The sequence below is a fragment of the Plasmodium gonderi genome (genome assembly GCF_002157705.1).
Source record: "Plasmodium gonderi DNA, contig: Chr14, whole genome shotgun sequence".
Lineage (NCBI taxonomy): Eukaryota > Apicomplexa > Aconoidasida > Haemosporida > Plasmodiidae > Plasmodium > Plasmodium gonderi.
In genome coordinates this window covers 2,050,564-2,122,652 of record NW_021628939.1, presented here as the reverse complement: position 1 = coordinate 2,122,652, position 72,089 = coordinate 2,050,564, and the positions used below count along the sequence as shown (strand labels likewise).

General features: G+C 31.7%; 15 protein-coding genes across 15 annotated transcripts; 8 read left to right on the top strand and 7 right to left on the bottom strand.

The window, feature by feature from the left end:
• Positions 1-1,172: 1,172 nt before the first annotated feature.
• Positions 1,173-3,350, bottom strand: PGO_144560 (hypothetical protein, conserved; the record flags this gene model as incomplete). The annotated part of the gene is made up of 1 exon (XM_028690446.1): positions 1,173-3,350. The coding sequence occupies one exon, from the start codon at positions 3,348-3,350 to the stop codon at positions 1,173-1,175; it is 2,178 nt and encodes a 725-aa protein (XP_028546247.1).
• Positions 3,351-4,646: 1,296 nt separating this feature from the next.
• Positions 4,647-6,675, top strand: PGO_144550 (hypothetical protein, conserved; the record flags this gene model as incomplete). The annotated part of the gene is made up of 3 exons (XM_028690445.1): positions 4,647-4,919; positions 5,388-5,829; positions 6,065-6,675. 3 exons carry the CDS (start codon positions 4,647-4,649, stop codon positions 6,673-6,675), a joined length of 1,326 nt encoding a protein of 441 aa, XP_028546246.1.
• Positions 6,676-7,138: 463 nt separating this feature from the next.
• PGO_144540 (hypothetical protein, conserved) lies at positions 7,139-7,582 on the bottom strand (the record flags this gene model as incomplete). The annotated part of the gene is made up of 1 exon (XM_028690444.1): positions 7,139-7,582. One exon carries the CDS (start codon positions 7,580-7,582, stop codon positions 7,139-7,141), a length of 444 nt encoding a protein of 147 aa, XP_028546245.1.
• Positions 7,583-8,279: 697 nt separating this feature from the next.
• On the bottom strand, positions 8,280-9,818 carry PGO_144530 (RNA pseudouridylate synthase; the record flags this gene model as incomplete). The annotated part of the gene is made up of 1 exon (XM_028690443.1): positions 8,280-9,818. The coding sequence occupies one exon, from the start codon at positions 9,816-9,818 to the stop codon at positions 8,280-8,282; it is 1,539 nt and encodes a 512-aa protein (XP_028546244.1).
• Positions 9,819-11,640: 1,822 nt separating this feature from the next.
• On the top strand, positions 11,641-15,000 carry PGO_144520 (histone acetyltransferase; the record flags this gene model as incomplete). The annotated part of the gene is made up of 1 exon (XM_028690442.1): positions 11,641-15,000. One exon carries the CDS (start codon positions 11,641-11,643, stop codon positions 14,998-15,000), a length of 3,360 nt encoding a protein of 1,119 aa, XP_028546243.1.
• A 3,904-nt stretch (positions 15,001-18,904) lies between these two features.
• PGO_144510 (hypothetical protein, conserved) lies at positions 18,905-22,008 on the top strand (the record flags this gene model as incomplete). Its single annotated transcript, XM_028690441.1, has 3 exons — positions 18,905-19,691; positions 20,002-21,008; positions 21,109-22,008. The coding sequence occupies 3 exons, from the start codon at positions 18,905-18,907 to the stop codon at positions 22,006-22,008; spliced, it is 2,694 nt and encodes an 897-aa protein (XP_028546242.1).
• A 931-nt stretch (positions 22,009-22,939) lies between these two features.
• PGO_144500 (hypothetical protein, conserved) lies at positions 22,940-25,879 on the bottom strand (the record flags this gene model as incomplete). Its single annotated transcript, XM_028690440.1, has 1 exon — positions 22,940-25,879. The coding sequence occupies one exon, from the start codon at positions 25,877-25,879 to the stop codon at positions 22,940-22,942; it is 2,940 nt and encodes a 979-aa protein (XP_028546241.1).
• Positions 25,880-30,172: 4,293 nt separating this feature from the next.
• PGO_144490 (hypothetical protein, conserved) lies at positions 30,173-38,158 on the top strand (the record flags this gene model as incomplete). Its single annotated transcript, XM_028690439.1, has 1 exon — positions 30,173-38,158. One exon carries the CDS (start codon positions 30,173-30,175, stop codon positions 38,156-38,158), a length of 7,986 nt encoding a protein of 2,661 aa, XP_028546240.1.
• Positions 38,159-39,938: 1,780 nt separating this feature from the next.
• PGO_144480 (hypothetical protein, conserved) lies at positions 39,939-42,941 on the top strand (the record flags this gene model as incomplete). The annotated part of the gene is made up of 1 exon (XM_028690438.1): positions 39,939-42,941. The coding sequence occupies one exon, from the start codon at positions 39,939-39,941 to the stop codon at positions 42,939-42,941; it is 3,003 nt and encodes a 1,000-aa protein (XP_028546239.1).
• Positions 42,942-43,129: 188 nt separating this feature from the next.
• PGO_144470 (hypothetical protein, conserved) lies at positions 43,130-46,690 on the bottom strand (the record flags this gene model as incomplete). Its single annotated transcript, XM_028690437.1, has 1 exon — positions 43,130-46,690. The coding sequence occupies one exon, from the start codon at positions 46,688-46,690 to the stop codon at positions 43,130-43,132; it is 3,561 nt and encodes a 1,186-aa protein (XP_028546238.1).
• A 1,227-nt stretch (positions 46,691-47,917) lies between these two features.
• On the bottom strand, positions 47,918-53,821 carry PGO_144460 (potassium channel; the record flags this gene model as incomplete). The annotated part of the gene is made up of 2 exons (XM_028690436.1): positions 47,918-47,947; positions 48,146-53,821. 2 exons carry the CDS (start codon positions 53,819-53,821, stop codon positions 47,918-47,920), a joined length of 5,706 nt encoding a protein of 1,901 aa, XP_028546237.1.
• A 3,989-nt stretch (positions 53,822-57,810) lies between these two features.
• Positions 57,811-59,952, top strand: PGO_144450 (ATP-dependent RNA helicase; the record flags this gene model as incomplete). The annotated part of the gene is made up of 1 exon (XM_028690435.1): positions 57,811-59,952. The coding sequence occupies one exon, from the start codon at positions 57,811-57,813 to the stop codon at positions 59,950-59,952; it is 2,142 nt and encodes a 713-aa protein (XP_028546236.1).
• Positions 59,953-61,484: 1,532 nt separating this feature from the next.
• PGO_144440 (hypothetical protein, conserved) lies at positions 61,485-61,964 on the top strand (the record flags this gene model as incomplete). The annotated part of the gene is made up of 1 exon (XM_028690434.1): positions 61,485-61,964. The coding sequence occupies one exon, from the start codon at positions 61,485-61,487 to the stop codon at positions 61,962-61,964; it is 480 nt and encodes a 159-aa protein (XP_028546235.1).
• A 3,235-nt stretch (positions 61,965-65,199) lies between these two features.
• Positions 65,200-66,708, top strand: PGO_144430 (hypothetical protein, conserved; the record flags this gene model as incomplete). The annotated part of the gene is made up of 1 exon (XM_028690433.1): positions 65,200-66,708. One exon carries the CDS (start codon positions 65,200-65,202, stop codon positions 66,706-66,708), a length of 1,509 nt encoding a protein of 502 aa, XP_028546234.1.
• A 920-nt stretch (positions 66,709-67,628) lies between these two features.
• PGO_144420 (ataxin-3) lies at positions 67,629-70,210 on the bottom strand (the record flags this gene model as incomplete). The annotated part of the gene is made up of 6 exons (XM_028690432.1): positions 67,629-67,700; positions 67,962-68,016; positions 68,502-68,602; positions 68,850-68,966; positions 69,120-69,881; positions 70,130-70,210. 6 exons carry the CDS (start codon positions 70,208-70,210, stop codon positions 67,629-67,631), a joined length of 1,188 nt encoding a protein of 395 aa, XP_028546233.1.
• Between the last annotated feature and the right edge of the window lie 1,879 nt (positions 70,211-72,089).

Below are 72,089 nucleotides of genomic sequence, written 5' to 3'. Positions count from 1 at the left end.
CACTCGAGTGAAAATTCCAAATGTGTAAAAGGTGTGGCAAAATAAGGGGAAAAAAAAAAATAATCATAATCAAAATTATAAATCAAATCAAAATTATAAATCAAATCCAAATTATAAATGAAATCAAAAATTATAAATCATAAATCAAAGTTATATATCAAATCAAAAACCATAAATCAAAAGCATAAATGTTTTTTTTTCTCTATTCTCTTTGAAAAGTTATCACAAATAACGGAGAATGAAGAATACCGAACAAAAAGGAATAACTCATAAGATTAGTATCCCGTGCTATTTTTCTTTTTTTTTTTTTTTTTCTTTTTTTCTCATGCACTTTTTTAATAGTTTCCTAAGCTGCACAAGCTAACTACCCCTAATTATGCCTAATTTGTTCCTCTATTTTTGCTCCCTTATTTTTGTTCCTCTATTTTTGCTCCCTTATTTTTATTCCCTTATTTCTCCGAATTATTTCCAACTTTATGACCAAGCACTTCTTACCATCTTTGTATGTTACCCAAGGAAACTCATATATATAAATGGTTTACTATGCTAAACGAATTTTACTTTTTTTTTTTTTTTTTTTTTTTGGTATGTCTAATTTTTTGCACATACGTGTGCAAAATAAAAAAAAAAAAAAAAAAAAAAAAAGAAGGAATTACTAGGAAAAAATGCTGAAGTAGTGGAAAATAGCGGGAAATAATGGAAAATAGTGAGAAATAGTGGGAAATAATAAGAAAATAGTGGGAAATAATAAGAAAATATGTGAAAATGTTAAGGAGCATGAACCCTGACATCCCAAAATGAATTAAAAATAGAGCTATATGTTATAGCAAAATTATTAACCGTTCAGGCAAAAATGCTATCAAAAAATTTTGAGGGAAAAAAAAAAAAAAAAAAAAAAAAAAGCTTTATTAAAAATAATGGCAATGATGAATAACCCCATTAAATATAGGGACTAAAATGCAATATACACGCATTAGCTCATTCATATTGGATTTGTAACCTACAATTATGTTTTAGGAAGCATTTCACAAAAACTGCCAATAATTAAGCATACAAAATCGTGGAAGAAAGTACTGTTAACATTTTCTGCATTTTCCAACACCTTGATGTTAGAAATTGAAAACATGCAAAATAACAATTGTTGAGTGAGGAGTATAACATTCCTAACACCTTCACAAGTGCTTATAGTTTGACCAAGAAAGCAATTCTTTCCTTTTCCTCTTAAAAATTTGTTTATTGTGTAATAGCTCAACGAAATCTCGCAGCCTCTTCAATTGATCTACATATACATCATTGTTGCAGTATATGTGATTAAACACATTGATATTGTAAAGTAAACCCTTTTGAAATGACATGATGGAATGTATGTGTGGCGAAAGAAAGGATAACAATGCAATGACAATGACGTTCATTTTTTTTTTATGCTCAGTTCTTAACTTATCAGTGCTGTTGCATAATTTCGAAATTAGTGCTATTATAAAATGATTATCAACAAATCTTAGTAAATGCATATGGAACAATGTGTTTAATGCCTCTTCAGCGGTGCAATTTTTTATGCTATTTTCAATATCGCTAAGCAAATTTATGTACACATTATTAAAAAGATCACCTCTTTTTGCAAGTTGCGTTATTTTTTTCTTTATTCCTTCATCGTACGTCTCCCCCGACCGTTTTTGCTCATCCACGGGTGCGACATTCACGTCTTTATGTGTCATACTTTCTTCCATCTCTGCTATCTCTGCACATGCCTGATCGTCACCCTCGTGGAGACTGAAAAAATGCAACTGGCTGGTCTGGTCAAAATTATCTATCTTGCTACTGTTCATGTAAGAATAAATCAAGAACAGGTCCCTCAAAAAGGGGAAGTTAAAAAAATGTAGCGAATAAATTGCCTTAAAAAATACCATTTTGTAGTGTAGATTCAAACTATATATGTCATCAAGGAATACATATTTTTTCATAGCTTTCAAAATATTATTTTTATAGATTTGGAAATTTTCTACATTCGATTTTTCTTCGTGTGTATTCTTGTAAAACACATTGTTGCGCATTTCATTTTTTTTGTAATGACTCATAAACAAGTCTACAACAACAAAATTTTTTTCTTCATCCTTCATGTGTGCAGACATACCAGGATTACATGATTCGTCATTTATTTCCAACTTGGCAGCATCCTCACTTATTTCCAACTTAGCATAATGGTCATTTTTTTTCCAACCCAGTTTTGGCTCTTCTTCCCGAGGAGCTTGGCCAAATGCATGTTCATCTATCGGATTATCAGAGTCCAGGGGATTTTTCATTTTTAAAAAAAAATTAGGAGATATAGGAAAAAACAATTTTGACAAGATGTAAAAAAAGAGACATATTAATTTATTATCATTTGAATCGTTGTCTATATATATATAATTTCTATACGAGTTGTCAATTAAGTTGCTGTATCTTTCTTTCTTTTTTTTAATTTCCTTTTCATTCGTCGTTTCTGCTGAGTATGATTTTTTTATACCTTTTGTTATATTAATTTTCTCGACAAAGGACTCTATCAGTAGAAATAAATTTTTCCCAATTTTGTTCATTTGCTTTTTATATTCATCTGGATTTATGCTGTTGTGCTGGGTGAACAAAGTAACAGTTGAATTAAACACAAACTGAGAAAGCGGTAGGAGTATTTTTATTATGTGACTTTTGTTTATATGCTCGATGTTCAAATAAATAAATTCTGAAAGGTGGTTGTAAATATGGAAGGTGCTATAAGCCCCGTTATGATAGTGCACTTTGTGCCTTTCATTGTCTATATGGGGATCATTTCTTTTTGTCAGATAATTTCCATTTCCAATATTACAGTTATGTCTACTACTCTCGGGTTCTACCACTTGTGTAGGAAATATATGCCTGCTGTTCGAGAAGAAGTTGTAATTCTCAAACACGTGAAAGGAATATATAATCTGGACGATACTATTTACATGAACATTATTCAGATATTTTTTGGAGTATACACAATGCTGATAAAAATAAGAGAAAAAATTGGAACATATATCAAGGTAGTACAAATCATTATATATGAGTATATAAAAGAAATTAATCATATCATCAGCAATAAATTTTTCTTTTTTTTTTAAAAGATCTTTTAAAATTTTCTTATATACAATTCGATCACTTTTTATTTTCTTTTGTTCAATACATTTTAATCTATACAAATTATGTTTAATATCATTATTTAGGAAACTTAATTCATCATAATTCTCTTGCATGTCCTTTGCTTCAACCTTTCCAACACAACTTTGCATTTCTCTTCTCCTGCACAAAAAAAAGGGACTCATAAATACACCCACCTTCTTTCCTCGCCCTATCATTTAGAGACACACACTTTTTGTTTATTCTTTTTATTACTGACAAATTCGCGTTCTCTCTTAATGTGAGCATTTCCTGTATGGAATCTTCCTTCCTCTGGAGAGAGAGAGAGAGAGCAAATGATAACTTCATTCGTTCAATGTTAACATCATACAAGCGGATTGATTACGCATCCGCAAATGCATCCCTTTGCAATTTGCACCTCGAAATTTACACTTCGAAATTTACACTTCTGAATGCACAGTTACTTCTCAATTCACAATTAGTTCAAGAATAATGGCATGTGCACAATTCTATAACATCGTTATTAACACCTAAACGCATAGTAATTTTGCGTTCCCACTTGTAGAAGCATGGTCTTGCTCGGGGAGCCCTTTTTTCGTCCCTCTTCTTACCCAAAGAAAGTCCTTAAGGATTCCCCATTATCATTCGTCCATGTATTTGATCATTCACTTATTTATCACTTGTTTATTTATTAAACCATCCATTTTTATCTGTTCATTTTATTTCACTTTTTTTTTACACAATTACTTCGTGCTTAGGAAATCACCCAACGCACGTGCCGTTTCAGTTTTTTCAAAGCGCGAACAACCCGTGGGGCGAAAAGAGGCATTCCCAACTTAAGTGCAAATTGGGGAAAAAAATAAACCTGCATGTGTACGTATATACATATTTATATATATGCATATAAACATGTATATTTATGTACATGCATATATATATGTACATTTTATGCACATGTATATATGAACCTTCAGCGGGGTAGAGATGCAATTTTTGCAGTTTCCAATTTGTAGCCCCAAATTTGTGCAGAAGAAAAAATAAAATAAAATAAAATAAAATAAGGGAGCACATCGATAGGGAAAATTTACACGTTATCAAAAAATTCTGAACATGTCAGGTGAAAATTCGCAAAAAAAACAGGTTGGGAAAAAAAAAAAAAAAAAATATATATCTATACATTCTAACTCACATAAAAATCACAACACACGCAAGAGGTGAAAAGACATATAGAAACCCTTTTTTTATAGACCATACATATGCATGATACATCCATAAGGGACCATGAAGAGAGAGAGATAAAGGGAAAGAACACACATTTATGCCTTATCCTTGTCTGGCCATTTGAAAAGTCCAATTTCAAATGGGAAACTGTGAAAGCATTGACACGCACATACAAATGAACAAATAGATAATTCTTCTCACAGAGGGGAGGAAAAAATAAAATAAAATAAAATAAACACCTGACATGTAAAAAGCACACTACTCTGCTTTTTTCAAATTGACAAAGCTGGAAAATGAAAATTGACTTGGATTTAATTAAAAAGAAGAGCGAACATAACGAGGGACTAATTGAAGACCTAGAAGAAATAGCCTTACACCAATTACAAATTAATAAAATAGAATTTATTAACATCCATTGTAGAAATTTAAAAATATTATTGCTGCAGAATAATTTAATTGAGAAAATTGAAAATCTAAATCAGCTAAAAAAACTAGAATATTTAAATCTAGCCATAAACAACATTACTCTCGTGGAAAATTTGGAGGGGTGCGAATCATTACGCAAGGTAAGTTAAGTGATGGGGAGTCAAATGAGTAGATACTGCCATAATGGACAAGTTAACAGAAACATACATATTTCCATAAGCACATGGTAAAATCAGCAAGAAGTACGACAAACAGAAAAGCCTTTTCAGCGCGTTCTTCTACGTGTTTTTCTGCTTCTTCTTTTCTGCTTCTTCTTTTCTGCTTCTTCTTTTCTGCTTCTTCTTTTCTGCTTCTTCTTTTCTGCTTCTTCTTTTCTGCTTCTTCTTTTCTGCTTCTTCTTTTCTGCTTCTTCTTTTCTGCTTCTTCTTTTCTGCTTCTTCTTTTCTGCTTCTTCTTTTCTGCTTCTTCTTTTCTGCTTCTTCTTTTCTGCTTCTTCTTTTCTGCTTCTTCTTTTCTGCTACTTCTTTTCTGCTACTTCTTTTCTGCTTCTTTTTTTTTCCGTTACATATCCATCTCCATGTGTTCACTTGCCCCCCCCCCCCTTGTAGCTCGACTTAACCCTAAATTTTATTGACATTTCAAATGTTGAAATATCTATAAGTAATTTAAAAAAAAATGAGAACCTTAAGGAGCTTTATCTCATGGGAAATCCATGCGCAAAATGGGAATACCTAAAACTATTCATCATACTTCACCTTGAACATCTAGAAGTGCTAGATGGATCAGATATTCTCGTGTCAGACAAAATAAGGGCCAAACAGAAAGCTACAACCATTATGCTTGCATTAGAAAATGAAAAAAAAAATAAAAAAAAAAACGGGTCTGAACAAAATGAACATTACGACAACATCAATAATAGGAAAAAAATCTATGCAGAGATAGAAAAGGAAGAAATGGAAAGAAGAAAAAATGAGGAGAATAAAGATAATAACAAGAAGGAAATTTTGTCCTTGTACAACGACGATGGGGATATTCGCCAGTGCAACGAAGGTTTGTATGTGTCACCTCACCTCTATTTGTTATTTCACCTCTATTTGTTATTTCACCCCGATTTGTTATTTCACCCAGATTTGTTATTTCACCTCTATTCTTCATTTCACCACAATTTGTCACCCCCTGTACATGCGATTATGCACACTAAAATCAATTGGACGCACGCACAATGGAGAGACATATATGCAGCTCCCATGTGAACCCCATGACACCATTCTCCCCTCCTTTGCAGGTCACTACAAATTCATGTTCGATGAATATTCAAGCAATAAATACACCTTTTTGAAACTTTTTCTCCCCAAATACCTTTGCAATTCGCTAATTAAAATAGATATAAATGTTAACTACATAAGGTGCATAATTAAAAATAAATTGTTTCAATTAAAATTGAATGATTCCATTTTAACAGACTTAAGTAAAATTTCCAGAAAAAAATATACGGGAGAGTTGCACATCAAAATGCGGAAAAAAAATTATAAAAAAAATAAAATTTTTGAAAAGGATTATCTCCAAGAGGGGGATTCAAATAAAAATGGTGATTTCTCTCCTGACATCTGTCACTTGCTACCATCATCAGGTTCACGGTTTGGTTTGAATTTAGACACTTCCATTTCAGATTCATCCAATTCAGACTCGTCCTCTTCAGATTCGTCCAATTCATCCTTTTTTAAAAAGGAATATCCAACTTATCCCTTCAAAAAGAGAAACACACCACAATCGACACTGACACTGCCAAATGCGCGAGATGGAAATTTCTTTTTGGAAGAGAAGCAAACAAAATACTCCTCATCTCTTATGAAGGGAATTCCTTTATTGGAGAAAATTTCAAAGAGGGGCCCTTAAAATGGGGACATGATGATAATATATATGTGATCTGAACAACGAGTATGTAAATTTTACCACTTTGTTCTTCCCCATTGGTGGGAAAATATGGATTAACAAAATGATGGAATTTTTGAAGGTATTTTTCCCTTGTGCATTGAAAAGGAAATGTAAAATTTCCGGTAGGCAAACAAGGGAAAAAAAAAAAAAAAAAAGTTACTATTACCACAGTGTGTTTTTATGTTGCATAGTATAGTGAAGTACAGTGCACTGTAGTAGAGTGTATCTTTTTTTTTTTTTTTTTTTTTTTTCATGTGCTTAGTCACTGGTTTTAACTTTTCCCTTTTCTCTACCTTCTCTCCCAACCCCCATAGTTGTCATCCAATTTGAATACTTCTGCTTCTAAATGTATCGGGTGTCCCTTTTGATACACATTTCCCCATACAACATATATATATATATATATGGATCTACAAAGATAAAATTACTTCTTCAACCTAAACTTAATCGCTTCGTGCTTACTGAGGATTCTATTTTTTTCATCTTGATGTAATCTGTTTTGAGCGTCTTCAAATGCTTTCAAGATAAGTGGTGATAATTTTTCCAAGTGCAAAATTTCATCGTATGTAAAACTCTCTAATAGTGTATGGCACTTTGCCTTTGATATGACTAAACAGGGGGTATGGATTATATCGTTCTTTATCACACATTTCGTTTCTTTCATACTTTTAACCGTTGTTATGAAAGTATTTCTTAATTTCCCGTTACATACAAATATTAATTTGTCGCTTTCGTCAGTTAGCTTGATGATACTGCTTCTTTCCTTTGGTGGGTATGTAAATGAAATTATTTTTTTTCTTCCCCTTCTGTTTTTTACCCATGACCAACCAGCCTTTTTCGAGAATCCTCGAGTGTATATATTGAACATTATTTAATTTTCTTTCAACATTAGTTTTTTTTTTAGGATCTACATGAGAGCTTGTGGAGAAGAAAAAAAAAAAAAAAAAAAAAAAAAAGTGCTTCCTTTTTATTTACACAAGCTGATTTGTTTTCTTTTTTTTCGTTCTTTTAATATTTTCTCTAGTCATAGGTGTGGATATTTCTCTTTGTAAGGTTGTGCCACTATTTTATATGAACAGAGAAAGAAATTTTAAAAAACGCCTGAACACAGGGGTCAGGGCTTTTTCATGAGTTAACAAAAAAAAAAAAAAAAAAAAAAAAAAAAAAAAAAAAAAAAAAAAAAAAAAAAAAAGGATTAACCGGGGGAAAGATAAAAAAGAGAAAAAGGGGGGGGGAAAAAAAAAAAAAAAAAAAAAAAAAAAAAAGGGGGGCAAAAAATATATTACTGTTCAGGCAACAAGTTTGAAAAAAATACATCAAAGAGGAGATATCTATTAATATAGGTAGTCACATGGTCAAGTCTCCAAAGGAGGAGAGAAAAAAAAAAAAAAAAAAAAATATAGGAAAATTAAGGAGCAAAGGGGTATGGCATCTTTGTTTGTAAATCGGACAAAACGGTCCCTATCAAATGGAGTAAAAACTGTTCTTTATGTTGCGTTTTATTGTGCTTCCCTTTTATTTTGCTTTGTTTTGTTGTGGATTTTTATATTTTTTCTTTTCCCTCTTCAGGGATAAAAAAACTCGTTGGGCATGAGAAAGCGCCACTTTCCAAGGGGCAACGTGTTCAGGTGAACGTTGCCTATTCTAACCCTGTGTAGAGACTTAATTTTAATATTCGAAAGGAGACATAACTTCCGAATAATTTTGTGGAATCCCTGATAAATAGTAAAGGTCAAGGTGAAGGAATCGAGGTATTGTATGCGACATTTGAATATTAACTTTCCATCAATGAATAGATTTTTTCGCAAAAGTTTCAAATTAATTTCTTTTATCGGATCAACGGTTTTAATTATATATTCCTTTTCAATTTCATACTTGTGCTTATTTAATAAATAATAGCTCATCAGTGTATTTTGTGTAAAAATCAAGAGCCCAGTAGAATTTGCATCCAATCTTCCGCACACATATAAATTATTTACTTTCTCAATGTTTACATTTTTGTATATAAAATAACTCATACACTTGTGTTCTTCTTCAATGTATTTATTTTCATTCCTTATTAAATTTCTGGCCAGCAATTTTTTATTTGACTTATCATCATTTAAAATAGACAGATAATGTTTTGGCTTATTCAAAATTATTGTTATGTTTTTATTTTTTAAAAGCTCTTTTCCCAATTTCGTAAATTCAACTTTGTCATTCCACGGTGAAATTGTTACATTTTCACATACTACCTTATCATTCACTTTTAAGATACCTTTTTTTAAGTTATTAAAAGCAAATCTCGAGCTGCACAATCCTTCATATGAGCAATATTGGGTTAGTTTCATTCTGTTCACTTCCTTCATTTCGTCCATTTTGTTCATGTCCCCTTTTCCACTATTGGCGTAAAAATGTTTGCTGTTGTCAATACGTATGTCCATTAACTCATCGCTTATGTAATTGTTTGTATTTCCACTATCAGTTGCAGCTGCAATACTGGTGGAGGACCCACGTTCCTTATTTTCTGCACCGGGTTCAATTAGTGCCTGGTTATTACTACTATAGCTACTATTTTTTTCTACAACATTTTTTCTCATAAAATTTTCTATGTCATTTCCTTCACCATCTGCTGTTAACTCACTCTTGTTTATATGGTTATCCCCTTTCACTACCACATTCGGCTTTTTATTTATTAGGTTAGTCCATTTTTTATATTCACATAAGTATTTCACTTGTAATGGTTGATTTGTCAATAGATTCCTTTTTCCATGTTCACTTTTTTCCTTTCCGTGTATGTGTTCATTGGGTTCCATTTCATCATATTTCTTAAATGTGTTTTTTTTTTTTTCCCCACCCCTCTCATTTTTCACTCCTGTGGTGGAGAGAAATATAGGTTTTTCTTCCAAAATATAATCGTAAAATATTTTCTGTTTCGAATCCACGTAGTTTTTACACTTGTCGTACATGTGCACATTTTGTTCATATTCTTTTTTATCATAACTATGAGTTATTATTTCCTTCTTTAAGTAATCACAGATCTGTCTATTCAGTTGTTTTCCCCAGCTAGCTAAAGTGCTTTTTGATTGTCTCCTTCTCCATCTGATCCCTGTTCCTACAAGCATACGTTCAGGGACACACCGAGTGGGAGAATTGCAATAAGGGTGTGTGTGGGGAGGATTCTCATACTTGGAGAACAAAATATACACACACACATAAGCTAATAAATTTTACTTCTCCTTTACCTAATCGTATGTATATGGGTGCATAGGAACTTAATGCAAGGTGTGATAGAGAAAGCGAAATGAAACTTGGATTTGTACGAGGCCGATTTCTGTGTGTATTGTGTCCATATACTTATGATTTTTTTTTATTTTCACAACCTATTTTTTTCAAAAATATTAAAAAAACAAATTGTTGCTGAATTTTGAGGGGAGCGGCACATAAATGTAGATTTTTTTTTTTTGTTTCTCTAAATTACTGCCATAGGATTTGCCATGATGTATATATATACAGAACGTACAATATAATTACATTTATATATATATATATATATATATATATATATATATATATATACATATCAATTTCTGTGCAAAAAATGGCATTCAAATCATGCACTCTCCGGTTAGAAATTGCTGAAATAATGTAAGTTCACGCAGCTGTTATTTCTCTCTCATAATTTGTGAGTAAAATTTCGAGATTGCATATATCACACGTTCATGTAAAAAAATTGTCACGATAAAATAATCAAAACGGAGAAGAAAAAAAAAAAAAAAAAAACTTATGCAACTACGTAAGTGGGGAAAATAAGACTACAATGCATATTTTACATGTTATATATATATAAATATACATATCCTATTATGTGTCATATGCATTGAGGAAAAACGCCACATGGGTAAAAAATATATAGGTAAAAAAAAAAAAAAGAAAACATACATACATAAATACATATGTATGTATACACAAACGTGAAAACGAAGGACATTAATAAATTATCCTAATCTTGATGTTTTTCTGCTCCTTGTGCCAATAATTTTGAGGAGTCCAATAACAATAAATTATCCAAACCAAATGGGCTGGTAGCTAAATTTATGAACTTATATGCACAACGTTGCCTAGGAATTTTATATTCCCAACGTTGCCTAAGTTAATAGAACGAGATTCCTTTGGTATCTCATTAAAGTTGTTTCCCCAGGTGGAACAAGAGTGCCAAAGCAGCAGTGCGACTTTTTTTTTCTTATTTTTTTCTTCTTTTTTTCCTATTTTATTCTTCTCTTTTTCCTATTTTATTCTTCTCTTTTTCCTATTTTATTCTTCTCTTTTTCCTATTTTATTCTTCTCTTTTTCCTATTTTATTCTTCTTTTTTTCCTATTTTCTTCTTCTTTTTTTCTCGTTTTTTTCTTCCCTTTTTGCAGAAAATTCCAACGTGTGGTAGAAAATATAGAATGCACTCTTTTCTCAACCCACCTTTTCTTCTCCTCTCTCATTTTTTAGCATAACATTTTGAACCACCCCACATTGCGAAAAAATTTGCAAAAAAATTTGTGGAAAAATTTACGAAAAAATTTGCGAGAAAATTTGCGAAAAGCTTGGCGAAATCGGAGAAGTTGTGCCCCATGAAAGTTTTATTTTATTATTATTTTTTTTTTTTTTTTTACAAATTTTAAAATCAGCTAAAGTTGAACCACCTCACAAGTACAGCTAAGATAAAGCAATTTTGAATGTAAGCACAGGAAAATTACAAAACGGAAGAAAACACCTTTTTTTTATAGGAATCTTTTGAATAAGCAAAATAAAACCGCACTCAGCAGAAGGAAAAAAGTATGGATATAAAAAGGAATCGTCGTAGGGAAGAAGTATCAGACAAGTAAAACGAAAAAAAAAAAAAAAAAAAAAAAAAAAGCAAAAGAGAAAGAGAAAGTGGAAAAGAGGCGGCGCATATGAGGACCGATCAGAGTGAGGTGGAGAAACGAGGCAGCGAGGAACACAACACTGTGCAATGTGACACAGCCCAAGTAGCCCATGAGGAGGTAAATTCTGAACAGGTATATTATAAATATGTAGACTCTACAGACGTCACCTCGAGATTTGGACATTTGAGTGCCTACCGAATGGATGAAATTCTGGACGAAACGAGTGAGGATGACTCTGTGGTTCCACAAAATGGAAAAGAGGAAGAAGAGGAAGTGAAAGGCAAAGAAGATGAGGGAGAAAGCAGAGGAAATTACTTCTACATAAACGATGTAATAAAACACAACTACCCATTGGAATATGAAGAAAATAAAATATACCCAAAAGTGTATTGCTATGAACCAACAAACTTTGAAAATTTTAAAAAGAAGATAAAAAATCAAAATGAGCTGAGGCATTATGAATGCTATTCGTCCACGATGAATGAATTCTTTTACAAATACAATGAAAAGTATTATGAAGATATTTTAAAAAATGAAAGTTTTAAAAAATTTGCATTTGAATTATGGTCTAATAGAAGTAACATAAAAAACGAAACAGAATATAACAATTTTTGTATTCAGCTAAGAAAAAAGTATAAAATTTGCCCTTCGAAGCATCAGATAAGTGTTGCATTACAGCATCATTATTTACAAACAGTACGGATCTCCAAAGAGAGTGAAGAGGCGAAGGCCACTTGTTCGGATAGGTGTGCTCTAGTGGGAGAAGAGGAAAAGCAAAATGAAGCTCCTTCATCACACACCTCGGACGTGTCAAATCGGCACAATGTATGTGGTGAAGCCACCACAAATGAGGAAGAAGAAGAAGAAGAAGAAGAAGAAGTGGAAGAGGTGGTAGACCAAAGAGAGGAAGACGAAATTACAGTGAACAAAAAAGGGAAAGACGTAAAATTCGTTTTAGAAAATGTAAACAAAATGATTGTAACCACGGAGATGAAAAATTACAAAGACTTAGACAAAGAAAGTGTACATTTCCTACAAATAAATAAACGAAAGGGTGTGCGATCAAACAGTGGAGTGTTAGTAGTAACAATAATTACGCATCCGCACAAATTCAGTTGTAAATATGATTGTCACTATTGCCCAAACGAACCAAATCAACCGAGGTCTTATCTTTCCACAGAACCTGCAATATTAAGAGCTAATCAAAACAATTTTGATGTGATTTGTCAATTCTTTAATAGAACCACCACATTAGTAAATAATGGACATGTAGCAGACAAAATTGAAGTACTTGTATTGGGAGGTACTTGGAGTTGTTATGATGTTGAATATCAAAGAGAATTCATAAGAGATGTTTATTATGCTGCTAATATTTATCCTGTTTTAAAAAATAGAAGAAAAAAATTCACTTTAGAAAAAGAACAAGAAATAAATGAAAAAAGTAATTGTCGAATTATTGGATTAACTCTTGAAACAAGACCAGATCAAATTAATAAAGATGAACTTATTAGACTACGATCTTATGGATGTACAAGAGTACAACTAGGAATACAACACACAGATAACTATATTTTAAAGAAGGTTAATAGACAATGTACTCTGCAAGATTCTATAAGAGCTATTTATTTATTAAAAGAAAATGGGTTCAAAGTGGATATCCATTTAATGCCAGATTTACCGTACTCAAATGTGAAAAAAGATATAGAAATGTTTAAATATGTATTAAGCTCAACTGACTTGCAAGCAGATCAGTGGAAGATATATCCCTGCGAAATTACTCCATTCACAAGGATTGAAAAATGGTACAATAATGATGAATTTAAACCTTATTTCGAAACAAATAAAAATTTATTAATTTTCTTAATTTTTCTTGTCAAAAAATGTATTCACCCATGGATACGCTTAAACAGAGTTATAAGAGATATCCCAAACCCGTCTATCATAGCTGGTAATAATATTACAAATATGAGACAGCTTATTGCTAACGAAATGAACATACGAAATATTTTTTGTCAATGTATTAGATGTAAGGAGGTTAAAAATCAAGAAATCGAAAAAAAAAAAAATTCCATTTTTTTACAAATTTATCAATATCACACCTTAGGAGGAGAAGAATTTTTTATAACATTTCAAGGAGAAAAAAAAAAAGGGAAAAAAAATGAACCCAAAATTGGAAAAAAAAAAAAAGTCTCTGCCAATTCTAAGCGAGAATGCAAAAACATCAAAAAGGATATTTTTGGCACCACTGCTGAAGAAGCAATTGATAAGAACATAGAATCGACAGAGGGGTGCATAGGACTATCATCTTTTAACATGTCTGTGGATGATTCGAGCATTACCTGTACGCACGAACCGGTGGAGGAAACCCCGTTGCAAGAGCAGAACGTAGAACCAGTTGGTAAGGCGGTTGATAAAGTGGTTGATAAAGTGGTTGATAAAGTGGCTGGCAAAGTGGTTGATAAAGTGGCTGGCAAAGTGGCTGGTAAAGTGGCTGGTGAGACGACTGACAAAGTGACTAGCCAAAACGTGAACTCACCTGATGTTCCTGCCGAAGGGAATCGGTGCGCGCGAGATGACAAGAATGAATATGCACTTTTAGGGTTTCTACGACTTCGTCTAAGAAATAAAAACAACTATTGTGATGACAGACCCTTCCAATGTTTAGAAAACGCAGCCCTGATAAGAGAATTACATGTTTATGGATCTTTATTAAAACATGACGATTTTAAAGATGATTTAAATTTTGTTCAGCATAAAGGTCTTGGAAAATGTTTAGTTTTAGTGTCTGAAATTATTGCTTATTTTTATAATTACGAAAAAATGGCTATAATTGCTGGTATAGGTACCAGGGAATACTACAAGAAGTTGGGATATGAAAAGGAAGAAACGTACATGACTAAGATGTTAAAAAGAGATGAGATATATGAACAGTATTTATTAAACGCACATCGGATAGGTAAACAAATAGTTATTTGCAATTACAATTTGAACCATTGTCTCCACTTAATGCACAAGAAAATACCAGAGCCGTGCAAGTACAAGAGAAGTGAAATTGAAGAAGACCTCAACATATTTATTAACGAAAATATCTTAAAATTAGAATCAAATGAGTATAATTACTTTCACTGTAAAAATGAATGCATTAATGTGTTAACCATAGATGTGGAAAATGATTTGATTTCAAAAAGGAAGAATAAAAGTAGTTCGGATAAGACGATGAAATGGAATTTTCCTTATACCATTTTAAACAATTGGATAAACAAATTTACCTATTCATACAACACCAAAAGTTGGGTTCGAAATGCATCTTTTTTTTTTTTGTTTTTTAGTACGACTTTTTTCATTTCTGTTTCCTATTTTGGACGTCGAAAAATACGCAATTTGTGAATTTGTGAGATTCCATCCCCATCTTCAACTCTCAACTTAAGGATGGTCTCTTTTCTCTTTTTCTTTTTAAAATTATATTTTCCAAACTGTCGGTGCATGCAGAACAGCGGGTGGTACTATATAAGCACCTTTGGCCCACGCATTTTCATAGTGGTAGGAGAACGGTACCAGAGTTAATATCGTCACAATCGTACGCGAGATGGAAGTATGTTATACTCTCTTAAATTGTGGGGTCTCCCCGGTTAAGCAGTTGAGCATGGTCACGTCTCTCTCTCTCGCTATATACATATATATATATATATATATGTATATACACGATGGCATTACACTTTTGCATAAATGAACCAGTTTATTAGAAACAACTCAACAAACTTTTCTTTGCCCCTACGTGATTGAAACAGCTTCTTTGAAGGAGAGATTGTTTTCTTGTCACATTATGCTTGAAAATAATAAAACATCACAAGGAGGAGAAACAACTCTCTAATGGCATGTCGTAATGTATATATATGTACATATATATATATATATATAATTTCCATTTCGAATGTTGGATTACTACACAACATATCACTCTGCACCCCCACTGTACAAACATGTACAGAAGAGGTACTTTTATATTCGTACGCATAAAATTAGATTAATTTGAAATTCCCTTGTCAATACGAGCAACTATGGCATAAAACAAAATCCTCGCGAAATGTATAATTTAAAAAATAGACAGAACATGCAAAAAAATTGCTTTTCCATATATATATTTTTGAAAAAGGGTAGCTTCTTAAGCTGACGCCAAAGAAAAGAAAATTAACGAAAACCGAATGAGCTAAAAATGAACGAAAACAAAATGATGCAAAATAAAGAGAAACACAATTATTGATGCCTCTTCATTCTTTGTACGATCAGAACAAACTCGCAAAAGAAATTGGAAAAGTTAAGCCATCTCATTCTGACAAATGTTGAAGCAATGCACGAAATTGCTTCATCTATCATCTTATCATCTTCCCCATAATAAATACAACAATTGAGGGGAAAAAAAAGGGAAAAAATTCACAGCAACAATTTTATTGTGAATCCCTGTTTTTAAGTCATCACCCAACTATCTTTTTTTCTTTTTTTTTTCTCTAAAGTTTAAATTTCCTATACTTTCATTCGTTTGCCCAGTTGTTGTCCATTTATAATATTGTGAAGTGTATAGGTGGTATATGCATGTACATACGTATATATATATATATATATATATACATACTCGTGTCCACTCCATGCATACAAATATATGTATGTATTTTAAGTTAATGTACACGTATATTTGTGAATATATGCTATGTATGAAATTTTTTATTTATCTTTTTTATTACGGTCTTTTTTGTTTACCCTATTATAATATTTTGTTGATGTTTTTTTTACGCTACTTTTTTTTACGCTATTTTTTTTTTCGCTATTTTTTTTGCCATTTTTTTTTTTGCCATTTTTTTTTTCATGTAACGTATGTTCAATTAAATAATTAACATTTAAAATATTTTATTATATGCATATAGGGAGAGTATATAAAATATATATGCCTATACTTTGCATGTATGTTCATACTAATTCGTTGATTTTTTTGCGAATTTCTACTGATTCCTACGTATTTTTATTATATGTACGTCTTCACATATAGTCATTTGTACTAAATTATTCCTTTTTATTATTCATGTTCATACTTATTTGTACAAACTTACGCTTCTTTCTTATGCATGTTCATACTTATTTGTACAAACTTACGCTTCTTTCTTATGCATGTTCATACTTATTTGTACAAACTTACGCTTCTTTCTTATGCATGTTCATACTTATTTGTACAAATTTACGCTTCTTTCTTATGCATGTTCATACTTATTTGTACAAACTTACGCTTCTTTCTTATGCATGTTCATACTTATTTGTACAAACTTACGCTTCTTTCTTATGCATGTTCATACTTATTTGTACAAATTTACGCTTCTTTCTTATGCATGTTCATACTTATTTGTGCAATTTTATATGAACCATACCCAACCTGCGTATTTTTATATACGTTCCCTTTTAACCCTACCAGGGAAAAAAACATCGCAACTGCACGTATTTGACTAGTACCCCCGCCCCATTATGTTAAAAAGAAAACAAAAACAAACATAAAGGAAGTAAAGAAGAGAGGGGAAAAATAATGAAAAAAGAGAAAAAAAAAATGCAAATATGCAAAAAAAAAAAAAAAAAAGAATGATTTCCACACGTCCATTCTTTTCATATTATAAAAAGCAGTTATACTGTACCTCCCCCATCTTTCCCCCATATAAAAGAGTGACCTATTTGTGTATAAAAAGCTGTATGCATTTTATCCATGGATCATATATACATTTTTACGTGCATAATATTTCGAATAGTTCTTGCGACCCTGTTTATACATCACCTCAGTTTGCATATAAGCACAACACGTCTACTTAAGTTTTAATTCAGCCTGTACATACATATTTATCTACGTATTTGTGTACCTTTATATGTACCTGCTTGTTTAGGTGCTTCTTTGCATGCCCATTAACCGATCCCTTCACGTGCTTTACCTACTTCTTTGCTTTTGCAAATTGAATTTCTCTCCCCTCCACCTTATCCAGGCGTGTCCAAAGCACAGTTGTGGTTATGTACACATTAGACTTCACTAACCTTCGGCTGTATTTCGACATCACCTTTCTCTTTTTTAACAACCCATATACCATTTTTCACATGTTTTGAAATTTAGTTCATGTGATGATAAAATCATGCATTTTGTGTATATATTTTTACTATATATACTTGTGCAACGTTTTAAAACTTGCCTAACACGTAATTTCTCTTCATCGGTGTGTTTCGCACACAGGATCTTATTTGTATATCATATGTTGAAGTTTTTTTTTTTTTTCTTTTTTTAAAACATATTTGAAAGGAAAAATAAAAAAAAAGGAAAAGGGCACGTGACAAATATAAAATATTCACAATAATTTTTGCTATTCTGTGAATTATTTCCTTTTAGCAGAAGTAAATATGAATATGGAACAAATTGGAAAAAAAAATGAGAAGTAAAAGAGAATAAAACAAAATCAGTCAGAGCAGTACAAAATCAACCAGAGCAGTACAAAATCAACCAGAGTAGTACAAAATAAACAGAATAAAATAAAAATTTTACATAATTATGCACTAAATATTACAACGTCCATTACAATTTATGACAACATATTTTTGCTTATACTCTTTGATGAATGTGCATAAATACATAAAATTCTAGGAGCAATAGTATTTCAAATTTTTGCTTACTATTTTTTTGTTTCCCATTTTGTGATCCTACCTTTTTTTTTTTTTTTTTTTTTTTTTTTTTTTTTTTTTTTTTTTTTTTTACCTTTTTTGTTTGATTTGTCTTACCTTGCTACATCGGTTTTTCTGTTTCCTTTTCTTTTTCTTTATGTATATCCCTCTTTTTTTCACTCTCTCATTTGGTTGGTAACTAAACAAAGTGTATAGAGAGATTATACTTATGTTAGGTCATGTGATCCAATGCATACATGACGTACACATCTTTTGTGGAGCTATGAATGTTTCACGCTGATATTTTTTGTTTCTGGTTCATATTTCACATTCGTCTGATTAGACCATTTGGATATATTTTCTTTTTCTTTATTTTATTATTTTTTGAAATATCACTTCTTTTGTGTAACTCGTTTGGATAGGAAGAACGGAAAAGAAGAACCTCTACACCCTTCACAAGTTGTATCAGCACAAGTTGTATCTGCCCAAGGGGAGAGACTCGCGTGCTGAGTAACTGACCATTTCACACCAGAACGTGTCTGAAAGAGTAATTCCTACCCATCTGCACACGCACCTCATCTCCTACACCTGTCGCCCTTAGACTCAAACAAGAATTATGAAATGCACAGAAGACTTGTACAGAAATGATCCCATTGCAAATGATGAATTTTCGGAGGAAATAAAAAACTTGAATGATGAAATTTTCAAATTGAATAATGGCAGTATTAGTATCATGAATGAGGAAGAGAAAAAAACAGAAATGAAAAAGGAGGCAGAAGTAGATGCTTGTTCACTACATCCCAGTGAAATGAGGGATCTTTTTTCATACGAACAGGTAAAAGAAGGTAGCGAAGAGCATAATCCAAATTGTAGAGGTGGAGACATGGAGGATGACAACGATAGAGTTGGAGAAGTGGATAAGACTAGTAATAATAACAGCGATAGAAATGGAGAGGTCGATAAGGCTAGTAATAATAACTGCGATAGAAATGGAGAGGTCGATAAGGCTAGTAATAATAACAGAGATAGAAATGGAGAGGTCGATAAGGCTAGTAATAATAACAGCGATAGAAATGACGAAGTTGACAGTTGCTTCTCACCCCAGGGGAGAAGGGATCTACTTCCCATACAATCAAATGAAGTGTCCAAAATGGATAAAAGCAAAAATGAAGAAAATAGTGAATCCAACATTTTGCAGGACACTTTGGAAAATAATTATGAACATGTACAGGTGAACATTCTTAATTTCGATTTGACAGAGGAGGATAGTAATGCCCGAGAAGAAAGAAATGAAGACAAGCCAGAGGATAGTAAGATGAAGTTAAAGATTGAGAACCTCCTTAAGTTGATAGGACTCCTCAAAGCCCAGATAAATCAAAAGGATCACGAAATTTACAAAATGGGTAAAAATTTTATCATATACAGGACGCATTTATAATTTCCCCCAGTGTTCTCTTTGTGATAATTTTCTATATCTGTGTCTATCACACTCACGACAATTCTATTTTCTTCTTCTACGTCTACTTCGTCGATTTCTTTTACTTCCACTACTTCCACTACTTCCACTACTTCCAATAGTTCCACTACTTTCACTACTTTCACTACTTTCACTACTTCCACTACTTCCAATACTTCCAATACTTCCACTACTTTCACTTCTTATCTTTATATGCGTCTGCTTACACTGTTCGCCATTCCTTGTGCCCTTTTCAGAACTGGATTTCAAACTGAAAAAGGAACAACACGAGAAAAATGAATTGACACTGAACGACATACTGACAGAAAATGAGAGCTGTTCAGAAAATACCGAAGGAGGAGGTGGAGGTGGTGGGGATTTCCTCATAAGAAAAATGAAAAGTATTTTAATTTCTCAAAACGAAGAAATAATTTCATTAAATGAAGAATTAAAGAAAAAATCGAAAGAATTATTTTATTTAAATGAAGAAAATATGACTAAAAATGAAAAGCTAGCTGAATTGAAAAAAGAAATAGAACAGAATTATATGCATTTGAAAGAATATAAAAATATGAACAACGAAATAGAAGTTAATGCAAATAACAAAATGTATCGTGTGGAAAATTGCCTTAACCTGACGAACAAAAAATTAATGAAAAATGATATATACATTAAAGAAAATAAACTGAACATGGAAAAACAAAAAAGAGTAATAAAGGAATTATACAATCAGTTAAATAAAAAGGAAGAGCAAATAAATGAACTACGAAGCATAATTGAAAGTATTGAACTTAACAACAGTAGAGATATAATCAAATATAAACAAAACAATACAGATCTTATTAATAGATTAAGTTTAAATAATTCTTTAATGAATAGCCAGAAAATAGAAATCGAAAATATGCATATGAATTATAAACAATTAGAAGAAGAATTAAAAAATAAAGATAATGAGCTGAAAAAATTACATAAAGGCTTACTAGCCAAAGATGAAGAAAATAGGAAAATGCTCCACGATATGAATCGCTTAAAATTTGACATGGAAATTAAAAACATAGATGTTGCTAACATCAAGCAGAAAATCAACCATATTAAGAAGGAATGTGCTATTCTTTTGAAAAAGCAAAAGGACAGATTCACTAGTGTAATTAACGAGATATACAAGGAGAAAGATGAAATTATTAAAAACCACCTCGACGAATTCTCCAAGTTGAACGCACATTACAATGAGGCCCTGGTTTCCAACGAGAACGTCAAAAATGAGGTACGTTCATGGCATCCGCGAGTCATTCGCAAGTGCACTGACACGATCGATCGATTAAAAACACAGATGTTCATACATCCACCCCCATTTAACACCACAGGTTAACATACTAAAAGATGAACTCCTTAAAAAATCTTGTGAAATGGAAAAGCTGCAAGATAAACTTCTGGACTATGAATCCAAACTTCTCGTATACGAGAATAATAACGAAATTAAGATCCTTAAAAAAAATGAAGATCACCTGAGAAAATTACTGAACAAGCATACACACAGAAATGAAAAGCTTCTCAATACAACTCTCCTGTTACAGAAATCTACCTTAGAAAATAACACATTAGAGAAAAAAATCATTGAATTAAAAGCAGAAACTTATAGAAAAGATCAAGAAATTAAAAAGTTACAAGAAACAAATAGTAGAAATAAAAATTCAAATAGAAATATAAATATTGGAGAATCTGAAGATGTCATTGCATTAAGTGACGATTTGAAGAATCTTAATGTAAAAAATTTTTTGACGTATGGTGAAGATTTCCTAGATGCAAATAATAATAACCCAATATTGGATTATAAAAGGAGAAAGGAAAAAAACAATGCGCTCGATCATATGTTAATCCAAAATGAGAATAACTTGATAAAGCTCAAGCAAGATCCAGCGGAATATGTTGCATCAGTTGGAGCTGATAGGTCTGTTCCATTGCTCTTACCCTTCTCAGCAGCATCGGCAATTTCAGCAGTTTCAGCAGAATCAGCAGCACCACTAGAATCGGCAGAACCTGTAAAACTAAATGATGATCCTGTCTCCATAGCACTTTACGAATTTGGCCACAGCTTAAGAGAAACAAATATTCCATTCAAGTTCAGCAAAATAAGTGAAAACATGTACCTTCTGAATGATAAAAAAGTTTTTATAAAATTTATTAATGGAGATTTGTACATTGAAAACGACGTTCATCAACTGGTCAAGCTAAATGATTACTTGTTGAAAACTGAACCCAGCTGATCTTTTTCCATTCATGCTGGATATGAGCACTCGCAAAATATGTTCTGAGGGTCACGCCTACACCATGTATCACTCCAGAGATATATACATATTATACATATATATATGTATACAAACAGATGTGGAATGTTTTTTTTTTTTTTTTTTTTTTTTTTTTTTTTTTGTGCAACTCTTCCTGCAATCATATTTCTATCCTCTCCGCCTTTATTTTTTTTTTTTTTTGTTTTTTTTGTTTTTGTCATCTGTTGATTAATATTTATCCCTTAAATTTTTTTACATATCTCAATTTTTATTGCGCACAGCGCATTGTTTGTTACAATTAATACACCGTTTTTAATACTTTATAATTATTCGATAATACACGAATTTGGTAAATCAGTTGTAACACAAAAAAAAAAAAAAAGAAAAAAAACAGACATATTATGTGTATGTAATGCCAAAAAAATCGGCTGCGTGCCTCTTCGACAGACAGATTATTGTGGTTCAATCTGAGGTGTGGTGTGTGTGTACCTATCCTCAACCCTCCTCCAAATGGACAGTATGATGCACACATGATGGGGGAGAGGGTGGGAGCAATGATGTAATGCCAATTTAAAAAATAAAATAGTAAAAAAAAAAAAAAAAAATAAAAAATAAGTGTCTAAAACATGACATAACATATGCACGAAAAGAAATGGTAATTATACACGAATTCAAAAAGTCCAGGGAACCAAAATAATTTGGAAAAAGCATGTGCGAAACTGTTTGACAGACCACATGGGAGTTGTGGTGATCGTAGGCATGGAGAAATAATGCTTATACGGTGGAAACATATATGTACATATATATATTTGTGTATATATATATATATTAAAAAAAATAAAGTAATAATGAAAAAGGCTGCTTCCCAAACAACCCAAGCACGTGAGAGAAACCTAAGTCGACATTCATTCTATAGATAATTACTGAGGGCATCCTTGTCCACAAAGGACTCTATCTGATTCCAAAGGTAATCACATGTATCAGGTGTCATCTCTCTCTTATCCAGTTGTAGTTTATGCCACATATTCATTTTTGTATTCTTAGGAATGAGACACACTTCTAGCTCATTCTCATTATCCTTGATGATTTTAAGTCTAAAAAGTTCCTCAATAAGTAGAAAAGTTTTTTTGTATCTTTCAGAAATGGCTAACGTTTTTAACTTAACTGCATCTGTGTATTCTTGTAATTTTTCAATTTTGTATTCTGCCTTCTTTAATAGCATTTTTTTTACCTCATATTTATTTTTAAGGATATTTTTTTTTTCATCAATTTCATAAAAAACTTTTAATTTCTTTTCTCCGTTTGTATTACCATCAGAATCACAAAATATGGATTCACATTCTTTCAATTTCTGTGAAATTATTTCATATTCTTCATTAATTAAATTCCTTTTGTCTTGAATAACTTTTTTTTTATTTAAAACGATTTGTTGTATATTTCTCACATTCTCATTAATGCTATTTGTTATATTTACAATTTCGCTTATGTATTCATTTTCTTTATCAAAATTTAATGCATAATTATTTATGTTTATAACATTTTTGTAAAGAACATCGATATCATTTGCATCATTATTGCAATTCGTTATATTATGAACAATTTTTCTATAAAAGTTATGTTCGCTATCATCTATGTTACTTTCTAAAATATCTTCTTTCTGTAAATTTAAGGATCTCATATTTCTCGCTTCACTTTCGTTCATACCTATTGGCATCTTACTTCCCATCATCCTTTCGAAACAACTCACACCATTGTTACTACTACTAGCGAATTTTTGTCCCTCTAAATAAGGAACAGGAATGGAGAAATTACACAAATCTGCTTTCTTTGATTCTATAAAATTATTCTTCAATAATCTACTAAATTTGGAGGAACTGTTTGATGCTATATAACGAGTCGCATTGTTATATACCAAGCTCTCTTTATCTAAATTATACATAAGACTACTCATGGTGCTACCATTTCTTATATCGGATTTTTTTTTTTTTACATAGGAATTAAAATTTTCCTCACTATGTTTTTCAAATGTACATGAGTGAAACAAATCATTGTGATTACTCATTGTATTATTCATCATTTTTTCGCTATTTGTGTCTGTTATATAATTTGTGTTCCTAATACTTCTTCTATTAAATCTTGTGGAATCTCTCAGGTAATACAACGAATTATTAAAATTCTGATGTTGGTAATTTTGGTTTGGGGCTACAAGTGTGTTATTCTCATTTCTTTTCTGCCTTTCAATGTTTTTGTAATTCTTTTCTGCCACACTGACTCTTAGGTTATCTTCACAATTCTCCCCCATCATAACATTTGCCACACTCGCCCTATTCATTCTCTTAGTCATGTCGGTCTCATCAATCTGGTCCATCTGGTCCATCTCGTCAGCCTCAATTCCATCAATTGCATCTATTGCATTGTTAGCTCCCTTCGCCCAATTCGACCCGTTCACACCTTTTTTAATCTCGACAACCCCATTATTCATCGTATTCCCTGAACCCACCACTTCTACCCCACTTTGTGGTTGGATCATCCTGCTCATCATTGTATCCTCTTGATTAATTCCATAGAGGTTACTATTACTACTGTTCAGATTTGCAAGACTGACACGTGCTAATCCCACCCCACCTCCTGTTGTATGGTTGCTGCTTAGAATATTTTCATTAGAATGAAGAATCATATTTCCATAACAATTTGTTTTTTCATTCGCGCCATTTGATGTATCCATCATATTAAAATGATTGCCATATTGCAAATTGCTATTATCATGTCGATAGCCCCTTGGGACAAATCGTTTGTTCTGTATTTTAGTCTCCCTTCTTCCATTTTCATATTCTCTAACTGGAACTTTGACATTATGATTATCGGGATCACTTCCGTTTTCACCTATATGACGTCCCCCTCCTCCTCCTCCTCCTCCTTCTCGGGGTACAATTCCTTTATTTATATTTTTTTCTATGGCATCATATTTTCTCTTTATGGGAGAGGCATACGAATAGATGAACTCTTCTGACTTGTGTGCATTCTCATATTCATGATTAAGAATTTCCTCACTTTCATAATTGTATGGCTGATTACACAACCTTTGCTGACTGTTCTTATGGTTATTACTATTACTGTTGTTAATGTTATTACTATTTCTATTGTTATTACTATTGTTAATGTTATTACCATTTCTATTGTTATTACCGTTGTTAATGTTATTACCATTTCTATTGTTATTACCGTTGTTAATGTTATTACTATTACTGTCGTCGTTTGCCGCAGCACTATTTGCAATAGCTCGAAGATTCCCATTTTCCCCACTCGCATTCAGATTTGTATGAACGTTCATATTAGAGTTGTAATATTTATTCGAACTTCTCTGATTTCGCGCCATTAACCTATTCAAATAAGATTTTCGTGAATCCTCGTTTGTAAAGTTTGTTGCATTCAGGTGAGGTGTTTTTTTTCCCCCCACTCTTGACCCTCCGTTATTATTATCATCTTCATTACTATTATTTATATTATCATGTTTACTATTGGCATTATGATTGAATTTAGAAAAATCTACGCGTGAAACATTGTATGAACCCTTTTGATTGTTCTTGAGGCTACTTTTTGGTGTATGCTTAAATGGGTGATTATTCGTTCTCGGTTTCAAATGGGAATTCTTTGCGAATGCAATTTTGTGTGTAAAAGTCGGATTGTGCGAATTTGCACCTGTTGTCACATTCTCCCCTTCATTATAGGCCACATTTTTGCTGACTGTGCTCAGGTGGTTTTTATCCTTGTTCATAAACCTTACCCCCCTATTCTGGCTGCTAATAAATTCGGTAGTTTTCAATTTCGACTTAACTGACACCTGATTCATGTCTCTGTCGTTTTTCTGAATAAGTAAAGATGATGTATCCTAAAGAAAATTTTCGCTTTTTCCCTTGGCATCCCGCTTTTTACTCTCTCGCTTTTGAGTTTTTCGCTTGTTACTTCTTCAGTTTTTACTTTTTCGCTTGTTACTTCTTCAGTTTTTACTTTTTCGCTTTTTACTTCTTCGGTTTTTACTTCTTCAATTTTTACTTCTTCAATTTTTACTTCTTCAATTTTTACTTCTTCAACTTTTACTTCTACAAATAGACTCTTTTGGCAAGGGGTCGCAAAATGTTCAGGGTTAACAAATGAATGAGTTTCCTTACACGTGTTTGTAAGTGGTGCATATGTATATACATATATGTGTGTGTTTTTCTTTTTCTTCTTCTTCTTCTGTATACAGAGAGCGAAAGCATCTTAATGTTAACAAAAATAACCGTTTTAATACTCCCCTACAGCATTTCCCACGTGGATGTTAATAACTCGACATGTACTTTGGTGAATGTGCGGGGGAAAAAAAAAAAAATCTTCTTCGTTAATGTTGACAAGGAGCTTCAACATGTGTTTACACATTTTGATATTCATACATTTATACACTTATTCATTTGTGCATTTATTCACTTGTGAATTTGTACTTTCAGGGTGACACATCTTGACATTTTAAAAACCGTTTAAAATTATTCAAAATAGGTGCCTAAACATTTCCCGTTTAATTGGCGCAAGTCAGTCTGGGAAAGTGATTTTTCGGAATCCCCTACCTGACTGATCAGTCCTGTGATATCGGTTAATATGCGTGGATATGCAGAAATAGACATAATATATGCGTGTACATGCATATACATATATGTATATATTTTACTCTTCTGTATGCATGAGTGTGTGCTACCCATGCGCATGCACCCGAGTATCTGATACAAAGTTGCTCGTACCTTGCTTGAGCAATGTGGTTTGACTTTATAATCTTTCTATAAAAAAAAATGTCACATTAAAAGAATAAATAAACAAACGAACGGTTGAAATACGTATGTTTAACACTCACCTGTGTGAATTATGCGATGAAAAAATGCTTTTCCTTTTGAAACATGTCTTGGTAATGAAATAAAAATGTATGCATATATATATATTTACGCGCTTATGTTTGTATTTGCTTTGCGCTCATGTTTATGTATGAGAGTGGGATAACTCGCCAAAAAAAAAAAAAAAAAAAAAAAAAAAATGAGGAAAATAACGAAATAAGGAAATAAAATAAAACAAATAGTAAACTTTTCAGCAATGTATAATTTTTGTATTACCAATTCAGATAATTTGGTTAAAAAAAAAAAAAAAAAAAAAAAAAATATTAACAAAATGTCATGAACAGTTATGTAATTTTCAAATGTAAAAAAATTTACGTATTTTTCACATGAATAGCAATATTTTATTTTTATTTTTTTTTTTTTTTCCTTTGCTAGCTTTAATTTGGTGTGCAACATGAAAATTTTCTTACAAAAATAAGGAGGTATATTTGTGCATTTATTTTTTATGTAAAAATATATCATATTTTTTTTTTTTTTTTTTTTCTTTTTTTGGGTATTTCTCTACACGCTGTTTTTTAAGGTGTATAATTAAGCGTTTTAAAAAAGTGCTTGCTTATGAGAATACACCTGTGTATATCCATATTTCCATTAATCCGACTGTGTAGCCAGTGTGTGTGTGTCGAGTGTGGTAATCAAAACGGTGTGAAGAACGGAAATGTTTCTTCTTACAACCAGATTATTTGAAAGGTTTGAACGAGGTTATTAATTAGGTTTCTATAAAGAACACTAATGTGTATAGGTATATATATATATGTATGCACTTATACACATGAACATATAAATGTTTAGTGCGCGAACTTCTTACAAAGTGTTTGGTATATAGAGTTGGCAACCATTTTGCTAAGGGCAAAATGAAACGTCGTCTAACCCAAAGTAGACATCCCGTTTATTCATTTCTCCTACAAGTTTCTAATATATGCACTGGTTTATGCGAATGAATGTTCAATCGAATTAGTGCATAGTCAACTTCGATTTGGCACATATTTACTTAATAATATTTCTTTTTACCAAAAAATCTCTCTGTCTGATATTAGACATCCTCTCAGTAAGAAAATGGTAAAGGTGAGGCAAAATAAGAGGGAGAAAAAAAAAAAAAAAAAAATGACGAACCCTTTTTTTAACGGGTATATACAAATTCTTTCCATAATTGTAGTTTTTCCAAATAACTTTCTTGTTCTCACGAATTTGAAAAAAAAAAAAAAAAAAAAAAAAGACATCTGATATGGTTCATACAGGATGGATTTATTTTGGTATACCTTTTGAATATTTATAAACATTCATATTCTAAGCGAGACAAGAGCACGCAGCCTCACTTTCACCAGCTTGCATATTTTTCCATTGTGACAATTCCTTGTCCTTCTTTTTTTCATAAAATAAAAAAAATAAAATAAAAAATAAAATGTAGAATGAATGGGAAATGTCAAAGGAGGGAAGGTTAACGGTGAATATGGACTGTCCAATTTAAACACGATGCATGATGCTTGTGCTGGCATAACATTTGTGTCTATACAATGGCGACGCCTCCAAGTGAAAGGACACCATAACGTTTCTGTTCAAGAATAAACAAATTATTAAGTTCATGTGTGTGTGTCTAAGGGGAAAATAAGGCATGTATATATATATGCATGCTCAAGCATATATATATATATATATATATATATATATATATATATATATATATTTTTTTTTAAGATAAAGACATTTTGCGCGTCCTCCTTATGTGTGCAGGAAGATTATCTTCATGTCTTAATTTGCTTGCCATCCCAGTAAATAAAGGCAAAAAAAAAAAAAAAAAAAAAAAAAAAAAAAGCAGCATTTTTTAAAATGCACACTGGGAACTTTTTTCATCAGACAGGTAGAGGCTAATCAGAACGAAGATATATTGATGCTATATAAGTGCATAAATAAATAAAAAAAAGTTATATAGAATCCTCTTATGCTCATAGACGAATGGAAGACCTTCATCGGCATAAAAAATGTAGTGTCTAAGTGGAGGTTTCCCCAGCCGCTCTTCCTCCCGTACCGTTCCTTACTTAAGTAGTTTTTTTTTTTTTTTTTTTTTTTTTTTTCTCTGCCGCTAATACATTCCCCAGCAAATAGTAAATAAAAGTTTTAAAGGTACCTATAAGAACTTGGTGACACATTAAGGCATTTTTGCTTTTTTGAGAAACGTCTACAGTGTTCATCATATATATATATATATATATATTTATATATTTTTCATTTTTTCCTACCTTTTCCTATTTTCTTCATTTTTTTTCTCTTTTGGAGATATATTTACGAAACTGCTATGAAACGCGCTGCGCTTTTCCCACACATGCCCATTCGCATTTATGAGTGCATGACACATTCTCAAACAAACACATAGTGATTAATTGAAAGTGAAGGTACCTTTTCTATATCTTCCCCTTAACATGCAAATAACTTCTACCTCATTTGGTGAAAAAAAGAAAAGGGTTATGTGACGGTGGGTTCTATTTGAACGGATTGGGGCGGAGCTTCTTTTGAGAACTCTCTAGGGGTCGCAGGTGCATGTATTTATCAGCTTTTTCTACACACGAGAGAATGTATAAATGTGTGTAAGTAAGTGTAAGTGCAAGTGCTACCGTGTGATGCACCTTTCACTACATGAGCAGTTATTCGTTCAGTAGCAGGATCTAAAGATTTGCATTTTCTATAATATACAACTTGTAAATCCAAGGAGAAGAGGAGAGTACGTCCCCTTCACACCACTATCACGGCCATCAGCATATGTACGCATTGAAGGAGTCATTTTAAAATTCACACCACCCAAGGGCTTACCACTTTTGACCCTTAGAAGGGAATACTTATGAAAATACTGAATTAATCGTTAAAGAAGGATATGCATGTATAGATGTTCAAGCATACAAAGGTTACTCCACGAACGAATGGAAAATGCAACTATTTTAAAACATGAAAAGGAAAAATTTGCATCAGACCCAAATAAGGTGAAGAACCACATCAGACCTAAATAAGGTAAAAAACTATAGTAGACACACATTAAAAGATATATAAAATTTCACTCTCACCACCACCATGTCTTCATGGGTTCGCACACACTAAACGGACATTTTAAACGGCGTATATTATTCAAGATATAAAAAATACAAGGTTATTATATGTATATACCAAGACCTTGGAAAGGTGTGTGAAAACTCTCGTATGCGATCACTAAACTTTAATAAAAAAAAAAAAAAAAAAAAATGGATAAGATGGAAATTTTTCAAGCATATCTGAATAGTGATAATCATAATGGAAATTGTATGACTGAAAATCACTACATTGTTAAAAAAAGAAACGTTGCTTCTGAATGGGCATTTTACTGCTTTGATGGTACTAGTGATCAGAATAAAGAACATATAAATGATAAAAAGAATTGTGAAATATTTCAAACGGAAAGGAGGAACTATATAAGAAGTAGAAAAAAGCACATATCAGTCATTCGAAAATGGATTATAAAGGCATCAAAAATTAATTCAGGTATAAAGAATCAAATTATTGTAAGAAAAAGAAAAGAAAAAATTCATACACACGGAACTAAAAAGAAAAAAATTCACTATTGTCATAGCTTTTCCTTTTTCAATCATAAAAACAAAAGAAAAAAGGACCCTTTACAAAGAAAACATCATCCGTTATATCAGATTTATACCTCCTTCAATCTTCTTGACAATAAATATTACTATAAAAATTGCACGAGTGAAATAACCAGCTGCTGCACCATACTCTATTTACCACATGTGCTGAGGCAACATGTATATCATTTCAAAGGAGTACCCAAGTTCCATTTTTTACATCCTGCTTATGAATTGTGCAGAAGCCCACATGCTTCTTCTACTCCTGCCAATTGGGCCAACACTTCCAGTGCCATTCTTAGTACTGCCACTCTAAGCACTGTCACTCTAAGCACTGCCACTCTAAGCACTGCCACTCTAAGCACTGCCACTCTAAGCACTGCCACTCTAAGCACTGCCACTCTCAGCACCGCTACCCTCAAGGAGAAAGGAACGTGCGCTATGAGGTGGAAACGAAAAAATAGTCATCGTATGACCAAGTCCCAGTTGGTTAGTGATAACAGGTATTGCCATTTCACAAAAATAGAAAGCGGGGTGGGATATCATAATAGTCCCTTCATGTCGGTACTCGTAAAATGGGCATTCAGAAAATTACCCCTTTCCTCTCAGAATGTGCTTAATTTCTTTCATGGTTGGTGCATGATTAATGATGAGAAGAATAGCGTAATTAAGAAGTCATGTGGTTTTATGCTTCTCATAAGCAGGAAAAAACAAACTGACAAAAAAAAAAAAAAAAAAACCAAAATTAGCCAAAAGATAAGCCAAAAGATAAGCCAAAAAATTAGCCAAAAGATAAGCCAAAAAATAAGCACAAAAAATCATTTTAATAGTGTTTCCAAATCGAGTTATAGCAAGAAATGTGTTATTTTTCTTGGCATGCATTCCTGTGGCATGTGGCATTATCCTGCCATTGATTCAGTATTACTCAGTTTTTCCGCACCTGTGGTAGCTGTTTCTCCTCCAGAGGAAGAAAAGGAAGATGAAAAAGATGAGGAATGGGTGAAAGAAACGAACGAAGCGAAAGTAAGTGTGTTCCGTGTTTGTTCCTCTGACCCTCCCACCACTGTTCCCATCTGTTCTCCCGTTTTTCCATTCGATGGAAGAGAAAAATCCAGCCAAAAGAAAGTACAGCAAGAGGAAACACACTCTTTGGACTGCTGTGATAATAGGTATGGCAACTCCAAACAACATTATTTGATTGCACATCTAGCATCCATGTGCATACCATCTGATCTGAGATATGAAAAAAGCATTAAGTGGAATACCCGATGGGCAAGAAGTATTATGAAATTCACGTATCCAAACACAACACTGTGTTCGAATTCCAAAAAAAGGAGAAAATTATTCCTATGCATTAAGAACCCAGTTTTTCTCATCAGGGTTAGTAGAATGGGTTCATATACACAATATAATGGCTCAAGAATAAGATTAAGAAGAAGAAGAAAAAAGAAACATGCTTCTTATAAGTTATTGATAATACAAATTATTCTTCCTTGTACATACCATTCTTATCCTTTCAACAAAGAAAGTTATAAGAACATCACATGTTGGGATACTTCCAATTTTGGAAAAAAAAAATTTTCTCTACTAAAAAAAAACAAGAATATTGAAGATTACTACATCTGCTTCAATATCTTAGATCACATATCTGTCCTCAATATTTACGAGTTAGATTCTCTTTTTGGAATCATTAATTCTTTTGGTAGATGCATGGATAACTTCCTGAACCCACACGACATATGTGTCATATTAACTGACAAAAAGGAGAGAGTCGTCCCCTATGTGACTATAGGGACTCGAAGGTCTAAACTGAAAAAATATGGGACTCCGAATTACAGCAAAATTTGGTGCAGGTGGAAATGTCGTCTTAAGTTATGCTGTATGAACTATCCCTATTTACCCAGGCCCATCACGATGGAAAATAAGAATACTGATGTGGAGAAAGTGAAGAAGGAGAAGAAGGAGAAGAAAGCGAAGAAGGAGGAGGAAAAGAAGAAGTATGCGGATAGGTACATAACCAATGATGGCTTCTCTGAATCCAGATCTAGCATCAAAAGACCATCCAACTACACAGAGAAAAGTGCAAATAGATATGCTTTTTCAAAGTGTAATAAAATTGTTCACGACACAGTGCACGACATATGCAAGATGAGGGTCGTTAAGAGGGATGAACATTCATTTTATTTCGATCGAGATGGAGCCAATATCTCTAAAGGAAGTAAAGTGGGGGCGCCTGAACAACCAGCTTCCAGTACAATATTCCACATGGATCTACACAAAACCAGGAAAATGATGATTGGCAACCAACGAGCTACTCATTTGAACTCAATGAAGACAAAGAAATCTACGCGTGATGATCGAACTGGTTGCAGTAGTGTTGGAAGTGGTGACAATGATAGTGACAGCCAATTTGGGAGCTGTAAAAATATGTACACAATTAAACATCACCGTAGTAAGGCACCAAATGAAAGGAGAGTAATCAGCCTATGGAACAAAGACATTATGGATTCTCTTGCTCTGAAGAACCCCCAAGAAAAACCAATCATTCAGCAGGAAAAGAGTTTTAAAAATGTGAACTTAAATTTAAAGAAAAGAAAATGTAAAGATGAAGTAGAGTCATGCAAAGTAAACACAACTAGTTATGACATCTGCGAAAGATGCATAGAAGAAGTGAACCCAGAAATGGATCAAACAGAATGTAAAATGAAAACAAATGACAAGAACAACACATTAGTTACAAGGGGAATCTATAAAAAGAACATATCAAATGACCATCATCTTTACAAGAAGAACAGAACCAAAAAAAGCAGACTTAAATATTCTTACGATACAAATTATGGATATAGTTACATAAATAGAATCACTAATGTTTCAGACAATGAAAACATGTGCCAAGAAAGCTACTCCAGATGTGATGCCAATTGTTCGAGTACCTCCTCCAGAAGAGATGATAATAATGATGATAATCTCTACAATGAAATGTATTTAGATGATATTCACATGGGAAATATAAACGAATCAGCAAAGTTAAACAAATGTCATAATGATGCAGACACTAGCATCCCCTTATACAATTATCTAAACGACATGGAGAACACCAATTGTAATTCAAATTGTATTCATAGTGTAAAAAAATGCATGACTTCTACTATGGAAGAAAATAAAAAAAGGAAATCGCACATATGGAGTGATTCACACAAAAACACTATTAGTGAACATTCGCATAAAAAAAAAAAAAATTCTCTACGCAGTGGTATCCCCAATTGTAACTGCAAAGTAGAGGAATGTTTTTCAGAAAGGGGTAATATGACAAATCGGCTAATGTCAAACCATTCTTGGGAATTGAATCCATTCTCTTGTACAGATAATTGTGTTGAAGTGCCACATCTGCGTATGGATGAACAAAAAGGGAATGCTCTTTCGGGACAGAGCCTCCAAGGTAAGCACTCCAAGAATGAGTTGCACACCAGTTTAGATGCAGATTCGAGTTCAAATATATATCCAGATGCAGATTCGAGTTCAAATATATATCCAGATGCAGATTCGAGTTCAAATATATATCCAGATGCAGTTGCAGGTTTAAATATATATCCAGATGCAGTTGCAGGTTCAAATATATATCTAGATGCAGGCACCGATTCAGATCTGGAAAAAGGCATGCCGGCTGAAAAACCACAATTTGACAAGAGCTCAAGTGACGAGGAATCCCGCTCGGAATACTCAACACCCATAGTGGCTAGCCAAATGAGGCTAGAATCGAACGCCTATATGTATATTCCCAACATTTGGCAGATGAAATCGCTGGAAGTGCAATTATCAGGTACAACTAGCGGAAGCATCAAAGGAGTGATAGAAGGACACGGAGAACAAAGTGATCACACAGTGTTATCAGATACGAATGAAAGAGATCCTATTCGAGAGAATTTGATGTATAATACTTCAAAACATGGGGAGAGTACCTCGTCTGTGGGTGAAGAGAAGGTGCAAAGAGATGCAGTGCAAAAGGGTGGAAGAGAAAAAATGAAAATGTTGGATAGCTATATGAGTTCTGTTTTGAGTGATGATTTACCACAGGGTGGTTGTATCGACAACATTCCAGGTACTGATAGAAACACCATGTTGGATAATGGGTATGAACCAAGTGGTAGTAAGAACAGTGGTAATAGTATTTTCAGCAGCTACAACTCGGGAAATTCACGAGAAAAATGTGTATCAAACTTGAAAGATGAAGAAAATGTTGATCTAGAAGTGGCAGTGATGGAAAGACATAGCAGTATTCTTATAAACAGAGGAATAAAAACAAAGAAGTGTGTAGATTACTCTTTGTACAATACATATGCGAAATCATCGTTCTTACAGTGTGCAGAACAAGCAGATAATCATTTTATAGGGAATTACTTAGACCGATATAATGATGAAAATTTCCATCATTTGAGACAGAAAATAAAATTATGCTTATCTAGAACATTTGCAAATTTAAAAACAACTAGCGAAACGTGTGTTCTTCATTTTACAAATTTAATATTTGATTTGTACATAAGCAGATTCAATTCGAAAGATGAAATAATAGAAAGTATAATAAACGATATTGTAACTGAGGAGAAACAATTTTCAGATGTAATGATTCAATTATTAAAAGAATTTTATCCCAAGATTTATAACGATTTTATTTTCAAAGAACAGTTAAAAAATAAATACAATATATTGTACAAAGAATTAAAAGATTCATGTGATTTGATTTATCATTTTATAGCAATCATCTGTCTCTTCATATCACAGAAATATTATAACTATAGACTTATTTCCATTGATCTAATTGCAAAGACGTATTGTAAGAGTCATTTAGAAGGACTTCGAAAAGTGTATTCATTGAATAATGAACTAATTAAGGATGCTTCTCCTGATTATTATTCAGCTACACAATATTTGGATTCTACATTCTCATCACACAGTGTTAATAAAAATTTTGCACTAGAAGTGGAAATATGCATATTAAAAAAACTGAATTATGATTTGTCTATCCCAACTGCTTATAGCTTACTGGATAGTCTACTAAAGGCTAATGAAAATATAAATTTTTTAAAATTAAAAAATGATTACAATTCCACAGAAGGGGAAATATTACTCCGAATTGCAAGTATTGACAATATTTTCTTAAAATATAAATCCTCCACATTATCCATGGCTATATATGAAATTTTAAACTTCAATATATGTAAAGACAAGATGCAGAAGGAGTTGTTTAACTTTTCCAATTTTAAGGAAGATTTTTCCATTTTGCAGGATGCTACTCCACCATGTAATTATTCTCCCCCTACAGCAACAAGCAAGGTTGTAAATGGAGAAAAACAGATAACATCTAGTAACGCACAGGATGACACTTCTAACGGTGCAACTAACGTGGATGATGATATGGCAACTACAGATGTGCAAATAAAAAATGAAGTAATCGAAAAGAAAAAAAGGAACGAATTGAAACTCCTGAAGCGACAAGCCAGGAGCCTCATAATCGCTGAGGAGGAAGATCGATTCATCACTGCATCGAAGTATATGAATGAAAAGTCCAATCTCTACAAATGTGTTAAACAAACTATTATCAAATTGTGTGACATTATTAAAAAAAAAGTCCCCAAATATTACTATGAATCAGATTTAGATCGAACCGACAGGTTAAAAGTCTACATGAAAGGATTCCACAAAAGTAAACGGGAATACTTGAACAGACTTCGTACCAGGATAAAGATGCATGGTGTACAAAACAGGGGAAGTATCCATTCCAGTTTGGACAAAACCATGGGAGGGGCAGCAGAAGAAGAGGCAAAAGAAGATGCAGCAATCGAATCGGCTGCGACCCCTGGAGGCGCCCCACAGTTGAGCACTCCAGAAATTCCAAGAAGCAAAAAACGCAAAATGGTTGATGAGAAGAAAGATGAAGAGAAGTTTCTGAACGCAAAAAAAAAAATAAAAAAAAAATTCAGAAAAATCATAAAACATCTGAACATGATCTGTTGGGAAGACATTCCCATTCACTATTGCACTTCCTATCTCATTCAAGGAGAAGAAGTCAAAATATACATAAAAAAGGAAACCGAACTAGAAAAAGAAAAGAATAACAGCAAACAAAATGTCGAAATGAAGAAGAAAAATTCCTTAAGCGACACAAAGCTTATATATACCAAGCCAAGCAATAACAATCGCAAGAGCAACACCACGCATGAGAAATCCAAAAAGAATTATGTTATAGGGACAAGAACAAAATCAACTGATGAACATCTCGTACTTTATTACAACTTTATTAGCAAACTGAAAAGTAGACTTATTGTAGGCCTCAAATATTTCCTACGTCGAATTAAAAAAATTAAGAAAAGACAAGTGCTTGTGTCTTATGTCAATTTGAGCTATCTTCTTAACAAGAAAGGATTAAGGAAAAAAAGAAAAAAAGAAAAAAAATATATATATATTCCATTATATAAACAATTAATTAATGAAGTGAAAATTTTTTTTATGTGGATATATAAATTAACAAATATTGAAATTAGGCCCTTAATTCATTTCTCCGATCTTAAACATATAGCCGCTATAAAATATTATGAAAAAAATTACACCAAGTATGTTAAAATCAACTTTATATCTTCAACTGAAATGGATAATAACGCTCGTGTTGTCATGAGAACCACCAGTTCAGGTAAATGTACCGACTGTACATGTGATGAAAGCAAAAACAAATGTTACAGCGCAAAATTGTTATGCACACACAAAAAAAACGAACTCAAGAAGAAATACATCCAAGAAGTTAATAAATTTAACGAAGAAGAGAAGAAAAATCTTTATCCCTACTTAAAAAACAGCAATTCATTGACCGATTTGAGGTGTGAAAAACGCACGAACAAGTGCGATAGCGGCGGGGATGCAAAGAAAAACGGAAAAAAAACAAAAATGAAGTTCGCCCTTGAAAAGTGTGCAAAATATGAACTTGTTCATAATAAAAATAATTCTTATGAGCAAACTAGCCAAATTGATCAAAATGATAATTGCGAAATGGCTAGCTGCCAAAAAAAAAACAACAACAATAATAATAATGATAATAATAGTAATAGCAATAACTATAGTAGTAATAATATTAATAATAAAATAATGGAAGGGCAAGGTGGGAAAGACGAAGAGGAACAAAAAAAAGGTGAAAAGCAATTTGAAGAACAAAACACAATGGATGATTCATTTGAACGTAAAAAGGAGTATGCATCTCTGGAAAAGGAAAAACTATATTTGGAAGATAACACTGAAAACTCTAATCAAGTATTTTCAATGCCAAATTTTGAAATTTTTGCAAAAATCAACACCGATTGGATAACCATCAACGATCCTCAAGTAGACGAATGTGCAAAGGAGTTAATGGAATGTTTCTTAAAATGGAAGAACAAAAATTACATTTCGAAAAACTGGACCTTTAATGAGTATCCAAATTGCAAAGAGTACTATTTTTCACTTGTGTTTGGAGATCTCAAATCGTCCGAAACCTTGAAAGGAATTGTAGAAATGATGCATATGAAATATAATCACCTCTTAAATATATACAAGGAAAGTAACATCCATAGTGACTTAATGGGATACGACTGATAATAACGGAGAGGAGGGGAATGGGCAATGTACGAAAGCAAAAAACCATCTCTGGTAGCTAGTCATTGGTCCAGACATTTTGGCGAAAAACCTCGTCTTAACATGTAGCGTGGCATAATGTAGCGTGGCATAATGTAGCGTGGCATAATGTAGCGTGGCATAATGTAGCGTGGCATAATGTAACTTGACATAATGTAACTTGACATAATGTAACTTGACATAATGTAACTTGACATAATGTAACTTAACATAGTGTAACCACAGTACTTATACATATGTATATACATATACTTACCATATTTAGCCCTCCCCTCCTTTCTGCAAACATACTTCGTGGTGTGCCTTTTGCACCCCTTGAGGAAAATCCATAAGCAAAATTGAACAGAAAAAGGTATTGTATAAAATGAAGAAAGATGTAATGATCATTATGAGTGATTAAAAATGTTTGAAATAAGAGTGTCACTTATTCGAAATAAAAGTAACCCCTTGTTTTTATCTTACTGAGAGACTTTTTTTTTTTTTTTTTTTTTAAATCCCCCGCAGTCATATTTTCCATGTAAAAAAAAAATAACTAAATCTTTATGCCCTTTTTGATATCTTTTTTTTTTTTTTTTTTCTTCATTTTTTTTCGTATCATTCTATTCGTTCCAACATTTCTCATTTACCCCACCCACCTTGATTTCCTTTTTTTTTTTTAGATACCCTTTAAAAAAATGTATTATTTTCGTGAAAAAGAAAAAAAAAAAAAAAAAAAAAATTCACTTATAATGTTGTGTTATGCCATAAACATTATGGCTTCTCTCACGCAACGAATGAAGTAGCTAATTATCATGACAATTTTTCATTGCCCTTAATTTTTTATATATATATACAATTCTATACATTACTAGCAATTTAGTTTCACTTAGTTTAAATATAAATATATATAATATAAATATAACATATGATATAAATTATTTTCCATTTTTTTTTTTTTTTTTTTTTTGTCATATTTTAACCACATATATTAGATTATATAAAAAATACCTCAGTAGCCGACGCTAAGGCTATAAATATGACCCCTTTTTTTTTTTTTTTTTTTTTCCTATTACTACATTTTTTATATTGCATATTTTTTTTTATTTTTTGCCACTTCTCTTGCTTGTGGTTTATTTATTTTACCATGAGTGCTATTGAATGCATTGTTCTTTAACCCGTGTGAGAAAATTCGAATTTCCCAAGTCACGAGTTATTTTTCACAATTATTATTTTATTTCATTTTAGTTCATTTTAGTTCATTTTATTTCATTTCATTTTGTTTTATTTTATTTAATTTTTTTTTTTGTCACCACTGTAACACCCCTCCTCCTGTAATGATTCATTTATTAACTTCTGAATGCAACTTTCGAATGTGCATTGAAAAGGAAGAAAAGCATCCGTTTCAATCATGCGAAATTTTAAAAACAAGTGTCAGCAAAGTAAAAATATGTAATCACATAAGCATGCTTCTATGCATGTATAAAATAGGGAAGTAAGCCCTATTGGGTGTGTATAAACAAATTCAGCAAAACTGGGTTGTTGTCCCTAATGTTACGAAATGAAAATTTTGTCTCATAGTGATATACAACACTTAGTGAAACACACGCATCAAACCATCACTACAAACAGTATATATGTTTTTATAATTAAGAGTTTTTTTTTTTCCCAAACTCAATATTCTCATGACCAAAGAAAAACAATCTTCCGGAGAAAAGTAATTCCATCGCCCCAGGTAACACATCTGGACTAACGAGCTACATACATGAAAGCATTATCAGAAGGTGATAAAATGTCTAACTTGAAAAAACAACAAAAAAAAGTGAATAGGAAAAAGATAACAAAATTTAACATGTCCAAAAAGTTTGCACAAAAAATGGGTGCACTTAAGGAATCGTTCTACGATGCATTGGGAGATGACGTGACATGTGATGAAGAGAAAGAGAACGCGAATGACAAGAAAAAAGGGAAGGAGAAAATTAGAAAGGATGGAAACATTTCCCCAGAGTGGCATAACCTTAGTGAGGATGCACATTCATCAGAAGCACAAGGAGTAACGAAAATACGAGGGAGAGAAAAAATAAAAATGTATAGTGGTATGAAAAAAGAGAAAGAAGAAAGTTATAGAAGTAAAAAGTACAACATCCCATCATCACCGTCTCCATCACCATCATCCTCCCATGTAAGTACTAGATATGGCAAAAATGGAAGGATAATATCAAAAAGATACAGTTGCAAAGACTGGAAGAAGAGGAAAGTGAAAAGAATACAAGGAAAAGCAATAAGAAAAGAAAGAAGGATTTATTATAGGTATATTAAATATATGTTCCTTATCAGGGGAAATCATATAAGTGAGTTTGTCCAAAAAAATGGAAAAAATCGTTTTTTCCATTATCTAAATGAATTGAAGAGAATATACTATTGTAAGGAACATGCTGTTGATACTTACAAGATGATGATGAATGATATAGATAATAATTTGAATGAATATATGGAGATGACAAAGGTGGAGAATAGCCAAACAAAGTGCGAAACAAAAAAGTGCCACACATCAAAGGATGATGATTTGGCGTACTTCATACAAAAGCAATATTTATGCAGTTCTATTCTAGAACTTTTTCACAATCTAGGGAGAGAAGTGATTCTTTTAACCCACCTGATGAAACCTAGACCTCACGAAATAATAAAGAGGAAAAAACTACTAAATGAAGTGGAAATATTTTTGAAAGGTATATATCCAGAATTTTACCTTTTAATATTTGGCTCATGTAATACAGATTTGGACATGTACAACTCAGACATGGATATTTGCATCTACAACAGTATCGAAAACAACAGAACAAATGTCCATAAATTATACAATGAAATGAAAAATAATAAATTATTTAAAAAAGCAATTATAAAAGAAATAATAAATGCAAAAGTACCAATAATTAAATGCTTCTTCACAGAAATGCAGATATCTATCGATTTTTCATTCAATCAAGTGAGTGCAATTGTGAGTACAATAAAAACACAAAATTATATAAAAGAAAATGCCCTCATCAAATATGTAATTATATTTTTTAAAATATTATTAACAGAATATAATTTAAATGATGCATCACAGGGGGGAATTAGTTCTTTTAAATTATTCCTTATTATCATTAAATTTATGGAAGAAAATGAATTTGTATTTTTTAAAAAAAATATTTATTTATACATAGGAGAAGTTATTCACAAATTTATTTCTTATTTTTCTTTATTTAAAGATAAATCTGAAGAAAAGATGTACTCATTCTTATCAATTATGTACTCTTATGACACATCCCTTGTTTATGCACGAAGTAGTTCTGCTATGATGGATGATATGTCCACTACTCTATTACAATCAAAACAAAAATTGAGAAAAAAAAGAAACTTTCCAAAATTAAATAAACTTTTTAGTGATATATTCTGCAAATTAAACATTATAAATCCAAATATAAACGATAGAAAAGGTGCACTTGCATTTGAAAAAATTTTCCTAGTTCGTCATTGCTTAAAAAAAGCACTTTATGCTTTATCAGAATTTCTAATATCCCTTGTGAAGAAAAATAACGTACACATATCTCCTCAATATAATTCTCATATATTTGAAGACACGCTTTCTATTTCTGCATTTTTTCACTTCATGAGACAGGAGAATTTTAACACCTTTTTGAACAAGTATTATTTTCTCTTTTATAGAAACATGAGTTCTCTGTGTTCGCCCATTATCTCCACAGAAGAAAAATGCATACGAATACAAAGTGAAATAACTCACTTAGAGAAGAAAAACCATGAGAATGACTCCAAGGTATACTCTCCATTTGGAATAAACCAAATGGAAACCACACCTGAGGGGTGTAGAGATGAGTATGGCTCGTGTACAAATGGGTATAACTCGAATGGGTTGAGCGACTCGAATGGCTTGAATGATTCGAATGGCTTGAGCGACTCGAATTGTGTGAAAAAAATTGGGCATGATTCTCCTTCGATGGGTGAAAAAGAATCCTCCTTTAAAAAAACAGTTGATAACATTCGGACAGATGTGTTTCATCCATCACTAAGAAACCACAAGTTAGATACAATAAATGAACAGAAAGAAATGAACACGAGTTATGTTGTGAATCCACGCGAGAATACATCCATAGTGGATTCTAATGCTAATGACATATTCAAGGAATACCATTATGATCAATCCGAAAGCTCAAAAATAAAGGATCAGAAAAACCGTAACAATATTAAAAAAGATGATCCTCTGGATGAAATGAAAAATTGTTTAAAAATTGGAAATTCAGAATTTTGTGATGAATTAATAAGTAAGGAGAATAACACATTATCTCATGATCAAATGAAATGTGCAAATGTTTTAAAAACATTCAAAAAATATTTCCACAACTGTATATTTAAAGATGTAGAAAATGAAATTAATAATATTTATAACTCTATTGAGAATAACACAAATAATCAAAACAAGATAATATGGAACATTCGATCAAAATTACCAATTGTTAATTGTATTTTGGATGTAAATAAATTGCTATGCAACAGATTTCATTATCACCAAATATTTTATATTCCTATGGACGACAGAAGTAATCATCAACTTGTGAGTTCTGATCCACATCTGGATAACCGCGCATTGAATGTGTTGAAAACAAAAATGCTTTCTAATTTAGTAAGGTTTAAAAATTACCATCCAAATGATGTCATGTCCCTCGAAATAAAGAATGAATTATTTGTTCATCACAGACGTTTTACCTAGCTTAAAATGAGCACTACAATTTTTATCATCTCCAAAAAATTGTTTCCCTTCTGACAAGTACATTGGGGCAAGCAACAGGGAAGGGTCTCGCTTATCACATCCCGACACAGCAACACATAGATGCAGAAAAAAAATAAAATAATAAAATAATAAAATAAAATAATAAAATAAAAAATATATCAACCCAATCAAACACTTTCAATTAGCATGAATTTTTTACGCAAATCCTCCTGAACTTTGTGAATAAATGAAGTTATGCTGGATATCCTCCCATCAGATTGTCTACCAGAACCTTGATTCGGAATTTTCTTGCATCTATGATGATGGTTCTTTTGTTTAATAACATTCATAGATCCTATCTCCTTCTTCTCTTCCTCACCTTCTTCATTTTTTGAGCGTATCTTGTTCGTGTTCTGCTGCTTATATTGTTCTGTGTCCACCATCCCATCATGCTTGTGATTGCACCCCTCAGAGTAGTTCAGATTTGGTAAAATGAAATGTAGAACTTTTATCTGATTAGCAGACGATTGTGTACATTTCACATAATTCAGAATACTGAAAATAAGAGAATACATAAATGCATACACAACGGGACGTTTATTGTTATAAACAACATTATGCACATATGGAAGAGAACACGATAATGAAGAAACATTGTGCATTTTACACAAATCTAATATCTTAAATATAGAAAGTAGTATAATTTGAAAACTTTTTCTGTTTGCATTCTTTGGTATTATCACATGGTAAATTATATCCACGTTGATATTTTTTTTTTTTTTTAAAAAATTTGGATAATTTGGATAACTTGGATAATTTGAATAATTTGGATAATTTGGATAACTTGGATAATTTGAATAATTTGGATAACTTGGATAATTTGAATAATTTGGATAATTTGGATAACTTGGATAATTTGAATAATTTGAATAATTTGAATAATTTGGATAATTTGAATAATTTTTATAAAAATTCTTATTTCTTTTTTCCTCCGACTCGTATGCTTTTTTCCCGCCCTCTTGATTATTCATAAAATTATGACTACTTTTTCTAAATTTGTCATAAATTGGCACCATCGGTGGGGGAGGGAATACATTACTAGTATTAATTTTACTCAAAGTGAAAAATTCATTTGCGTGCTGTTTAATCGCTGTGATATCATATGGTGACACTTTTTTCTTTTTTTCTTCTTCTTCAGTAGAACTGGCTCTACAGCTAGAGTTGCTTATCGAGTTGTTTTTCGGATCCTTTATCGAGTTGTTTTGGGGGTTCTTTATCGAGCTGCTTGTCGTGCTGCTTTTGCTCATTCCTATTTTCAAATTAGTATGTCTTGTTATGATGATATTTCCACATCGTAATTTTGTTCCGTTAGCGCGCCTAGAGCCGCCTCTCTGGCGCTTTTTTGCCTGAACATGTTCATGTCCCTTTTGTACATATTTATCTTCCATACAATTGTCTTTCGGATGAACACTTATAAACTCGTGGAACATAGCTAGCTGTTCTTTCAAGGTAGGAAAGATAAAGTCTGTTTTCTGCATACTGATGTTAAAAAGGTTTTTGTATATATTTTCTTTACAAAAATTATTTATATCTTCATTCATGTATAGGATAAGCCCATTTAATTTTTTATCTTTTATGCTTATTTTGTTTAGATGATTCTTAGATTCCTCCTCCCCAATGTCATAAGAGTTCATCTCATTTAGAAATCGAATAGAATCATCTCTAAGATATTTGTACGTACTATCGTAATTCTTTTTAAAAAAGTTTTTTTCATTCATAGATCTTATACATCTACTTCTAAAGCGTCCATTCTTATCAAAATATTTTGAACCCCTTTCTGCCAAAGCGAGAAACCTAGTCTCTTCCCTTACAACATCTGCATTATTAGTAGAGGTAGTATTATTCGAAATAATTGTAGAATAAGCAATAGAGTTCTTCACTTTTGAAAGTTCGTTAGCATCTACTTTTTCATTCTCCAACAGGGTTCTCTCACGAGTGACTGATTCTATTTTGTGATTTGCCTTCTCGATGTTGCAACACTTTGGCAATATCTGAGTGCACAGTTCATCATGAACCATGCATCTGTAGGCATAAGAATCTTGAGATAACCGAATTAACAAATCATAGAATCTCTCCTTGAAGGCCTCATTGTTCTTTTTATTGGATTCAAGCAGGTTCTCGATTTCACCAAGACTGAATATGATTGAAAGTTTCAACGTGTCACACAGAGAGTGCTTTATGTAGAAATGAAGATAACTTACTATATTTAACTTACTTTTAATCAATTTGTAAAGGTATAAAAAATGAAAAAATTTTATTATATATGCAAATCGTGTACAATATCCCTTGCCCGTGCAAGTAAAAAATTCATTTTGTTTATCCTCTATTGAATCGTTCACAACTGTCTCAACTTTTTTGAATTCATCCATTGGTAGAGGTGGCAAAGATAAAACATTCTTCTCATTCTGTATAATATTAAAGATGTAAAAAATATGTTTTTTATATTCTTTCAAATTTATAAGTTGCATTACCTTTACTTCGTGTTCGGTGTGTCTAGATAAAGCCTCCTTCTCAGCAATATGCTTAAAAACCATATCATTAATTTTTCCTCCATCGTTAGAAGTATTCTTTTTTATCATTTTATTTTGATTAATAAAATTTTCCATTTCATAATTATGTGTTATTGACAGTTGTTCTTTTTTTCTTTTCATCATTTCTACATTTTCGAAATGCATTTTATTCATATGTTTAAATAGATTGTAAATATTTTTATAAATGTCTATGTGGATGTTTTTATTTAAATTCTTTGCTTCTCCTTCTTTTTCTAGATCCTTTCTGTTATGTTGGTTTCTGATTCTACATTTTACATTCAACTGTATGAGATATTTCCAGTATTGTGTGTGCCCATATAAATGTTTCATCTCTTGAACAAATTGATATTCTCTGAACTTATCACATCCTACGGGTGTGAAAAATGGAATTCCTTTCGATCCATACATATGAAAGCGCGTTTTTTTTCTAATTGAAGTAGCCATTCTTGCGTCACTAGTCCGAGTATCCTTATTGTCTGCATTGATAGTAGCACTATTTGCACAACTTTTTCTAAACTCAGAATCCTCATAGATACCATTGTCAATGTCACATTGTACTAATTTCCTATTTGGGTATTTATCTCTCTTCTGATCGGATTCATAACTTATGTATCCATTTTGTTTATATAAATTTCCTCGCCTCAGTATTTCCCTTCCATTTATATCCTTTATTTGTTGTTCTTCCTGTATTGGCACATGTGTAGGATTTTCAGTAGCGACATGATACCTCCCCTTGTCATTTATTCGTCCAATTGCATAATGGCTGGTTAGCAGTCTCTTTAATTTGATCGAATTGAACTTCCTCCCTTTTGTTAACTGCTTTGTATTCAAAATGAAAGCAGCTACATCACTGTGATTGTTGAAATCATAAGGGATATCAAAGTGGACGGAATTGTTGCTGTCCAACTGGGAGAGAAGAAAATTAAAATAAGAATAAATTACATAATTAAAAATTATGAAATATTCTTCATCAAAGTGTGTCTTTCCTTTTTGTTCATACTTTTTTAATATCCTTTTATGTAACTTGATCAGGGTGATTATCAAGTCACGGTCAAAATGGCAGAATATCAAATTCATGCAAAAAATAGAGACATTTTTGGTGACATTTCTGTAAAACTTTGTTATTCGTTTGAAAAGAGGCCCTCGGGGGGTTTTCATTTTCCACCTCCCCTGTTTATATATATAGCTGTCGTTGCATATTTTATTCTTCAAAAACAATTAACGCCAATGCAAGTGCAGGTCAGAATGTGATACAAAATGCAGGTCAGAATGTGATACAAAATGCAGGTCAGAATGTGATACAAAATGCAGGTCAGAATGCAATACAAAATGCAGGTCAGAATGCAATACAAAATGCAGGTCAGAATGCAATACAAAATGCAACTCAAAATGTAATTCAAAATGTAAATCCAAAAAGTGTCACCTTGCAGGCAAGAATTTGTTTCGTTTTTACCTGAACATTCAGAACAAAATTGGGATTTAAGAAAAAAAAAAAAAAAAAAAAAAAAAAAAATTGAAGGCACGAAAATAGAAAGTAAAATAATAGCTAAACAAATAAGTAACCACGCGGATGCACAACTACACAAACACGGAAAACAAAATTAAAGAAGCACATTGTGGCATGCAGTGCGCACGAATTGTCTTATAGTTCTTTGAACAAAAAAAAAAAAAAAAAAAGGTAAAATGCTACACACAACGAAGCAAGGTGAAATGAACAACTAAAAAAAAAAAAAAAAAAAAAAAAAAAAAAATTATTGTTCTTTCTTCACCTCCATTTTGTTTTCTTTCTTTATCACTTCTTTTTTTTTTTTTTTTCCACAATATTCAGATTAAAGAAGACGTTAAAAATATTTCATAAGTGTATGTCAAATGGTAAAAGGATTGAAATATGTCAAGGGGAAAATACGTGTGCGAAAAAGGGCTATGTGTGCACACATGCTAGACAACATGAGGAGACGTGTGGCGTAGACCAATTAAGCTACAGCTAGTTGTGGAACAACCAATATAGTAGCAGTTGTACATGGTGAGAGGATATCTTTCCCCATTGTGAATGAATCGGATTTGTCAACTTGGGGCACGTGTATGTACTACTGACATTGCCACGCTGGGTGCAGGTGGCATACAAAGAACTTTTATATCTCCTTATTTTATTTTTTATTTTTTTTTTTTGGTGTGTAAATATTATAAACTGTCAATGCGTTTTTTGTGTTTTTTTTTTTTTTTTTTTTTTTTATCTTCTATTTTCACGGGGGTTGGGTGGGGGTGCTTTCTCCCTCTTTTATTGTCTTCTCATTCGATGTAAACATTTCGTTCAACTCCCAGAGAGCTTTCAAAATTATTTTATTATTTTATTTTTTTCCTTTTTTTTTTTTAATGCCAAAAGATTCACTTTGTAATGTTCGAAATTACGTAAGCCTAAAAGAGGATTAAAAAAAAAAAAAAAAAAATTATGTTACATGAGTAAAATAAAAAAACTTTTGTTTAATGCGAAAAAGGTTCGCTGTTCATAAAGGTTATTGCCAAGCTAGCTTTTTTTTCTTTTTTTCTTTATTTTTTCCCTTCTATTATTTTTCGACGCGTGGTGCACACCAAGACACTGGTGAGGTTGCCTACCTGGTCGTCTTGCTCAATTTTCATAGTCCTTGAGGGGCAGGAGAGTACGAAGAGTTTACGAGATTTTCTGCTTAGAGGAGAAATGTCCATGTAACGCAAAATTCCTATACACAAGCATTGCTTGTTGTGGAGGAAGTAGGAGAAACATTTGTAGAAGCTCTTCTTGTAAAAGTAAGATGGAATTGGAATTAAGCTGACTTGTCCTGTGCTTAATTTTAAATTTTGATGAAAAGCTTTTGCATTTTTTGAATATTCATTTATATCAATACCAAGTAGAGAATATATAACAGAATATTCAATTGCATATTTACTTATGGGTAAAGAAAAAGAAACTAAATTATGAAGCATCTCATCAACAAATATGTTTGCTGAAACAAGTTCAAATGTGTAAATATATTCTCCACAATTTTCCCATATTTTATTCATTTTTTCATTGTCGTTATAATTTTCATATGATAAATTTATACTTCCATCAATGTATTCTAAGCTTTCTGAATTCTTAATTAAACATATAAGGTATGGATTTCGATTAGTATTAAAAATGTTTAGCATTCTTCTCCCTCCCCTTTGCTGTATATATGAACTACTATTACTGCTTCGATTGGACGAGCTGTAATTGGAGCTGCTAGTGTTAGATGATATGGGGGACCTGTCTGAAGATGATGCAGATGATGTTGTTGGAGATGATGCACACGATGTGGTGAACAAGGAGGATGAGCAGGTTGTCACTTTTATCATTTCATTCAGTTGATGAGACATATTAGTAGAAAATACCTTCTCGTTAATATTTTCATCCTTAAATTCTTTTTTAAAAATTTTTTTTATCAAATTTAGGTAATTATATTTATTCTTTAGCACAGTATTGTATAACTGATATATTATATTTTTTATGATTATAACTTCGTTATCTATTCTGTATGCATCCTTGTCAATGAAGAGACTATGATTGGCATTGAATATTACGAGTCTCTTTGCATAGAATAAACCTGCTTGTATCAAGTTTGTGCTATTTAATGCTGACCCTCTGATAAATGCAACGCTATCGGAAAAGTTGAAAATATCATTTTCATAGTTGAATTTTGGCACATGCAAAGACAGAATTATCATATTATATTTCATTTCCATGCGGATTTTTTTTTTATTCCTCCTCATCTTGTTCTCCAGGACACTATCTCTCCCGCTGTCTTCTGAACTGCTACTACAGTCTCCATGACCACTGCTGCTTTCTCCATTACTGCATGCATCCGTATGGTAGTTCCTTTGCTTCTGCTTCTGGTTCTGCTTCTGGTCGTGCTCCTGATTCTGGTTCTGGTTCTGCTTCTGCTTCCGATTCCGATTCCGATTCCGATTCTGTTTGCACCTTCTCATTTTCTTCCCCTTGTGCCGCAGGCAACTGCCGAAGCGCATCTGCAAATGCTTGAGAAACATGTGTATGTTGTCTGGCCACCCACACACGAGCAGCAAGGGTTTGTTCTTATCTGTAAATATGTCCCTGTATGCTGATATGTAATTATCAATTTCATAAATACCCAAAATGAAATTGTAAAAGAGGTTACTCTTCCTTCTTATTATTCCTTCCTCTGGATCAGAAGTTCTTCTTCCTCTCTTTTTTCCTTCCTTTGGGTCATCTTCCTCACGATTATTCTTACAGACACGATTGTTTTCGCCATTATTATCATTATGATTTTCTTCCCCCTTATGGTCTACATCTGGACTTGTAATTGATTCGTCATCATTTTGTCTGAAATTAACTTTCCCACGTTTTGAATATGTCTTTTTCTTCCCTTTTTCTCTAGCATCGTTTTCATTATCACAGGAGTGATGCATTCCCTCCTCCTTCTGCTCCTGCTCTCCTTTATGTCTACTTCGAGGAGGTACACTTTTCGTGGTAAGATGAAATCTCTCACTGATTCTTCTGTCGTTATACTCGTACACCTTCTTCGAGATATTCTTAATAGAAGATAACTTAATCAAGTTATCTAAACTAGTAGTTAGAATAATGCCAGAAAAAGCAGAAGTATAATAGAACTTATTTTCTTCTCCTATAATATAATCAGATGGATTTAAAAATATTTCCTTATTGATAGTTATAATACCAATTAAAAAGGCGCTATATTTTTGGTACAAATATTCTGTCGCTGTTTGAAATAAAAAACCTCTCATACATTCAGGAAATTGAAATCGATAAATGTTATACTTTAAGCCTTCTAAATAGTAATACATATTTAAACTAACTCTTTCAAGCATATGATAATAGTTCCTATAACTAGGGCTATGTGAAACATCTACTTCTTCCATAGATTTCAAAAGGAACATGCCATTTTGATATATGCTATCTATATTTTCTTTTGATTCTATCACTTTGTTTTTTTTCTCTCCTTCTGATTCGCTACTACTGCTCTGTCTAGTTTGTTGCATATCAGAATGGCTTGCATTCACTCCCTTCCTATTCACCTCCTGCATCTCCGTCTCCTTCATTTCTGTTTTGTCCATTTCAGAATTGTTAATTTTATTCTTCCCTTTCTTCTTATCACTCTTCTTATCTTTCTCCTCTTTGTTTCTCCTCTTTTGGCTCCCTCGCTGCACAGCGCTTCTCCTGTTGAAGGTACCAGGTTGTCTATCCCTGAATGTGTTGCCACGTGGGTTCTTCGATTTCTTCATCGGTCTTATATCAGAATCCATGGCATTGAATGACATCCCTGAAGCAGAAGAGGACATTTCACTGCTACTGTTAATATTATTTCCTGCAGCATTATTCATTTTTTCTCGGTTCTTTCGTTTCAGAATTCTATTATACATGAGCAATTTCAAATCAATAATGTATTTCTTCAAACTTTTAACTGCCTTTGGTTTGTAAAAAAAATTTATGATTAAGAAGAAAAGTCCTTTACAATTTATGCTTTTGGCTAGTAGTGCATATTTCAACTCTTCCATGCTGAGGTAGTTGTATACATTCATGGATTTTATTAATTCCTCATAAGTATTATTAGACAACTGAAGTGTGATAGGTATCAGTGTGTTACAAATGTTGTAGGTTCCTATGAATCTTAAAAGACATTCTTGATCATCTCTTTCTTTTACAAAATGAGAATCATTAATGTTCATGTTCATTTCTAAATTATGCATATTATTTTTGTTTATTTCATTTTTATATTCTGAGAAAATATCTGAATATTTCCACTTCTTTGTTTTCTCTCCATTAAATTTGTTTATAATATTATTATGTATAATATCATTTGAACTAATTCTTTGACTCTGATCATTGTTATTAAAATTTAAATTGTTGCTAGCCAAAAATATTTGCTGATTCTGAAGTGTGTATTTTTCTGAATCCACATTATTCAATATGTACAAAGCTCTAGCATTTATCACAGCATCGTAAATGATACTTGGACAAATGAAACATTCATTTCCTCCATTAATACATACTTTTATATTTGTATTCTTCACTATACTCCCATAGACAAAACGGTATATAATAACTGGTAAAGGAGTAAATAAAAAAATTGATTCTACTGAATTTGGAAAGCTGTTATTTATTGCTTTACAAATGTATAATAATTGAGTAGGACTTACTGGACCAAGTATAAGTATATAATCATCATCTTGTTTTGGAATAATTCCCATGATTGTTTTAGGACTAAACATGGCCTCCTTCAATCTTTTAAATTGTGCTCCAACAAAACTGATACATGTAATTATAATAAACATTGTTAAATATTTACCTGCAGGTGTTACAGGAGTATAATCTCCATATCCAACAGTTGACATAGTTATAACACCAAAGTATATAAAATCGAGAGGTGTCACAAAATCTCTTTCTATATCTGGAGCTTCTAAAATATACATGATTCCAGAAAAAGTAAATAATATTGCTAATGCCAAAATGATAATTCCAATAATTATAATTTTTACATCACTCAACCAGAAGAAGCATGAACTGATTGTACTTTCTGCTCTTACTAATCTTAAAAATCTTAACGGACCTAATATCAAAAACCAGTAATTTTGACTATACTTATTTTCACACATGAAATTCATGATTAATGAAGATACAGGTGTGGTTATAAAATCTATTAATGAAAAAAAAGAGAAAATATATTTCAATTTATTATTTGTAAAGTATAATCCAAAAAAATAATCAAAAACACCACACCATTGGAATGTGCATTCTATGTACCCATATAAGGAAGGTACATTTTTCATATTCCATTCTGTTATTTGATAATTTTTTGGCTTTCTTTCCATATAGCTAGCTGCCCATAGCCATACAATACACCACATAACTATTCTAATCAATATAGCAATAATCCAAACGGGTTCATAAGACATGTAATGTACAAACTGATGTTTTATATAAAGAGATATTCCTCTAAAAAAGAGAAATAAATTATTCCTCGTTTTAGAAGATTTCATATTATAATTAATAAAAAAATAAAATAATTTTTTTATCTTATTCAAACATTTCATTCTTCTAAAATAACGAGTTCTACCTCGAATTAATTTCTCATATTGATATTTTCTCTTTTTTTTTTTATTACTAAATAGTATTGCACTTTTTGCTGTATATAAATTGGATCTAATATCTAAACCTTCTTTGCTATGTGATTTTATTTCCTTACATATCATACGTTTTTGAAAATGTTCATCTTCTTCTTTCTTCTGATCTGATATTTCCATTTTTTTTCCATTATTTCTTTTCTCTTCACATTTCTGAATACATACTTTTTTGTATCTATTTTTGTTAAATCCTACCTCTTCTTCACTGCAAGAAGATGTATATTCAGAGCTACCTGATTGTATATTCTCTGTATGTGCTTTCAAAAATTGTGTAACCATATTGTTTTTATAAGACGAAGTAAATGTTAATGGGACGTATTTGTTATATATGGAAGATTTTATAGATTTTATTTTACTCTTACTTGGAACAAATTTACTTGATCTATGTCCAAGAAATATTTTGATATTACTGAAACTAGCTGAATCTTTTAACATCATATCATTATCTTCATTTAAATTAATATTAAAACTAAGGGATTTGGAAAAATTAAAATTTTTCTTCTTATTCACTTTTTTCATATCACTATTCATCCACATGTTGCAATCATCTAGGTAGATACTTTGTCTCTTGTAGTTATTTCCATTATCGTCATTATTTCGATTTTTTCCTATAGTCGTCAGTATATTATTTTCATTCTTTTGCATCTTGGATTGTCCTGAACCCACATTCGTTAGTAATCCGTTAGCTAAACGGTCACTATCATCTGGTTTATCATTTTTCTTCTCCTTCTTTTCGCGTTTAGATTTATTATATCCCATGAAAAGATTTTTCACACTATACCTTTTATTATTATTTCTATTTATAGTGAAAAGGGCAAATGTATTTCTCCTCTTTTTCTTGCCTCTCTCAATGCTAATGGAATCCTTGTCATCACTATTAGATGGACTATCATAATAAAATGGTTTATATTGATGTGAATATTTGTTTATGTTTCTTGCTCTTGTGAATATATTTTTTAAAATGCGATAGAAAAAAGGGAATTGTAACAAAATGTAAGAAATTAACATACTTCCAAATTCAAGAACAATAATATACACGATTATAACTGGACCATAATTTGTCGAAATATCAATTGATGCGTAAAGTATCAGTATAACAATTAGCAAACAAAGCATAGATGTGAATACTTTGTATATATAATTTTGGATTCTATATATCTTTATTTGATTCCCTTTTTTTTTTTTTTTTTTTTTTTTTTTTTTTTTTTTTTTTGTTTTGAGTTTCTATATTATTGTGTTCGTATCTGTCATCTTGTATAGAAATCAATTTTTTCACCTTCCCATTTTTACCATTCCATCTCCTCACCTCATCAAGATTGTCATGATGCTCACTCTTCGATTCGCTATGTTCTACAAAATCAGAATAGATAAATGTCTCATCTTTTCCTTCTTCCTCGTCTCCTTTACAATCATTCAACTGAACAGTATTTGACGATATCACCACTTCTTTTCTTGTTCCTTCTAAACGTTTATCATTTTTATCTTTTCCATGAACAAACCCTTTCAAAGTTTTATTTTTCTCAGGGTTATCCCTCATCATGCTTTTCCCAATGTGTCTTTTAATTTTTTTTTTTTTTTTTTTTTCCCAACCCCTTTTACTACTAAGAATAAGTGCATCGGTTAGGAGGTATTACATATTCAGGATTGAACATAGTTATGGGGTGTTTTGCTTCGTCTTTGTTTGTAGCTCTGGGTGAGTATTGACTTGAAATATTTCAATGAATTGAACAAGTTGAGATGGCAGAACCAGTGGAAGCATCTGCTAAGCGTTTTTGTGTCGATTAGACTAGCAAAAAGCATTAGCGTCATGGATCCCTCCTGATGAACTGGAGTAGCAATTATAAAAAAAAATTTCAAAATTTTTATTTATATCAACTAACTAGATCCGTATAATACCATTTTAGGGATGTTTTCTCTTCTAATATACTAAGGAAAAGTATATTCACGTGTCTTTTTTTTTTATTTTTTTTATTTACACCTTTTGACCGATAGGACTATTCGGCAAAAGCAAATTATCCACAATGTTACATAAAAAAAATAAAATAAAATAAAAAATAAAAGGTATAAACTGAGTTATAATGCAATCATTCCGGAATTTTTGACTTAATCCCTTCCCCCCACTTAGGTTGATTCTACAGCTGCAAATTTGAAATTTGAAATAGACTCGAGAGGGAAATTTTATTTTTGTTGTCTAGAATAAGACGAACTCGTTTAAGTTACATAGTAAAGATGGATATACATATACATATATATATATATATATATATGCATGTCTGTACTCATCTGTTTATTTGTGTGGGTTTAGCTGCCTCTATATGTTCATATGCATTTTCGTAGTGACGTCATGAGCTCCTATGCTTCTTCTCTTCTGCTGGAAAATGTTCTCCATAATATATTCATCTGTATTTTTTTTTTTTTTTTTTTTTTTTTTTTTTTTTCCCTCTTGGGATGTGTATTTTACAATTCTGAGCATAACGCAAGGGAGGTATGTGTGGGGGAGAAATAAAAAAAAAAAAAAAAAAAAAAAAGAGTTTCAAAATTGTGCCATGTGTAATAAAAGTGTTGGGGATGATAATACTAAAAGGGTGGATGATATAAAATAGCGCTTGAAATGGTATCTTACGGGAGACAAATGAAAACACAAAAATAATCATACGGAGCAGTAAGAAGTAAATTAAAATTAGTTAAATAATTTGGGGGTTTAAAGCAAAGTAATTGAACACGGGGAAACGATACATTTCCCTTGCCCTAAAAAAAAATAACACCTTTTCTTTTTTATTTAGATTTTTTTTTGTCAAAAATTAAATAAAACCTTAATTTGTATGGGGAGCATGGAGCTAACCCTTCGTCCTTTTAAAATAAATTCAAACAAGTGCTACATGCAATACGCGATACACAGTGTAGTTGCAAAATATGTGAGAAACGTTTCTTTGCTTTGCTTTTGTTTTGTTTTGCTTGTTTTGTTTTGCGTGTTTTGCTTTACTTGTTATGCTTCTTTTGTTATGCTTCTTTTGTTATGCTTCTTTTGTTTTGCTTTACTTGTTATGCTTCTTTTGTTTTGCTTCTTTTGTTTTGCTTCTTTTGTTTTGCTTCTTTTGTTTTGCTTCTTTTGTTTTGCTTCTTTTGTTTTGCTTCTTTTGTTTTGCTTCTTTTGTTTTGCTTCTTTTGTTTTGCTTCTTTTGTTTTATTTTATTTTCCTCTCTTTTTTCCTTTTTCTCGCCCATTTTTATTTTTATTCCTTAATGTGTATTAACCTGTGTGAATTGAGCGGTGCACACATGTGGCTCCAACTTCTGTTCAGAGATCTCATCCGCACTAAGTTCACTAGGTACTCCTTTATGTGTGCTTGCTCATGAAAAAAAAAAAAAAAAAAAAAACGGACATATGCTTGTGTAACGTATTTTTTTTTTTTTTTTTTTTTTTTTTTTTTCATCCGTTTTTTACATCTTTCCCATATCATGTTAATATTTATACATTTTCACACACTTTCACCCCCAGAAAATTTCTCTTTGGTGATATTTTAAGCAACTGTCGAAAAAACTCTTGTGTTCAGTAGGAAATAGAAAATAATTCATTATTGCCTAGAGATTGGGAGAGTTCATAAAATAAAGAAATCATATATAATGCACTGAGGGAGAGTTACAAAAAAAGTAAAAAAAAAAAAAAAAAATGTGTAAATGTTTTTGGCATAGGAATGAAAAAGGATGGAAATGATAAGGCAAAACATAGGCACGACCAAAGGGGACTTATCAACAAATGTGATAAAGGTTATAATGAACAAAATGGACAAAAAATAAAGAAAAAAATTAGTGGACTTTGACTTTGTATCTTCTGCGATAGTAAGTAAATGAATCCTTTTTTTATTCTTCTTCTACCTTCATCATATAACTACGGTTACACACGAGAAAGGGAAAAATAGTGTATGAAACTGTATACAATTGCCTCCCACCCACCATGTATCAAGGGAATGATTGGATGGTGGAGAAATATTCTGAAGGGTCCCACAAGGGTAAGAAAAAATATAAAGTGACTAATTTTGGTGCTACAATTTTGACGCTGTCATTTGAAAGTACATTTGGATATGCACGTGGGTTGTCAGAAAGAAACAGTAGGCTACAAAAGAAAGGCTTTTTTTTTTTTTTTTTTTTTTTTTTTTTAATACACAAATTACGAATATGTAAATTTACATGTACACTATTTTGCTGGGAAAGTAGAAACATAAACATGTCGGTATTGCCACGTAGATTTTTTGCATGAGCCATAAATATATTCCAAAAATTTTCACAAACCCAGTCATAAGCAAAAAAAAAAAAAAAAATAAAATAATAATAAAATAAATAAATAAATGAAATAAAAGATAAAATAAAATAAAAAATATAAGATAAAATAAAATAAAAAATAAAAGATAAAATAAAAGATAAAATAAAATAAAAAATAAAAGATAAAATAAAAAATAAAATAAAGAATAAAAGATAAAATAAAAAATAGTGTAAACAATTGAGTAAGCAAATATAACGAAGCAGCATAGCAAAGAATTAACATAAAAGGATGAAATGATAAAGGTCTGTAAGGCGTCACAACGGAACTCTCCAAACGCGCATTCATAAACCACTAGGGAAGAACCCACGTTCTCAAGAAAGATTCCACTTTTTCTTGAGTGTGCTACTGTGCATCTGTGTGTTGTTTTGAATCACGGATTTTTTTTGAAAATCTTCATAGACCTGTAAAAAATAGAAGGGGCACATAGAAGCAGCAAAATAAAAAAGAAAAGGTGAAATGCTGCATGAGAGAAGCGGAGTGTTACATCTGAGTGTCACATCTGAATATCACATCTGCGTATCACATCTGCGTATCACATCTGAGTGCCACATCTGCGTATCACATCTGAGTGCCACATCTGTGTATCACTTCTGAATATCCAGAACCGAGGGCAAAACGACAGCCCAAGCCAGAACAAGATCCCTCAAAGGAGAATTGCCTTTGCCGAGAGGAATTTTGCTCCTCTCCTAAGGGGTTCGACATTTACACAAACAGCGTATCACAAAATTGGGACGAGAATTCGATTTAGGATTATCTGCGCATTTATAATTCTCTGGGCAATAAACATGAAATGCATTATGGGTATAAAATGCATGAGTCGTGGGGGTAGTGGAAATGTGCTTGCCGTGCCCAAAAAATTCCTTTTCGTAAAGGCGGGTTCTACATATAAATTTGCATCTGGGCAAACTAGCCAAAATAAAAAAGACGAACAAGTAATAAAAACTAAGAGACCGATAAACATCAACACAACGAACAGGAGTATATTTACCGATACGAACCTGAAGACCAACCCTGTGAGGGAAGAAAAAAATAATAATGAGAAAACAATTCGAACCAATGAGTACACTTCAGTTGATATAGATGGGGAAGATAATTTCAAAAATGAACAATTTGATAACGAAATGTCACATCGTGATAATCTGAACGAGGATTTAGAAAATTATAACGAATTTGACAGATATGAAGGACGGGGAAAGGATGTTCGAGAAAATGGGTTCATGAACTATAAACAAGGTGAAGGCAGATTTAAAAATTATGAAAGAAGAAAAAATAAACCAAGTGACATGAACAATGGGAGAGATGAAATGGATGAGAGGTATTCATATCGACACGATAATATGAAAGAAGGAGAAGAATATTCTAGGGAAAGGAGAACATATTCAAGAAATTTAAACAGTTCGGACAGATATGCACAACTTGGAGAAAATTTAAAAGACATAAAATGGAATAACGTAGATGCAAAAATAGAAAGACAGGATCTACTCCTTGATGAAAATAAAAGAAGACAAAATATTTCACCTGAACAGTTAGAAGCAGAATTGAAGAAACTAAACATTTATGTTAACAAAGAATCAGTATTGTTAAATAATTTCATAAATAACTTTGCAGATGCCAATTTTCATGAAGCAATCTTAAATCATTTAAATGCAAAATTTAAAGAACCAACACCAATACAAAAAGTTACTTGGCCAATTGCACTCGCGGGGAAAGATTTAATAGGTGTTTCTGAAACAGGGAGTGGAAAAACATTGGCTTTTGCTTTGCCTTGTCTTATGCATATACTGAAACATAAGGAAAAAGAATTAGAAAAGATACAAGGGAGGAACCAAAATGATAGGAGTAATAAATATACAAAAACAGGAAAACAGGAGATCGAACAATCTAGTAACACAATCGATATGGATGCAAATGAATCAGCAGAGGAACATGTGGATGCATCATTATGCAGTGATAATGATAACAGGCACAATGAGAGAATTGTGTATGGATTAATTCTTCTACCAACTAGGGAATTATGCATGCAAGTAGTGGACGAAATAAAACATTTTGAAAAAGATATCAATATAAAAAGTGTTGCTGTGTATGGTGGAGTTCCAAAGTATACACAAATAAATAATTTAAAAAAAGGTGCTGATATTATTGTTGCTACACCTGGAAGACTATTGGATTTACTAGAAAATGGAATTATTCATTTGTTAAAATGCATCTATGTGGTTATAGACGAAGCAGATAGATTACTAGATATGGGATTCGAAAAACAGTTAAGAAAAATTATGACACAAATTAATAAAAATAAACAACTTTTGTTTTTAACAGCAACTTGGCCAGAACAAGTTAGGAAATTAGCATATGATGTTTCTTCCTCTGATCCAGTTAAAATACAAATTGGAAAAAGTGAATTAACAGCAAATAAAAATATAGAACAAAATGTAATTGTCAGCTCATCAATAGATTTGAAAAAAAAATTACTTGATTGGTTAAAAGAAAATTATGAAGGTAATAAAATTTTAATATTTTGCTCTACAAAAAGAAATTGTGATAATTTATGCAAAGAATTACGTTATCATCAATACAATGCTTTGTCAATTCACTCAGATAAACAACAAAGAGAGAGAGATAGAATATTAAACAATTACAAAAGTGATCGATGTAATATACTAGTTGCTACGGATGTGGCTTCAAGAGGATTGGACATTAAAAACATTTCTGTTGTAATTAATTATGACATACCAAATACTATTGAAGATTATATTCACAGAATTGGCCGAACAGGTCGAGCTGGTAGGAAGGGAAAGGCCATTTTATTTTTCCCTTACGATTATTATGTTCCCCAAAAAATCAGATTTGCAAAGGAACTGATCAAATTGCTGAACAAGATAAATCATGTTGTTCCAGCGGAACTTCGTGAAATTGTCGGTGCCAGATGAGCCTGTTGTGCTACATAATAGTAGCAAAGAGGGGAAAAAAAAAAAAAAAAATATATATATATATATATATATATGTACATATGTGCATATGCTTACGTATGCATATGTGGAGATGAGCCTACAGTTTCATGTAAATTGCATGCACAATTGTGTGTCTATTTGCATACCCCATTTCACACCTAAATGAATGTAAAAACTGCCCCTTTTAATGACCCAGCACATTGCCTAAGCACGTAATCCATTGTGTCCTTAAGTATCACAATTTCGAATATTCAACTTGCTGAGGGCTAGCAACGTTGTGTCTCATTCCTTACTTTCAAAATCGTCATTTGTAACGTTATTCCAAGCAAGTGGTGAAACCATTTCATTTTTCCATCGAACTTGTAAATGCATGTACCAATTTTTAAAAAGGTCTAATTGGCTTATTGCAAAAAATGAAAAGGCAAAATAACATAACAAATGTTGTGCACATATTGTATGAAATCCAATAACGTTCATTTGGGGCACTTTTGTATGTAAAAGTGTCAATTTCTTTTTGTTTTAATTTTAAAATTATAATTTTCTGAACAGTCAGGCTATTTTTTTTTTTTTTTTTTTTAAAGCGGTTATTTTTAAAGTTCTCCCACTTTGCTATAACACCTTTTTTTCAGGTAACCTCATTTTCCAGAGAAACGAGGAAATATGTGCAACTGTGTGAAAGCCATAAAACTTTCACTTCCTTCTGTTCTGTTTTGTTTAGGTTTTCTTAGTTGAGAAGAAACGGTCAGAGTGAAGTTCAGCGGATGGCCATTGCTTTGCTTTTGCATATACATACATACATATATATACATATATATTTTTTTTTTCTTTTTTTTTTCGTGTATTATTTATCACTATTGCTTATTGTTTACTATTTCTCTACTTTAATTCCTTTTTTTTTTTTTTTTTTTTTTTTGCATTTCCACCTTGTAGTATTTTTTTAAGAACATTTTGTCACAACCATTTTAATGATTAAAATACATAATATGAAAAGGCTAAAACAAACAAAAGGGAGGGTATTCTTCATTTAAAAGGTATATTTTTTTTTTTTATTTTTTTTATTCCCAATTTGTCTCGCAGCAAACTGCATCGTATGGAAAAAAAAAAAAATTATATACACCTTAAAAAAGGGTAAAAATCGCAACCACTTTTTCGTCGCTTCAAAAAGGGTGAAAAAATAAACTATGCAATTTTGATGTTGTCTAATTGGGATACTATATATAAAATCCACATTACATTTGACCTGAATAATTCTGCACATTTGTACTTATCCCCTCTCCCCTTGCGTTATTCACCTTTGAGCTTATCCCTTTTATTTTATTTTATTTTATTTTTATTTTTATTTTTTTTTTTTTTTGTGGACAAAACATTAGTAACAGATAATCATAAGCTGTTGTTAGGAGGTGTACTGAAAGAACCTCAGAAACCTTTGATAAAAACTTGCTACATATCACTATCGAAAGGAAAAGGAGGTGCAAGGTGAACAAGGTCCACTAAGAAAAAGAAGTAGAAACATGGAAATTGATGTGCAGTATCTAATTCGCGCGCTCACGTATTTCACAAAAACAGAAGACGGAGAACTCTCAGAAGGTGACATTAATATAATTTTTAACAAAATTCTTTCTCAAAATTTGAGTCATGAAAATGTACGCGAGTTGATTAAAAACGTGAAAGAAAGCATACATAGGAATAGGCCTAACTACGTCGAAAATTTTATTTTGACACCTTCCATTTTGCATATACTAATAAATAGACAATTAAAGAAGCACAGCTTGGACGAAATTTTTAAGGACTTATTCAAATGTATTGAATCCAAGGGAAAAATGGGAAAAAATGAGTTACGGACCTTTATAGACTTGTGCAAAAAAAATACCACCTCAGGTGATTCATCATTGAACTTGAATAAATTTAATTTCGGAGTGACGAATTCAGGCGAATCTGTCGATTACAACACATTTCTCAATTTGATGGAAGGTTATTTAAAAAGGGTGTAAGGATATGTGAATATATAGGGAAGTATGGGAAGAGGCAGTATGTATAACAATTGGATTAATTAAGTGAAAACGCACAGATGTGCTGTGCTGATATGTGCAGCGGCAGGAAAAAATGTCAACATGTGGAATTTGTATGCACAAAAAATTTTTTTTTTTTTTTATTAACCGTTCAGACAACTTTTTTTTGTGGCGCGTTTTGAATAGTTCCGTTTGGTTGGATCACTATACCATGTTGATCACTTGTTTTCCATTTCTCTTTATATTTGTGTTTATTTCTGTGATTCAGACGTTTAGCAAAGTGAACAGAGGGAATATTTTTTTTTTTTTTATGCCAATAAATATGTGCGTGTGTATGTATATATATATATATATATACATGTGCATTTTCAGCTAGCCACTATGGTTAGTTTTTACCTCGTAAGAACTTTTTTTTTTTTTTTGTGCATTTTCGTATGCACAGTTAATATAGTTTCCCTTTTTACATTTAACCACATGAAGATCTTATTTCTATCCCCTACTCAATTTGTTTTATTTCATATCACTAAAAAGAAGGAAAGGCGATTTTGTTAATGAATGATAATTATCATTTAGCAAGTTAATTTGTTCGCTAGCAATTTCAGCGGGTAGATGAAATGTTAATCTTGAAAACTACTTTTTTTAACCTTTTTTCACAGTAAAATAAATATCTTGTAGAACTTGAAAAAGAAAAAGAGAGAAAGCACCATTTGTGAAATGTACAGGCTTACCTCTTAAACTGCAGTTGTAACGAAAAAGCTAAAATTTTAAGATTTTACATTCTGCAACTACTACTTGTTTTGCGTTTTATTATTGCTTCCTTTTTTTTCCTTTTTTTTTTTTTGCATTAATTTAGTATACACCATTTATATATTTACGTATTTTTTTTTTTTTTTTTCTTTTTCTTTTTTTTATCTTCAGGTATTATTGGCATAAATGGAAAGTTGCCAACGTTTCGCCCCTTGAGAGCATATTATGCATTTATTCTGAAAAAAATGAATGTCCAAAAAAATTGGTGCACTTTGAGAATCCTTGTCTGAGCAGAATTTGTCTAAGTATCTGATTAAAAACATTAATAGATATATTCTCTTGAATGCGCATAAAATGAAAAAGGTGCACATCTTTAATTATGTATTCATAATTATTCTACTCATTCAAAATGAAAGGAACATGCTTTATTTTTTTTAAGTGTGTCGTCAAGTTGGTATGCTTAGCATGCGCATGTATAAGTGTGCCATATGATGGTGTGAACTCATAAGTGTTTCTTTCCCAGCTTCTTTCTTTTTTCGTTTCTTTTTTCGTTTGTTTGTCTGTCTGTCTGTCTGTTTGTTTTTTTTTTTTTTTTTTTTTTTTTTTTTTACAACGCATATTTGAAAAATACCTAAAGTGGGAATTAAAAGTTTAATATGAGAAATGTAAGGGGGAAAAAAAAAAAAAAAATTCCGTCTTCACATTTTTCCGAACTTTTCATTAGCGATATTTTAAAAATTTATTTTTTTATAGATAATTGCATATTTAAGTACATCCATTATCATATAGGCAAATATATATATATAAATGTGTGTGTGTGCGTACATGTGTTTACAGTGGAAGCACCCTCTTTCGCACACACAAATGTATGAGCTTTGCTGAACATGTCATATTCTGTATGAATATTTCACATGATGATCGCTGAGGTCGTCCCGTCTACCGTACTGGATTTACATGCAGCAAAGTATTTTTTTTTTTTTTTTTTCTTTTTCCACTTTTCCGTTTTCATCACTTGGTAGCTATTGAAGAATTTGGTACTTAAAAATGAAGCATTTGCTTGAACCAGGTTAATTAGAGGTAAAGTTTTTTTTTTATTTTATTTTGTTATATTATTTTGTTATATTATTTTGTTATATTATTTTGTTATATTATTTTGTTATATTATTTTGTTATATTATTTTGTTGTATTATTTTGTTATATTATTTTGTTATATTATTTTGTTATATTATTTTGTTATATTATTTTGTTATATTATTTTGTTGTATTATTTTATTATATTACTTTATTATACTATATTATATTTTTTTTTTCTTTTTCAGTAAAGTCTCATAGCAGTAGCTGCATGTCGATTTTAGAGGAAAAAATAAAAAGATAACAATAAGAATTATACAATCTGTTGACATATCATTTTTTTTTTTTTTTTGTTTATTTTTCCATTCCACATGGATTTACCCCAATGGTTTTGGATATTGTCTTTTCTTATTACCTTTGTTTATCGTTTCCTTTGTACTACCACTTCGTTTTGGTTTTAATTATGCTTTTTTTAATTTTTCTTTTCAATTTTGTTTTAATTTTTTGTCTTTTATTTTTTGTTTTTGTTTTTATTTTCCACTTCTATCCTTAGAGTTGATCTACTACCCTCACAAGTTATTATTGTGTGTTTTTTTTGCGCACATCACCCTAATTTTCTTCATTCTTGATGTTTACGCCTCGTGTGCTGTTTTTGTATTCGCTCTTTATGAATTAAATTCATAAGCAGCATTCTTTTTCGCATAACGATTTTGTTCTATTGCCATTGAGAAGTCACAAGGACAGATGCCGTTAGTACACACACATACATGTATACACGTTTTCAATGGTGTTCATATATGTGTATATATGCATGTATGTCACATAAGCAGACTTACAGATTTGGTCGCACATGTGTTATTTGCATAGATCCCTAATTGAGAAACCTTGCATTGTACATTTTTTACCCCAAGCGAGGTACGCCATCACCAGATTCTGAAACTTGCTGTCTATGCATGTGTATGCTTCACCCGTTTACATCCACGTGCAGGCTTTTTTGTTGTAACTAGTGTATATATATTTTTGCATGCCAGATACACACGCACATACGCATGCCTGCATAAGGATATAAACATTCACACGAGAGCAGTTCTTACACACAGATACACATAATACAAATAGATATATACGTGGAAGTGAAAATTTTGTAAAATAAATTTAGAGCACTAAGAATAGTCGTCTCCCATATTGACTTCTGCCGAATATACTCATCCGTAGGGTATAACTGAGATGCCCTTATTTCTTTTTCTTTTCTTTTTCTTTTCTTTAAAATTTTTTTAAAAAATTTTTTTTTTAACATTTTTTTTTTTTTTTTTTTTTTGTCTTTTCCCTTTTTTGCCTCTTCTCTGTCTTCGTCTTGTTGTTGCTGCTCTACTTCTTATTCTTCCCCCATTTTCCAAAATGATTTTTCTCAAATGGATAGTGATTTCTCTTTACCTCGCACACGTCTTCCCGAATCACACATTCACAACAGGAAGGGAAGGAAGAGAAGGGAACGAAATTGGAAATGAAAAAGGGAGCCTTTTTCAAAAATTAAGAAACAACTTAATTAATTATATTGCAAAGAAAAAAAAATATGATTCGAATGGATGGGTAAACTTGTCCTTACTACAAGATGATGGATTTCAAGAAATCGATCTTCGTCTTGAAAATGAGAAAATTATTTGTAATGAAGATAATCAAATTTTGGAAGTAACTGTACTAAATCAGAAATTGTTAAAACATACAGATGATGCATCATATCACGAACTGACTCTGCAGAGTAAAAAATTAGAACCAAATAAAAAGTTACTTTCAAAAATTCCACTTATGAAGATGACGAATTATCAACCAGGTGGAACAACAGCATTTGTACAATCTGGATTAATGTCAATCCATGCTTTTCCTTCCAATTTTGAAGGGTATATTGTATGCACAAAGAAAAATACACACGCTGTCCTAGCACCTAAGGTAATGAAACCAGTAGAATTTATATCAGGCCCGTGGAAAGTAAGAGTCAGCATAGATTTTTATAGATGTCCAATTTCAAATTTTGGAAGAATATTTCAAATAACAATAATAGATAAAGTGAATGTCCTGTTAAACAATCAAAAGTCGTTTATCTGGCCTATGCCCTTGACATCATTTTTCGAGGTCTATGATATGCACATGGCAGTGCGAGGTTGCAAAAGTGGAAATTTCTGCGAATTAGAAAGAACGGGTATTGGAAATGGCATTGGAAGTGGAAGTCTCATACTAAGTTGCCCTTGCTGGGAAAAAACTCAAAAATTTAGCATGGGGAATGCAGTACTATTCTCAGCATACCTGGGCATGATGATCGCTCAAGGAATGGCGTACCTATTTGTGAATTCACCAACGGATGATTACACAAACAAAAATAGAAAACAAGTTTTAAAAAATGCACCAAATGCACGTAGAAAAACAAAAAATAATTCTGTCTACCCAAATGATGAATACTACGAAGGAGAAAATAAAAAACCTTTAAAAAAATTAAATATACTAACGAATTTACTATTTTGGGGAGGTACAACAATTGCAAATGTTCTCTATGGTATTAAGTCTTTGGTAGATATTTCCCAAAATTTGAATCACATAAATCAGGAATTTGAAAAGGGTGCTTTGTTTTACCCGTGGGAGTTACGCTACCCTGAGACATACAGCCACCTGAGTCATGTCAAACCCTGGGAGTGGCATTACAAGAAGGGACATCAGCACAATGCACCACTAGATGAGATGAAGCAGAAGGAGAGGGAGCAAAATGAGAGGAAGCAGAACGACGAAGCCAAAACGAATGAATCGATGGATAACTTCCCCAGAGAGAAAAACACAAAAACTCAGAACCATCCCCAAGGAAAGGGAATCAAACCGAGTATCATAAAAATGTTTGAGCAAAATATTAGAAGCTCTTAATTTTTTTTTTTTCAACATCCATTTGCATTATGGAAGTGAAAGAACTAGTCAAATTGTAACAAATCTGGAAATGTATTTTTTTTGGATACACAACTACTACCTGCACATTGAATAAAGGATAAATGGAAAGAAAATACATCTGCAAGTATATACACAACTTCGTCCATTTGTATAAATATATGTGCGATGTCTATGTGTCAAAATGGGCAGAAAAAAAAAACTTCTATTCTCTTAAGTAAACTTTTTTTGTGACAATACTGAAAAGGAAAAAAGACAAAGTTTTAAGCCAAATTTTATTCTTTTATAGTTAAGCTTAGAAAAGAAAAAAAAAAAAAAAATAAATAAATAAATAATAAATCCATGTAAACTTAATTAAAAAAAAAAAAAAAGCGGGATATTACTACAAATGATGGGAAAAAGGAAAAAGGAAAAAAGAAATAGACATGCAAACACGGGTGAAAAATAGGCTAAAAAAAAAAACTAAACCCTAAATGTACAGAAAAAAAAAAAAGAAGATAAATTACGAACGAACAGACATCACCACAGGTTACTCTTCTTTTGCATTTTTTATTTTTTGTTTTTTTTTATTTTTTTTTCTTTCTCGTACCACGCACATTCTAATCATTGTAATATGCAGACAAGAAGGAAAGAAAAAATATTCACAAAAAATACTGAAAAAAAAAAAAAAAAAAATGAAATAAAATAAAATAACTTCAAGATGTGTTCCAACTGTTAGTCCATCATTTTTTATTAACAGCCTGCGGTAGAGATATCCTTTATCATTATTATTATCATCATCATCCTATGGGTGCAGAAAAATTGTCAACACAGAAAACGTTTTTTTTTTTTTTTTTTTTTTTTTCTTTTTATTCCATTATTCTGTTCAATTATTTTATTCTTGTTTTGCTGAGCTATGGAGACTAGGATAACATAAACGTTTCTTCCTTTTCAAATTTCAAATCCACCAGAAGTTTGTCTTGCACCTGTTCGATCTGTGCCGGTGTGCAAGGGGTTCAAAAAAAAGAAAAAAGGAAGGTATTAATAAAAGGCACGCACATATGTGTGTGTATGAACTAGTGTGTCCTAACATGTGTGTACGAAGAAGTGTGTACTGATATGTGTGTATGAAGAAGTGTGTACTGACATGTGTGCACTAACACACATATGTGCTTGTCGTAATAATGATCCTTCTGAGGGATGCAAAAGTTGTGAATGGGAACAATTCCTTCTTGCAAAGACTCTGCTGTACTTACCTTGTCTCCCACATGCAGCTCTATAGTGCCGTTCTGGTATTTGCAGAACTTCCTCCTGCAAGTAAGGATGATATGAAACTCGATTAGATCATTTTATTGTATTTACCCTGTTGGGAATGCTAGACGTATGCATACAAGTATATCTGCATTTGCGTCCCCATCGGTATGTATAGTTTGTCACATGTATGAACCTTTTTTTTTTTTTTCCTTTTTTTTTTCTCCTTTTTTCTTTTCTTTTTTTTTTTTTTTTCCTTTTTTTTTTTTCCTTTTTTTTTTTTCTTTTTTTTTTTTTTTTTTTTTTTTTTTTTTTTTTTTTTTTTTTTTTTTTTTTTTTTTTTTTTTTTTTTTTTTTTTTTTTTTTTTTTTTTTTTTTTTTTTTTTTTTTTTTTTTTTTTTTTTTTTTTTTTTTTTTTTTTTTTTTTTTTTTTTCCTTTTTTTTTTTCTCTTTTTTTTTTTTTTTTTTTTTTTTTTTTTCCCCTTCTTTTTTCTCCTTTTTTTTTTTTCTTTTTTCCCATATTGCAATTTCCCTAACTGACACACCTGGGATACATCTGACAAAGGTTGTAACTGTTCCTCATGAGTAATGAGGTCCCAAAATCCTGGATGTTTGCAGATTCGTACTCTAGCCAATAAAAGACATCCTGTGAAGCTCAAAGTATGCAATGTTTGGGAGGGTAGGACGCGTGCGAAATGTGAGAACTTATTAATACATATATTAGGGTAGAGTTCACAACCCTGTATGCAAAAATATATATATATATATATATATATATATATATATATATATATATACATACATATGTGCACGTAGAAGAAGAAGAATGGACACACACATAGCACACGTGGACATGAGCTCATACACAAAGGTATGCGGACTTCATCCCCTACCGTCATTGTTTTTGTAACAGAAAACTTTTTGTGAATCTTTTTATTTGAAAATTTGACCAAGAAATTTATGAAATTATCTTCACTTGATGGTTCTTCTTCTGCTGGGGGAGCCAAATTCTGCACCAAAAGAGAAAATCGAAATGGGTGGGGAGAAGAAAAATGGGAAAGATGTTTTATTCTTTTGTTGTTGCACTTATGCGGACATTCACTTATGCAGACATGCATGCTTATGGGCACGTATAAACATCCACACCTCTGTGTACTCCTCACCTTTATGTACTCCTGCACGGACAACCTCAGTGCAATTTGCAATTCGTCGTCCGCATCATACGAAGAGGTGGGTAACGCACCCCTCCCCAAATCGGTATCATTTAATTTTCTACCACCAACTTCTGGCCATTTAAACTTATTTGATTTGTCATTAAAATTGGAGGAAAAGAGAGAATTTTGGTTAGCTCTATTATTAGAATGAAATTTATCTTCCATTATAAATCCATTTGAAACTCCATAAATTTCTGAAATTTCATTTGTGGAAATATAAAACTGATTTGGATTTTTGGTTTCAAAATTTATATCCGCCTTGGGCAAGGAAATATATGGATTCATATTTTGCACAGAAAATACATGATATTTCTTTATAATATCATTAAAATAATATTTCAAATTAATGTCTTTAATATATAACGGCCCACTTTTTAAACTATCTAAGACATACCAAGTATTATGAATTTTACGTATACTAAACCAGTGCTGTTCTAAATTACAAATGTAACCAATGTCTTGATGATCACTTGATATAATCTTTTTCAAATCATCTTCAAATGTGTTCTTCAGTAATATATTCTTTCTTTTTAGACATTCAATCAAAACAGAAATGTTTATAAATCCATCATCCAATACATTTGATGAATTATTTCTTATTAATTCGTTTCTATTATTTCCTTCATTTAAACCAACTTTTAAAAATTCTCTTTCCTTTTCATCGATTTCTCTTCCAATGGTTGCCAGGATGTCTTCGCTGTAGTGTGGACCCTGTACGGGGGGAGAAGGTTCAAAGTTCGCGAGAAATGAGATTCCATTGTACGTTCCAACATTTGTAAGCCCCGACAGTTTGGCATATTTCTCATTTTTACTTCCTCACCCGAATCGACACTCAGATTTGAACGTGCAATTTTGGCAATTTTTCAGTGTTCTTTCACAAATACAGTTTTTCTTTGTTCAGCACGCCCTCTCCTCACTCGTCACTCTCAGCTTGTCACACTTCTCTCCCCCTGAATTACCTGAAGGATAGTGTTTATACAATGAAGGCCACACATCCTATCATTTCCTTGTTTTTCCCAGTATACATATTTCTTGCTCATTTTGGAGGATCACGCGTTTTTTCTTTTTCTTTTTCTTTTTTTTTATTTTTTTTTTATTTTTTTTTTTTGCCTTATCATGAGTCAGTATGGTATGCTCAATGCTGAGTATGAGCATGTGGTGTTACGTAAGGGTAAGTAATGCTACGTTATGTCACCTTATGCTGTGTCACAACATTATTCTATGTTATGTATGCACTTCATGAACATGTGTGTGTATGTAGAGAGAGAGAGAAGAAGGGGGTATAAAAGGATACTGCTCTACTATGACATCAGGTTTAGTGTATTACAAACCTTCTGCATGTAAAAAGAAAAAAAAAAAAAAAAAAAAAAAATTCCATATGGAAAAGTATGAATAATATCTTCCCCTTTTTCGTCACAATTGAATTACGTGCTCGCTCTCGGGTAGTTATTTTAAATGCTTCCAAAAAAAAAAAAAAAAAAAAAAAAAAAAAAAAAAAATAATAATAATCATTCAATTTTTAACACAATGGTACATATATGTATATGTATAAAAAACTATTGAATGATCCAATTCTTGAAGGATACTGGTTTAGTAACTAATCATAACAGCATTTGTGTCATAACCAAACGGATAAGCATTACCTGAGCTTCAAAAAAGTATAACTCCGCCTCTCTCCTAACCATCAACCTCCCCAAAAAAAAAAAAAAAAAAAAAAAAAGAGAAAGATATAACCGAGAAAAAAAAAATAAATTCATCTAAATAAGAATGGAAAATCCATCAAAACAGTTCGTATATAATTTGGCATTGCATTTATTTCGCATTTAATCACACATAAAGATTTGTTATAAGAATAATTTTCGTTTGTTCGTTAGTTTTAAAAAAAAAAAAAAAAAAAAAGTGCGATCGTTATGTCTCACATTTTTTATTCATTATTGTGATATATATATATATATATATATATATATATATGTATGTGCTGAAAGGGTGTTCATCCTTAGGGCTAAAACGAGAGCAGAAACGGATGTGTGTGTGTATGTGGTTGTGGTAGTGGTCGGATAGGAGTCATAAAAGTTTAACTTTAAGCCAAATCTATGATTTATACTATATCAAACATTCAAACATATGTGTGAATGCCAACACAAAAGAAGAGGGATGAGGGGAATTTTCTCCTTTTTAACTCATTTTCACACGTCGAATTCTCGCATTTCCTCACTTGATACTATGTGATACCTAAAAGAAGGGGGTTCAATTTTAAAAAAAAAAAAAAAAAAAAAAAGAGAAAAAAAAGATAAAGGAACAAATAGAGAGGTTTTACTACGAATAAATAAAGTGATGAAAACATTTTGACTAAATGATACAACTGTCTGAGATGAAGAAAAAGCGAGAATTTTATTTTAAAATTAATCAGATTAATGGTTCTTGACCCATTATCATTAGCTCAGCAAAAGGTTGGGGGTAAGGCCCTTGTTTTTCCCCATGGGTGCACACGTAAAACACAAACACATGCATACACTCGTACACCCATACATGTGTGTGTGTGTTTATGTACATACGTACGTATGTGTGTGTGTGTGCGTACGATTTGTAGCCTTTTTCTTCTTTACATACTTGATCACTCGATCATCATCCCTTAAGCAAAAATGAAAAATAATTACAGAAAAAATTAAATTTGTGAAAAAAAAAATTAAAAAGACAACAGGATTGTCTTCCATTCTATTTTCATTTTGTAACATCTTCTAATGTGTCACTAGGAATTTTTTTTTTTTTTTTTTTTTCATATGCTGTCTAATCACAGTTAGGTTATTCTCTGTATGTGAACAAACCTACCGTAGCATGTTCAAGTGTTAGCGATGGAAGTAGGAAGAATTGGTTTGTGTGCACATTTTCCCCTGTGAATATCTGATTGTATTTGATTTC